Source organism: Mixophyes fleayi, chromosome 4, assembly GCF_038048845.1.
Source record: "Mixophyes fleayi isolate aMixFle1 chromosome 4, aMixFle1.hap1, whole genome shotgun sequence".
Taxonomy (NCBI): domain Eukaryota; kingdom Metazoa; phylum Chordata; class Amphibia; order Anura; family Limnodynastidae; genus Mixophyes; species Mixophyes fleayi.
In genome coordinates this window covers 176,152,140-176,224,228 of record NC_134405.1, presented here as the reverse complement: position 1 = coordinate 176,224,228, position 72,089 = coordinate 176,152,140, and the positions used below count along the sequence as shown (strand labels likewise).

Genomic DNA, 72,089 nt, shown 5'->3' with positions numbered 1-72,089 from the left:
GTTCCCATAGATTGAAATTTTGCGAGCAGGGTCTTCTTACCTCTCTGTATGTCTGTATTACCCAGTATTGTTTTATTACTGTGTTTGGTCCCACTTGTAAAGTGCTACAGAATTTGCTAGCGCAACATAAATTATAGATGAATGTCGTGAACATAGAGAAGTTATTTATAAGGGTTAACCCATCACATAATTGTGGGGAATAAGGCCTAAATCATAACCGCAGTGTAAATACGGTATATCAAAGGAATCCATTGATAAATTTAGCTACTAAAGTGTAAAATGTGAAGTCAGAATGTCTGCTGTCTGTGTATTCGGTGACTCTGCACATCCCAGTGCTAGAAGATAGCAGTGTCACCTGTAGCAGTTTCAAAGGCTATCCTGGCCTGGGATGGAGTTTTGACACCTGAATAGAGTTTTAGGAACTGCTCAGCATGGTGTCTGGCTCAAAGAGACCATGTGCTGACTTGGTCACAATTTTATATAGACAAAAGTCAGTTTTAAAATATGCAACTTAAAATCAATAAAAGTAGTGATCAACCACATATTCCTCAATAGCATGATGAAGGGTAGCTCATATGTCAAATTAAGAATTCTGCCACTCAGAGAAGTTGAGAAAATGAATATAAACTCAACTGATACCCTATATCTAGGCTTGTTTGATATCAATACATGGGTAAATTCCTAGGGGATCTATTAATAATAAAATTGGGTCTATGTGATGCTTCACAGAAAAGTTAGGTCACATAGTAGAATTGGGTAGTAAATCAGGCAACATGCAAATAATTGAAAGAAGTGTCACAGACCACAACCCCTGAGGGTGGGTGGAGGTGTGGAAGTGTTTTAAAAAAGCTGAGACAATTTACAACAAATTGTCAGTCTTTATGGAAAATCAATCCACATTGATAAGCTGTCCATCTTTTAAGCCAATTTCCCATGGCACACATTATACAACTCTTGTAAGTGATACTCTGAATTTAATCCCTTTTATTTTTAAACTGTTTTGCTTGTGTATGCTTTGTCAATTGTTTATTAATTGTTTTTTATATCTGAATGCCCTGTGCCTTTGTATAGTAAATCTATAAAATTAATAAGTGGCATCCTTGATACTCTAACGAATCTATTAGCCTGTTAAGAAGAATATAGCTTGACTAAGTTGACTCTTGGAATAGCGGTGTGTCATTTGTTTATACATTTGACTAACAAGCCTAGTGTGTGCTTGCATTTACATTTGTGTAACAGTCTGGATGTGTGAAGAGTTAACCCTTTGATTGCTGGTGTGGGCCTGTGGGTAGCCAGAAGACTTATGTGCCAGTGTGGGACAGTATATTGGGGTCCTATTGCTCGTATTCAATAGGTGGTGGCAAACCTGAAGTGTGTGGGGATGTCAGAGCGCTGTGTGGGGGCGATTCAGTAGGTCTAAAACCTGTGTGATAGGTAGAGAGAGACTGTGGGCTGGAATCGTGTGTAACCTCATACAGCAAACACCAAAAGTCCCGGAAGCTGGGAGCATGTTCGTGACAATGAGCTGTTCAGATTCAGAGAAATCCGACAGATCCGAAATTTAAGGTTCTGAGTGAAACCGAGTCATTACTCTGTTTCTCGTGCTAAAATCGGATCTGAAAAACAAGACAAAACGTCATTTCCAGGGGAAAGTTAGATCTCGAAAGTGTGGGATCGATATCTTCTACTGTATATATAGTCCTCCCTTGTGTTCTGTCATTTTGCAACAGGTAACGTGTAGGGAGGATGTCACCTGCAGTGCTCTGCTGTGAAAATCGCATTTAAAGTAAACCACAGTGTTAGACAGGGTGCAAGGAACAAAGGAAAGAATAGAAAAGCTGTGATTGATTATAATTATTTTAATGCAGTTTAGTTCACCTGAGATTAGTGAGGTAGAATACTTTGGAGATCAGTGTTTCCAAATATAGTACTATATAGATTTAGACATCATTCTGAACTAACTAGTATTTAGTGTAAAAAAAACAGTGTGCTTTAACTGTATATCTATTAGTAGCAGAACCCAAAAAACATTTAAATTTCTTTCTTTTAAAAGTTTTCTAGTGAACGTAATCTTGTATGGGGCAGTGACATCTATATTAAGTGGGAAAATATTGGGTGTTTGTGTGTAAGGGTCAGCAGCAGAACCCTTCCAAAAAACTAATACTTTCTAAACTTTTTTTGTATTCAGTGACAACAATATTAAGTGGGAAAAAAGGTGTTTGCTTGTGAGGTTTTGTTCTGGACATTTAAGACATTCAGTGACCACATGTAGAACATTTCAGCAGCAGAAAAAAAAATGTCATCTTCCATGCCACTAACTTAAGCAAGCCCATTAGATAAATAAAAAAAATTAAAAAAACTGTAGTGTAGGGAGTGTGAGGTGCAAGCAATAAATTGTTGAAACAGTAACTTTGGAACATTAGACAGCATACATCAAGGAGAGTGAAAAGGCAGTAAGAACCAGAGTTCATTAGATAGACAGCTGCATCAGTAGATACAGTAGATTTTTAGACAAGTAGATAGATATCCAATTGTAAAGTGTTACCTAATTTGCTGGCACAATATAAATAAATGTTGAGGATGATAGATGAAGGTGGCCTGCTCCCATACAAAAAAACTTAAAAGAATACACACACAATAAATTTGGAACATAATATGGCATCCATCATAGACACTTATGCCACACTAACAGGCAGAGATCATTGGATGGACAGTGGTATGAATGATGAGAGAGTTAGACGTTTATCAAGCTAAATAGACAAAGGTGGTCTACATCCAGGTCCCACTAGATGAGGGGACTAGTGAAGAAATTTTTGTGTTTCATTTTCTTTTTTTTTAACATTTATCGATTTGCTAATATGGCAATTTCCAAGTAATAAAAGTTCAAACCTAGCATCTAAACATTTTACTTGGTTAAATTGTCATAACACGCAGTGGTGCAAGCGCTTATTGCTCTCTCTATGCATGATGCATCTATCCACACACACATGAGAACTTCACTTCAGTAGTCGTTTTCCATCCCTTCGACGCTCTCACAGTTCACTGGTAACTACAGTCAGTAACTGAGATTCACAGCATTGGTAAGACCTCCGAAGGTGTCCTGTGGTATCTGGCACCAAGACGTTAGCAGCAGATCCTTTAAGTTCTGTAAGTTGTAAGGTGGGACCTACATGGCCTGGACTTGTTTTTCCAGCACATCCCACAGATGCTTGATTGGAACAATTTTTGAAATGTGATTCATCAGACCAGGCCACCTTTTTCCATTGCTCCATGGTCAACACAGCAGGTAAGTATATTTGACATCAGATAAGGGCCAGCATCAGGGGTAGATTGGTATCTTAAACTGACACTGGAGATAATTCTGAAAGTGGCCTAATGTAGGCAGGACTAAAACAACTGTAGATAGAGCTAACACAAAATAGGCAGGGTTAGCACATACCTAACCATAATGATGGTAAGTGTGGCCAATGCCTTTAACAGAACAGGTACTGTGGTGGTACAATTATCACCACAATAGTTGTTAAATAGATTTCCCCATGCAAAGGCAAGCTTACCATTACTTGCCATATGTTTGCTTTATAGCTTCACCTCACTGTCCTTTTTTTATTTTACCTCCATTCAACACAGGGATATTTTTGTTAGGGCATATAATAATTTGATTCTTTTAGCCGTCTGGGTTAGCCTGTAGCACAAATTGCTGAAAAGTAAATGTTGGCTTTGATAGAAAGGTACCTATTGGTAAGTTAGCTCTCAATATAAAAACACATTTTTAAATGATAGTCATAGACAGTCTGATTACACCTCCTTATAGCCAAGTATGTCACTATTTTTCTTCTTTACCACTTGATACAGGGAACAAAAGGTGATAAACTCTTCTCTCCCCCCCCCTCTTTTCTTCCTCAAATCCCCCTTCACCCATTGTTTGTCTTCCCCCTTCCCCCCAAGCAACAAAAATAAGAAAAACAATACTCTTGTTCCTTTACAGTAACATGCCAATTTACTATGTACTGTTTCGAGTTTTCTTTTATGTGCATTTCTGTTACTTGAAGTGAAGTGTTTCACATATATGTCATATGATGTCTCACTTTCACAACTATGTTGTTTTGAAAAACTTTAATAAAAATTTACTTTTCCCAAAAAAAAACCACATATATGTATGACCCAAAAATAGGGACACTCATTGATTAGAGTTAGGACCACCCTATTAGTAGAAGCGCCGTGACGTGGCGGGTGGCTTATCATGCATTTACACACGCGTGTAACTAAGAATTCTGCATTTTTATGTACATATAGAAATAATAACTTTTTTTGCTGGTTATAACAGTGTTCTGGGGGATTTTTTTCTCTGTATTTTTTTCTAAGGGAAAGATTCTTGCCATTTCCATTGCAAGATTTGTAACATATCTGGTGTGCAAATATATTAGGGAGTTTGTGGGGTATTTTGGTTTCTAGTCTTTATCTATAGAGTTCAGTTTGTGTAGGATTTTATTTATTTAACTTGCTGCCTGGAGATATAAAAATAGCAGTATTGATATGTTAGGGAATTTAGGGAATTTATTACATAATTGATTATAATCAAGAGGTTTAAGTGTATTTGAGTCCAGATAATCATGAAGGAGATATAAACCTTGGTTTCTCCAATTTTGAAAAATTGTAGATGTCTGACCTTCTTGGAAGCCTGGACTATATGAAGAAATAAGGAGTTACTAGGTTTCATTTATTTAGCAAAAGTGTTATGCTAATGTTTTGTTAAAACTTAATGTAAATTCTGAAATAGCATTATACTGTAGTAGTTTATCTAACATGATAGGAAACCTCCTTTTGGATTTTGAATACAAAGTAAAACATCATCTGCAAATGTGTATATCATAAGCCCTGTGCTTCCCACTTTACTTCATTTCCATTTGCTCAGTTTATCTAAGAAAAGCATCCAAAGCAATATTGAAAAGTAGGGAAGATAATGGACAGTCTTACCTTGTTCCTCTACCGAAGAAGACATTTTGTGTATTCATATTATTGTTAAATAAAGCCTTAGGATGCTCATAAATAGATCTAAATAGATGGAGAAAGTGTGGGGTAAAATGTAGATGTTTGAATATTCTAATTAGTTGTGGCCAAGAAATGTGGTCCAAAGCTTTTGTCTGCGTCTAAATTCACTATGGTGTTATCGTTTTCTTTGTGCTGATGAGTATGAACAATAGCTGCTATCAGGTTACAAACAATGTGTGCAGTGTCTGCTTGTAGTAAATCCTGCTTTGCTGGGTGTAGCAAAGTAGGCAAAACAGTCTGAATTAGGGTGCCAATGAATTTAGCTATTTTTTAAAATATCTTTATTAAGTAATGCAACCTCTTTCTGTTTCCCCCTCTATGCATCTTACCACCTGCTCTTTTCCATCCACCAGACCTCTACTTCCCTTACCCTTACTCCCTGCTTTGTGTCTCTTGTTAGTCTGCCCCCCTTTCTAAATTGTAAGCTCACATTAGCAGGGCCCTCTAATCCTCCTGTCCTCCTCCTTTTGTTACCTTATCCCTTGGCTCCCTTACTTTAGTTCCTCACCTCTAGTCCCCTGCCCTTAATCTCATCTTCTCCCTTGTCTTCCCACATCACTGGTTTTATTCCTGCTAATTGCACTCACACTCTAGGGCACAGGTAAAGCTTCCTTTATTTCTCTATCCCCTCCCTTACTTGCTTTAGTTCTCTCCCCCTTACACTCTCTAGCTTCTTAGTATCATGCCCTACACATCTGCCTCCTTAGCACTAGTGGATTGTTAATTTACTACACTTTATTTGCATTGCCCAGTAGGCCATGTAGTGTTTTGTCCTATGCTACTGGGTAGATAGTTCACTGTAATGCTCTGTAGGCCGTGTCCTGTGTTTGGTTTTGTTTTTATCCCATGGTCTATGTACAGCGCTGCAGGCACTTTGGGGCGCCTTATAAATAAACAATAATAATGCACTGGACCCACCGGCTTACTTACTGGAGTGTGGTGCGCTGGGCTAGTCTCCTCTGCCCTTATGGCATGCACACTCCCATCTCTGCAATCTTCCCTTCTAATTACCTGTCACTCCCTCTCATCCTGAGGACTATTAAGGCACCTGTTCTGGCAATATGGTGCCATTTCTTCATGTTCTTTTAGCCTACTAAAATGCTGGATTGTCTGGCTCCTGTATTCCTGTGTATTGCTTGTGGATCCTGGTATTCAGTCTTTTGTGTCTTCCTTGTGGCACCTTGGTATCCTGTATCTGTTCCTAATCAGCTGTTGTATCTGTTAAAATGAGGATGTTATATTTTTTAATACAGTCAAGTTTATTAATTTGAGTGATCACGGATCATCTAACTAAGCAAATCACAATGGTAACAATAATAAATTTGTTCATATCTTTTAAGCAATAATCTTGCACATACACATGGCTCGATGGTTTAAAATGAAGATCACAAATCCCATGCGCTGGAGCAGACTGGATTTTAGACCAGCACCGGCGCAGCTTTCAGTGAACACGGTTGGGGTCTGGCTACTGCGAGGGGATTCCGATCGCACTTCCATTACCAGTGATATTACATTTTTGGACCACATGATAACACACACACACACACCCCATCCCCCACCACCCACGCCCAGCCCTCATTGCCCCAGACCTGCTGCCCCTGTGGAGGTGAGGTATTGAATAACCCAGTGATGGGGGTGACAATTTGCTTGCTGTCTCACCCCAGCCCAGGGTAGCGCTGTAAAGTCCAGCAGCCTCACACCCATCCCAGATCACATTTACCAATCGACACCACTCCCCCTATGCAGCCTGATAATAGGGTGTGTATATGTCCTTTTAACCCCTTCCTTGCTCTCATTCTCTTATTGCAACAATGTGCTAAAAAGAGGCCTGGGAGCACAGCCACATGCCCCCCCTTACCCGTAGAAGCCCTCAGGCTGGGGTGGCCACCTTCCTTACCCTGCAGGTTCTCCAAGTACAGTGACCCGCCCCCCCCCCCCAAACTTTTTATCTGAAACACAGGGAGGGGCTGCATAATGTCCCAGTAAATGTACTCATATGTTTAAAAAGCAATTATATAATATATCACATATATGCATTCACATATTTGCAAATGAGCAAATTATGTACCCCCCCAGCCTCCAACTCCCTTCCCCATATCACCCACCTCCTTTCTCTCCCTTTCCATCGCCGCCTTGCTACCTCCACTCTCATAATAAGTCGGAGCCCCTTCCCCCATTCCATTTTCTCCCATTATTTCTAGGCCTTTTCAGCCCCGCCCTTTACTTTGCGCTTTCCCATTCTGGCCCTATGGGTGCCTGGGTTTCCCATCCTATGCTTTCGGGCTCCCACAGACTGCATGAGTACACATTTCTGGGTACTAACGTGTTTATGCTTCAGTACTGCAGATTCTACTGGGTGAGGAAGATCTTTAGGTGGCGCACCGAAGTTTCAGGCAGATCGAATGGAGCAGTGGCTGAGGGATGACACAATTCAGCATACCATATGGAAGCAAGGGGACCCCGAGACCGACAACATGTGTCTCCGGTGAGTATGGTGCACGCACTGCATCTTCTCTACACAACACACAACAGGTTTTGATAGGACAGTGCTGACTCTTTAGACTACGTAGAGGGTCTGCACACTCGGTTGAGGCTTTTACATGCTTACTTATTTTGGCTGGATAACAGTGCCTCCAATTTGTGACGCAGAGTGGTGACATGGCTAAGTGCGCTATTACATCGCTAACAATGGGTAGTTGTGTAGAGGCTTACAAGTCCCTATTCAATTGGATGCCCGGTTTATTGTTTTGCAAAGGCCTACATATAAACTGGGCCCATGGCAGGCTAGAACATGCTTCATTATCTCCGTATGAGAAGTGACAATTTTGTCTCTGATGAGGAATTAGTATTGTATCTATAGGACGACCGCTTTTGTGTGCAACAGCCCGGTCAATCCCACTTACTGCTAGGTTTTACGGATGTGGGAATCTGTTTGACATGGGGAGATGAGCGGAGTCACAGCACCTACTTGCATTGGGACAACATTTTTCACACAGGGGAGGCTTGGCACGCCTTGTCATGAGCAAATGGGTTTTTCGCCTTTAATACATATCATTACACATATAAACCTACATGTCACCATCACCAAAGTGTTTGAATTTGCAATTGAATATTTCATTGGCAGCCATTTACGCTTTCCTTATTTAATCTATTGCCAATTAATGTATACTTACCTTTATGCATATTTCATAACTAACACTTACATTACATTGCTACATCCAGACAAGTTTATATGTACATCTATACATCATTCTATTAAAAGAATGCATACTGTAGGAAAGACTTCATACCAGAGGCAAGTACACTTATAGCTGGGGCGTTATTATTGAGTTACCTGAGGATTGGTTAATACAAGTTTATTTGTCCCACTCTGTCAGCTTTTGGTTTGCCCTGACAGGGCATATAGCAAGACATGCGAATCGCCACGTCCACTGGGGATCTAAGGTCCTCCATTTATGTGTCCATGGGAATAGGGCACTGATTATGAGTCATGATTGACTAAAATTATATATGACCAATTTGATTAATAATGCGGCTGCAGATTGCAGGGGACACTTAGGATTTACCCTTGTATCACTTGGGGATCCAATCTCCCTGTCTGACGGCTCATCTATTTGATAATTACGGGGCCTACCTAATCTATGAGGCTAAGACTATTATGGGTGCTATTATAAGTGGACTCAGATTTATCATTATCTGTCAAAAGCCAGTGAGTATAATCTATAGCTCCCATTTGGGCTCTCTAATTAAGGTTCCCTGTTTGGCCCAGTCTACTATTCATAATTTGTATCACCCAGTCTGAGGACTCTTGATTACAATAATTTTGTAATTGCGGACATATTATACCATACTGTTTAGATGCAGCAATTACACCGTGGTCATTCCCAAGTACATTTCTTGACTTTCTTCACTTCACACGTTTTAGATAATGTCGCTGAAACACTAGCTTCATGGGGATACATCATGTACATGTTATCCTGAGCAGAATGGTTCGTTTCACTAACTGTATAAGGTAACGTTTGCTACCTACACTAATTTCTAATCTGAGGCCATATTATAACACACCTTTTAGACAGTACTGTAACAACGAAATCATTCCTGAGTCTGGTCTTTTTACCCACTACACTTTACACACTTTTAATAAATTTTGTTCATATTTCCACAAGGCAATACTTGTCTTCTCTGCAGCTTTGTGCCCAGGGGCGGATCTAGGAACATTTTCTACCCCGGGCGATTTAGGGGGGGGGGGGGGGGGGGGGGCGATTTAGGCCCCGCCCCCTTTCTGCTTTTTAAGGCTGCTGGCGGCTGCACAGTATGTGCAGGTCCGCTCGGCAGTGACAATGTGCTGCCTGGCTGCTCTGATTGTGTTTTAAACAGTGTGCAGCCACCGGCAGCAAGCCCCTTACCCCATCATGAGTTGTCTCCTCAAGAAGCTTAATTGATCCACTAGACATGTCATTAAGTCCCTTGGGGGTTATTAATCACCCCTTAATTTTGATGGAGCAAGTTCACCTCTTTAGACCAGATGGGGTTTGTCTTACAGGCGAAGGGCTGTGGCTTTTATAGAGCAGATTTATTGGAGCTTTTGTTGGGTCACTTGGTGGTGGGTTGTGTGTCTGTTAAAGGACAATAGCTTTGGCATGAAAGCATTGAGGTCAGTGGCTAATACATACGGTGCTTCCGCTGATTGGCCACAGATCACTTCATGAACTTCATTGTGAGTCAAGAAGGGGTGTAGTCACTCTGATGCCAGATTTAGCACCGGATAAATGTTAAAGGATGATATCCTGGAATCGGTGGATTCAGGGCCACTAAGTCATCCACTGTTTGGTTTGTGGTATTAGCTGAACTCGCAATTTGCTTTCTCCACCACCATTTTGTTTTCATTAAACTGTGACCTTATTTTGCCAAATTTACATTGGTGTCCATGTTTTTATTTAGCGCTTACAGTAATAGGTTTTAATATGTGGTTTATTGTGCAATGAAAGAGGCAACAGCAGTATGCAGTTTGTTATATTTTTCTGTGAGAGTTTAGAAGCCTATATATATTAGAGTGTCAGAGAACAACCAGTAGTAGTCTATCCTAGTGAATGTATCATGTTGGTGTGAATAAAAAGAATATTATTTTTCTATTGGGCATTGATATCACCATGGATCTAGTGAGGATGTAAGTAAGTCTTTAGGTGATGGTACCCTCCTTAGTTGATCTAAAGATTTGAGTTAAAATATATCTAATGGCTATCAGTTTGAGTTAGCCTCTCCACCCAATATTAGATCACCCTTTGCCAAGTTGTGCAGATAGCTGAACATTTCTATAAAAAAAGGATTGTTAAGGAGTATTCGATGCATATGGTGATTTTTTTATTTTCATAAATTTATATTAGCCAACTTGGTCACATCTTGTGCCATGAATAATGTAATTAATGTGCTTGCCAAATTAAATTATGACCCCTCTTTCTATAGACTTGTAAGATACTGAAGTGTATTCTTTTATCCATGTATACCTTAAAACATTAGGGGGTAAATGTATCAATCTGCGGGTTCTTCAACACCCGCGTGTTCAGCCTCTTCCGCGATTAAATTTCAAGCGGCGCTGCATTGTAAAGGGAAGTTAACCCTTTACAATGCAGCGCCGCTTGAAATTTAATCGCAGAAGAGGCTGAACACGCGGGTGTTGAAGAACCCGCAGATTGATACATTTACCCCTAGGATGGGATTCTTGTAATGAGAATACATCTGGTTTATATAATTTAAGTTGTTGCAATATTAATTTTCCTTTTGATTGGTATATTATACTTCAACATTCCATGAGACAATTTGTATCTCTGTTTTAACTTGAATGGTGTTATCAGATGTAGTATGTGTCTTAGATTGTGAGTTGTTAGCCAATTTCATGTATCTTTGTTGTGACAGTTGAAATGTTTTTTGCCCCTTCGCTCATCCCAGTGAGCAAGAAGGTCGAGTTTCTGTATTATATGTATAGATATACATTTATTTCTGTAACACCTTGGTTATTATAATATAACTTTTTTTATTCTTAACCAATAATTGAAGTGGTTTTGCAAAAGATAAATATATCAAATAAAAGTAATGTAATTAACATATAACATTTTGTGTCAAATATCCTTAAATGTGAGGTAGTCAAACTCTTTAGGAACTCTTCAACTCTTAAGGAATATAAATCTTTTAAAGAATTCGTAAAACATAACCAAAAGTAGTGAAAATAGCAGTATAATGAACATTATCTATGCCTTGAGTAGGAGGTGACTGTGCTCTCTCTCCTTCCATACTTCCTCCGATGATGACTGTTTATGGGCTCTTGGGAAGTTGTGAGCTGTGCTCAGTGTTTCGAAAAAGATGGTTTTCTATTATGTACAACTCTGAGCTTTGACGGATAAATAAGAACAAGCTTGATCCCTTTTGTATAAAGTTCTTTTTAGCTTGGGAAGAACCCTTTGCTTTTTATTGGCACTTAGTGAAAACAGTCGTGGAATATTAGAATCTTATCTCCTTGATACTTTAGGTTAGGATGTTTGCGGTAGGCATCCAAAAATGATATGTATCAGCATAGTTTAAGACCCTCTTGAAGACCAAACAGGCATTTGTTGACCTCTCTGATTCTCTGGGCCAATTCTGTGCACTCTTTCAAATTATAATTGGTTCTATTTAAGCCTAATACTGTTGGTAGCCATTTCGAAAACAAAGTTCATGAGGTCTTACCTTATTCAGTGAGATCAAAATTTCTTAAGTTTTTCTTTCTATTTTTTTAATTGCACCAACAGTTGTACAAAGGCTTGTTGAGCCATGGCTAGTTTATCTTCCACTTCTCTGTTCTACTTCTGCAATGTGCTGTACGTGAGTAAATAGCAGTGAGATGGCAGAATCTTGATTCCTTTAAACCTACAAGTTTCGTTCCAATAGTAGTGATATCATTGAAGAGACTTATTGGGCTCTTTTAATAGCTTGAGCGCTATATTTCGCAGGGTCTACTATTCTCTGAAGCTATCTCCCATCCGGGAGCATGGAGAGCTAGGTTGTTCTTCAGTGGATTATCATTTACTTTTCACTCTGATGGTGTCTACTATTGTTAAGGCTAGCGGCAAATATCATGAGCTTGTAGAACAGGATGTAGAGGTCTTCAGCTATAGCAGTCGCCTTTCCCATAGAGCTCGTTGTGCTCACAGCGTGGAGGTGCCTCTGCAGAACCCCAAATCATTATAACGGGCTGTAGGCTTTCCAATGTACTAAAAACTGAATTTGCCCTTAAATTCTCCTAGAATTTAGAGTTTTTTCCAGAATGAATTCACAATCACCATTAAAACTGACTGGCCGTGGTCTGTGTGACCTGTGCCGATTAAACATACTAGAGGCTTCAACAGGTTTAAAGAGAGAACAGTGAAATGTGTTCGGAATTTATACAGATGGAGGTAATTTAAAACTGCATGCCACAGGGTTGATTTTCTTGATAATATTAAATGGTCTAATGAACCTGGGTCCTAGTTTCCTACAAGGCTGCTTGACCTTGATGTTCCGGGTAGAAAGCCAAACTTTATCACCGACTTTAAAGAAGCAAACTCTACGATGACGATCCAATAAGGACTTGGATCTGAAGGACATCTAAAGCAAGACAGAGTGAACTTTCTTCCAGATAACTCTGAACCGTGAGGCAGTAGCAGAAGCTCCAGAAACACCAGAAGATGTTATAAAGGAGAGAGAATTCGCCCTGGGATATAAATCAATTTTGCAGAAGAATGGAGATATACGGGTTGAGGAATGACAAGAGATGCTATAGGCAAATTCAGCCCATGGGAATAAATAATAATTCTAACTTTGCCTGACTTCTCCTGTTACTGACCCGGCTTTCCTGACCTCGCTTTGTGGATCTCCCTTTTGTCCTGCATTACTCTTCGGATTGACCTCGGCCTTCTGACTTCTCTTCGTCTCTTGATTCTGTACCTTATCTGCCCGCTTGGTTCCTGACCCTGCCTATACGACCACGTATTTCTCCGTCACCTCGCAAGTTATAAGGAAACTTGGAGATATACAAGCGAAGTGACTGATTAGGTCTCTCCGTCTGATCATTAGATTGTGGATGGTAAGCAGATGATAGGCTAAAATTCATCCCCAGCAGACTGCAGAAAAATCTCCAAAAGTGGGCGACAAATTGGGAACCACTGTCAGTGACAATGTTCTCAGGAAGATCGTGTAACCGAATGTGTTGAATGAACTGGAACAAACAGTCTATCGGTAGTATCAGACGCCGTCCCTGCGCCTCCTCGTTAGGCAGGGAGGGGCGTCTTCTTCCACCTGAGCGCCCCGTGGCAACGGGGACACTTGTTCCGGCGGCGTGGTGCGCATGCGCGCCCGTCGCCATAGCAACGGGACGCGCTGCTGGACCTCCTGTCGGCGGTCAGCGTGTCTGACCGCCGACCCACTGCCCACCAATGAGGGCTGGTCACTTCCTTTAAATAGCCTGCTCTGACATCACTAGGGTGTCAGAGCAACTGGATGTTTAGTCTCCAGAGTTCCAGCTTCATATTCATATTCTAACTTTGCCTGACTTCTCCTGTTACTGACCCGGCTTTCCTGACCTCGCTTTGTGGATCTCCCTTTTGTCCTGCATTACTCTTCGGATTGACCTCGGCCTGCTGACTCCTCTTCGGCTCTTGATTCTGTACCTTATCTGCCCGCTTGGTTCCTGACCCTGCCTATACGACCACGTATTTCTCCGTCACCTCGCAAGTAGCTACCTGGGAGGGCCGCGACCTGCACGTCGTTCGCCGCAAAGTCCAAACCTTCTTGCGGGGGCCCCTGGTGAATACCGGCGGTGTGTTAGACTCCATGCCTCTCTGTGTAGTTGTGCCAATACTTGCAGGTGCTGAAACCTCCACTGTGACAGGTAGGGGTTTCAGCAGAGGCAATTCTTTAGAATTGAAAAAGAGTAATTCCAAAGTCTTGGGTTTAACCAGCATGAATCAAGGAGGATGGAATGATGGGCCAAGGATCCGGAGGCGGAGCATGTCAGGACATGAGGCTCCGAGAGTGTGCATCAGACTTGAAGTTCTTAGAGCCTGGTCGAAAGTAATTATGAAACAAATAAAACAAAAGAGGGCCAATCGAGCTTACCTAGGATTCAAGATTTTGGCAGCCTGAATGTACTGAAGGTTTTTATGATCAGTGAAAATGTGATTTGATGGGTAGCTCCTTCCAACCAGTGTCGCCACTCTTCTACAGCCCATTCGATGGCTAATAATTCGCGGTTGCCCACATCATAATTAATCTCTGCAGCTGAGAATTTTAGGGAGAAAAATACACAAGGATGCAGCCTTTGATTCCGAGGATCCCTCTGAGAAAGCGTAGTACCAGCCCCCACGTCTGAAGCATCCACTTCAACTATAAACGGAAGTTCCGGGTTTGAGTGCCTGAGGACTATAGCAGATGTGAAGATATCCTTAAAAGTAGAAAAAGATGCTAAAGCTGCCGGTGACCAATTAACTGTATCGGCATCTTTACAGTCAGTAATAGGTTCCACTAGTGCTGAGAAAAATTGGATGAACATCCGATAATAATTGGCAAAGCCAAGAAATCTCTGAATAGCTTTAAAATTAGTGGGAAGCACCCAATCCTGATCTGTTTGCACCTTATCAGGATCCATTGTGAACCTGCTGGGAGAGATGCAATAACCTAAGAAGGTAACTCGGGTGACCTCAAATTCACATTTTTCAACCTTAGCAAACAGGTGGTGCTGGCGAAGTTAAGTAACACTTTGCGGACATGGTGGCGGTGCTGAGCCAAAAACTGCAAATAGATTGAGATATCGTCCAGGTAGTCTACAACAAATTTGCCCAAGAAATCCTGTAGAACATGGCTGTAAGGCTGCAATTAATACTTAATGGCGCGCACCTGCCCAACTGTCAGTTTAGCCAGGCTGCGATGGTGAACAAGTAAGGCGTCCCAACTGTTGCCCTGGTGACTGGGACGTGTGTGTCACACACCGGTCCCATAGCTAGGTGCCGGCGCTGTGACTTTCCCCTTAAGAACCATGATTGTGCTTGCTACTGCTTAAGAGACATTACTTTCCCACAGGTGTTCCTTGCTACCTTGATCTGGACCTCCTCCCGAATCTCATTGGTTCTGGAGCACTATTTTAACCTCCAATGATTATGGACTCATTGCCTGTTCTTCGAGTTACTCACGCTGCATTGGGATCTGGCTGTATACCTTGACCTTCTGTTTGTCCGTTACCTGCTCGCTGGGCTATACTTGCCGCCGAAGTTACTTGTCATCTTGGAGTCCTGGTCAGCTCAGCAGAAACTCCTCACAACTGTTCATCTGCAAGCTAAAACTTCTCTTCACTGTTCATCTGCACGCTGACTGCTATCGTGAGTTGTTTGCTACACCTGTGCCTAATCTGTTGGCTCAAGTTTACCTCTATCTGGCTGGCTATATCGCTACATCTCGCTGATAGAGCTACTATCAAGTTACCTGTCACCTGTAGTTCCACGTCTGGCACGGTTTATCCTCACTCTGCTGTTAACCTGTTTGCTGGACTGTTATTGTGAACTGCTTGCTATATCTGTGGCTATTACTTCAGCTCAAGTTGCGTGCTCCTGTTCAGCTGCCTCATACTACAGTGAACTTACCTTTGCATCTAAGACTGGAATACCTGTTACCTGTAGTTCCACACATGGTTTAGATACTCCTCAATTCGCTGCTACTTCTAGGCAACATTCTGCTGCATGTGTCTGTGTTCATCCAAGTCCTTGTATGTTGTTTAACGCTTACTACTCTGCTAGATAAGAATCACCGCGATACCAGTAAGCACCTGCTATGTTGAATTATCCCTATTATCGGATCAGCCAAGTTCTATATACTACTCTGTTTGGACTTTAGCTGTACCAGTGATTCACATTCATCTGCTGTGTGTTTCTCTATTGGATCCAAGTGTTCTTATTAATCACCTCTGCGTTGAACTGTTGTATTATTCATCTCATGCTGTTGCCAAGGGTTACCAACTATGAAGTAGCATATGTGATTTGTCTCTGCAATCTGACCAACTGCCGTGTGTTCATCTCTGCCAATATATATATATTTTCTCATCCCTGTTGTATCATCAGTCAATACACTGCTTTGCAGCACTACTATCATCTCCTGTGTTATTATTATTCAGTGATGCTTATGTGCTGTGAACTTTTAAACCTGTGAATATCATTGTGTTCTACCTCCACCATCCTCTACTAATACTAGTCTGGGAGACCGCGACCTGCGGAATAGGAGCGGCGGAGACCATATTCCCTTGCGGGGATCCCTGGTGAACACCTCCTATCCGTTAGACTCCGCACTCCTGGGCAAAGTTCCCTACAGTAGAGGCCAGGGATCTACTAAAATCGTTCAGAGCCGTGACAGTGTGGAAGGAAATGATGTCCCGGTCGTCATGGTGACGGCCCAGACGCGAGACCTAGCTGAGAGCGATGCCCTGTAGTAAAGCTGCGGCTCGTGACAACTGTGCTCCATTTTTGTTTGTCTACAAATGTATCCATTTCTGGCAATTCAAAGCTTGCCAGAAAATATTATGCTAATTGAACAACAAGAGAAAAAGGAGAAAGAGCATTAAAGATGTCTCAATAGTAAGAGTGTAGCATAGAAAACATCTAATATAATGGAAATGACCAGAAATTAGGGAATTACTGCATCCAAGTGGATCTTCTCAGACTAGTAAAGTGTCAGCCAAATTGGCTCCTTCTTTGCTGACTTACAATATAGTCTGAGCATATAATGAATTACAGACTGGTTTGGTGATTTAGTAAAGCTTAAATATATTATCTGTATTTGGATTGTGATAATATCAACTTTGGTTTGTGAAGTGGCAATAGTGAGATAGTTCAGTTCAGAAGGTATTGTATTTTTCAAATGAGGAATGAAAAGAAGAAAGAGTACCAAACCCTGCTAATAACACTGCTGCACAATGTGTGGTAACTAGTATTAAAAATAAGAGGTTGCTGCCCTCTACTGGATAGTATCAAAATGACAGCTTAACACCTACTTTCTGAATTACTATTTTAACAACAATGACCATAAGCATATAGTGGATTTAAGAACAGCTTGTTTCTTTAGCAGGCAGATAATTCCAGTTAATTAAAGTGTAAAATATCTCCTTTTAATGCTTAATATAATATATAGTTCAGCTTTCCCCACATCTTCTATGCTGTGGCTTTATGGATTAATGTCCCAGGAGATAGAATCAGCTACTATTACTTGGTGATTTAGCATGCTCTGATTAAAATTATGGGTAGTGTGTGGCTAAAGCGCTCCACCAGAGTGGAAGTCAAGGCCAGCAAAGCGACTGTGGTTGCCTTAGCAGCTTCTTCTTTTCTCATGAAATTTCTGCTTCTTTAGCAGATAGTAGATTTCTTTCAGGGGGTATACACAATTTTAATTATGCTCACAGTGTGCACCTTAAAAGCTGTGGATCTTTAAGCTTGCTAAAAGTGTGGTCGTTCGTTGATCTCCCTGATCTTACCTGTGACTTCAGCTACGCACTTTTACCTGTGTTCAATGACCTTAGTTAGCACCAAATTCACCAGCAGGACCTGCCTCTACCAGTGCTGCTGCAGGTCCCATTCCTGGTTGTCTAGGCTAACAACATGACAGCATCCAATCAGGGGCAGACCTAGAGGTTTTTCTTAGAAGAGGGGGAGATTTTGCATAGCCATGCCCATCCTTCACTCTGATTGGCTGGCCCTTGCTGGCCCTGTCCTCTTTCTTGCCAATGATCGGGCATCTCAGCAGCAATTTTAAGGTATGAAGATTGCTGGGGGGGGTTCTCCCATTCACCCCCCTCTGGATCCGCCAGTGTATCCAATCTATAACCTCCAGTGAATCTAATCTATACACAGACAAAATGGCTTTATTCCCTAATGTTTACATAAACAAATACATTTCCCCATGATTCGAATCTTCTGTAATTGCTGTAGCATTTCCTGCACACATTGCTCTAATCATTCATCAAATAAATAGTTATGATTTCAAATATAGTATTAACAACTGCTATTTGTGTTGCAAATTGCAATTGAAACAACTACAAAGAAATGTCTGCAATTGATCGTAATGTCTCATTTGAACTATTGTTTCTGATAATAACAAAATTTCAGTAGTATATAATTGGATATCCATAATGCTTCTAACATTTTCTTCATCAATATATGCAAATATATATTTTTTTACCCATTAACCACCTTCTACTATATTCAAGCCACTAACTTTCTCATGTTTCTTGTTTTGCATGCACCAAAATATTTTAATTTAGGTTAAATCAGGAAAAACCGTACCTTAACTTACTTTTATTTATTTATGACCAAAAATTTATAAGATAATTTTCAAATCAAAGTTAATATTTTATGCTGCCTTATGGTTAAAATGCAGCACCTATGCTTATTATTAAACCTATCTGCTTCTCTGCAGCCTGAAATGCAGATAGCTCTAAGTCATAACAATTAATAATAGTATTCATATATGATATTGTTCAAGCATGTAAGCTAAACATTTAAGTAAGTTGATTTACAAATAATAGTTCTTAATTGTTACAAAATCTAAATATATATAACTCTTTAGGCTAGATAATATGTAATTATACGGAAAGCACAAGTGGGACTGTTGAGCACTCTTTTTAGCTCTTCTGAAATGCAGTTTGCAGGTATTGTCATTTTAAGATATATGCTGTAAAAATAATTAGACAAAAAATCTGTATATTCTAAACTTGCTTATTAGGTTGAAAGTATATTTATGTAATTTAAAAAAAAAAAAAAAAACACACATTCTGCAGAGTTGCAGTGCTTCCTTATATGTGTATGTGCACCTACATGTCTGCCAAGTGGACTTCAAGGTCTCTTTGGTCTTTGGTAACACCACCAACAAAACAACTTGAGCCTAGTTTGTGGATTAGCAGATGTGCCAGCAAATACGATGGAAACAGTGGAAGCGTTTTAAAAATCCTTCAACTTGGTACCAATTAAGGCTCATCCTTCATTCATTAAACTTTTCAGTTTTCTCTTAAAATTCTTTTTGGCCTAGCTTTATTCTTGTTTTAAATTAATAATGACAGTAAAGGTACATTGGAGACTCTCTATATTATACGTGTACATTTTGGTTTCTGTTACATTGATCGAAGTGCACCTAGGGATGGAGAAGGGCGCTTTTCCGCAGTAGTGCAACTAGAAGGTTCAAAATGTGGACCAATAGTCAAAAACTGTGTGCCTTCCTGCAGATTTGGGAACACCATCAGCATCATCATCATCATCATCATTGATATAGTGTCAGGAAAAAGAGACAAAGAGGTGAGAAGGCCCTTCTCGCAAGCTTACAATCTATGCATCTCCACCCCTTTCTCTCCTCTAAGTAATTCTGTACCACAAAAGGAAATCATTTTTATATTTTGGTGTAAAACCATGGGCATTTGTGTTCCTGCACTGCACTCCACAAGGAATGCTGCAATATATATATAAATCATAGTATTGCCTGGGGACAATTTTTGCACTCTTACAGATGCCAACATCTTAGGGTTTCAACTTCTTTCACTTCCTCATAAAAATTGTTGCAGTTGCGCAACATTGGTAAATATCCTGGAAAATGAAATTGTGATTTTAGACATTCCAATAAGATTTATATAGAAGGTGATATTGTTTAATATATTTGTAGAAAGCTTTTGATAAAGAGAGTGAAATAACAACATAAAATAAATATATCATCTACACTCATCTGCTTGCTGTTTTTCACAGTTTGAGACAGTACTTTTTCTACCGCACTTCTGGAAGGTAGTTGGCAATTTTTGTTGGAAAGTCTGCTTCTGAACAGCAGTAAAAAAAATAATCATTTTGCGTGAAAAAGAAGCTCTGATTAAGAAAATGCTTGTGTTATTCATTAGTTTGCATGAATGTATCTCACCTATATCCAGACATTTTTAATTGTGTGTACTTGCACGCTCAGAAGGAGGCTTAGTTTTTAGCACTTCTGCCTCACCGCACTGGGATCATGAGTTCAATTCCCAACCATGGCTTTATCTATGTGAAGCTTGTATGTTCTCCTCATGTTTCCTCCCACACTCCAAAAACATACCAGTAGGTTAATTGGATGCTATTAAATTGACCATAGTCTCTCTCAGTCTGTGTATGTTAGGGAATTTAGACTGTAAGCTGTAATGGTGCAGGGAATTCTCTGAGTTTTCTATACAGTGCTGTGGAATTAGTGGTGCTTTAAATAATTGATGATGTTATCTAATATACAGTATATGTGTACACCTAACAAGTGGACCAGTGACTAGACATTGTTGCTGTGTTAGTCAATGCTGGTGTTGCAAGCAGGGCCGCCATCAGGGGGGTACGGGGGGTACTGTTGTTCCGGGCCCGGGCTCACTATGGGGCCCGGTACAACAGTGCAGCACAGACTTACCTGGGGCCCCGCTGGTCTCTCTGTCTTCAGCCTGGCTGTCACTGTGACAGCCAGGCACCAGGATGCGATCGCAGGGGTGGAGGATTCATTCCCCCTGCGATCATGTGATCTGGCTGTCACAGGCAGATCACATGATCGCAGGGGGAATGATTCCTCCACCCCTGCGATCGCATCCTGGGGCCTGGCTGTCACGGTGACAGCCAGGCTGAAGACAGAGTAGCGGAGACCAGCGGAGCCCCAGGTAAGTATGTGTTGCTGTTGTTCATGGGGGGGCACTCATCGGGGGGGCGCTCATGGGGGGGGCCCGGGGGACACTGGGGGCCCCATGATTGCCGAAGGCGGCCCTGGTTGCAAGTTTGTATTGTCATTTATGGAAAAAGATACATATTTTCTGCTATCATGACTAAATAAAAGTAGAATAGTGCACCAAATGATCTGTGTCCTGTCAACTATCTGTCTTTATTTTTATATATATATATATATATATATATATATATATATATATATATATATATATATTGTCACGAGATTGGGTTAGGGGTGTAGACAGCTACATTTGCCATGCATCAGCCAAATATATCACACCACTCCAGTGCCTGGATTCAAATAGCCTCAGCTAGTTTTATTCACAACCATCAACATAAACAAAACAGAAACATAGAAGCCTTTGCGGCTTCTCACTAATACCTAAGGAATACCCTCTCTAAAGTAAAGCACCTGATGTCCCACACATACAAATTAACAGCACTTACTGATAACAATTTACAGTGTCTCTTTGCAGGCATATGACCTATTCCCTAGGTAGTGAGCGGCTGAGGGAACTGCATAGCGGATTTTTACCACTACCACACATTCCTGATTAGTAGTAGAGTGCCTGGCAGACTGGAAGCCCTGAAATGGGCCTGATTAATGGAGCATGCCTTTCTTTCTCCATTCATAACCCCAGGGTTCCTTATTCTGTATTTTTCTATAGCCAAACACAATCTTTGGGAAGCTCTTTCCCAAACACAAACAATCTCCCTGGGGTTTTATAACATGTATGTGTCTTTCATTTATCACGTTTTATTTATCATTTTTGCTGGACATCTCATCCAGATGTAAATATTTGCCTGTGTGACCAAGCCAAAAGTGATAGCAGACCCATCAACAATTCCCATAGGCGTGGAATCAAATTTGCATCCGAATGTAATGTAGATGCACAATTCCATTATCATAAAAATTGCCAATGGAACCAGAACCTACCAGAGCAGCTGGGGTACATTTTCAGATCTGATAGTAATTCTGCAAGTTCAGGGAGACATAACACTTTGGGAGTGCTGTAAATGCCGATACTGCTACAGGTCTCCTCCAAATTTGTCGTGTATGTTCACTTGATTCTTTGTCTCCATTGTCAGACTGGACTGTGGCGACCCAGTGTCTGCATCCTTGCCAGGTAGGCCTGCATCTTCAACATCTTGGTGGCCATATTGTTTGTTTGTTAATACTGTTCACTGTACTGTTGCCTTTGATTATTATGTTACCTGTTGTCCCACTTAAATCTGCCTGACCCATTTACTTTCCCCAAAATATACATACAGTTGTTTGTTTGTAACCACAGTGTGTGGTCCATTATTATTCAGAGGGTTAATGTGGTCAGATACAAGGGGCTTCCTGAGTCAACCCTGAGTGGAGTCACTTAGTCTGGATCCCACCATTCTGTGTAGAAGACTCAGGTGGAGACAGTGAAGCGGAGAGAGACAACATTTCACCACCCCTTTCAGAGTGCTAAAGAAAGGGGTGCTACAGTTATTATTTGCATACAATGGATTTAAAACTTCCTGCTTTGGTCTACTTGAATTTGACCAAACTGTAAGCCCCATCAGTACTCCTTACACCAGAGAACCCCTTATTATTAGTTAAAGCTGTTTACGCATATGTACTTTATCAACCCATTCTGAGAGTAAATATAAGCATAATGTTAAAAAGCTATATTTGTGATGAAGCATTTGCACCCCTTTACAATTAATCTATGAAGCAAAACAATATTCTAATAAGAAAGTATTATTTTTATGTTTTTGATACCATATGTTGCTAAGCTTATACTGACAAAACATATAGGAGAGGGTGAAACATGAAAAATTTGGTTAAATGAGGGACAACAAACATATTGTACACATATGTGGCTTGTGTGTTAAATAAGCAAATAACATCGTAACATGGCAATTGCTGTTTATAAAAATCCTAGACTGCCCTGTGTTAGGAACCCCTCCAGTCGGTACAACACAACCCGGAATCTACTCTGCCATTCAGGTGTTCACTGGAGCCCCTGGTGGTGGGGACAGACTGGGCTGCAGACTGACAGAGGGTCGTGAAGTTTGTACCGGCTGGGGAGAACCCAGGTAAACGAAGTGAAGTCCAAGCAAAGGTCAAGGGCCGGCAGCAGATAGCAATTCCAATAAACAGGCTGAGGTCAAGGGTCACGAGCAGACAACAAGGTCGGTAAACACGCCAGAGGTCAGGGTCACGAGATACACAGGCAAGGTCCAAATCCAGGCAAAGGGTCATACACGGGTAATCAGCAGAATATTCAACAAGCAGGAACAAGGCACAGAGCAGGTCAGCAGACTGGCAACAGAAGCTATAACCGGCAATGAGGCAGCAGACCTCATTGCCTTAAATACAGACATAGACCAATCAGGGCTTGTATACACTCCTGCAGACTAATTGCTAGTACAGAGAAGGACCAATCAGGGCTTATCCCTGAATACACACAGTTGCAGGCTAATGCCTGTAAATTCAGCCCTCTTAGTTTAATTAGCCCACAGGGACGCAGCACTATGTGAGAAGCGTACGGCTGTTGCCTTGGCGACGGCCTGGCAGGAAGGGGAAACGATGTCCCGGTCATCAAGGTGACGGCCGGGACGCCAGAGGGAGCCAGAAGCGAGCCGCGGCGGCTGTGAATACCGCCGCGGCTCGTGACACGCTGGTTGTCTATAATTATGGATAGTATATCTGCAAGAAGAGATTTCAATGGCTTTCAAAGGGAAATGATGAGTGGAGCGCATTTGAAAGGTGCTTCAGTGACAAAGACTATAAAAATTGCTAATCTAGGATAATGATATCTATGCATTAATTCAAACTGAATGATAAAACCAACTGTAAATTTGAACCTAAGGCATGAGCAGCCATATGAGAATATCATAGTTGAAATACATGTGCAGTGCCAGCTGTAAGAACACTAAAGCCCTGAGTGCTTGTTTTCAACAGTAGAGGAATTTGATGGTTCCAAAATGTTGAGTGGTGCTTTTTTCTGGCATGGTGCTGTAACTTCCTGAAAAGGCAATGTTAATGCCAATCTCTACTAAATGGTACTGAATGATACTTTTCACCCTATGATGCATCATTTATTCTCTGACAGGAGGGGTGTCTTTCAGGTTGACAATACCCCTACCAGAGAGCATGTGTGGTTACTAAATGGTTTAATGAGCACGACACTGATTTATCCATATATGATGACCTTCTTAGTCACGATATCTTTCAGTTGAGTCTAGTGATTTTCTTGTGGAATAATGGTGGTATATCCCTCTTGCACAATTCCAAACATTGGAAGTCTTGGTGAGCCTACAAGCTGTACTGGTCACAGATGGTGGCCCAACTCCCTCCTATCAAGTGACTTATATTGGTTTTTCCATTTCTTTACCACTACTTGCATATATGTAGGCTGGGTCAATATTGATTCAGTATACATTTATAGTTAAAAATATGTATTATGGGATAACCCCTTGGATGTTATGCTTTCAAAGCCTCCCTTAACTCATCAGGCCATATCGCAACACTACTCCTTGATACGGGATCAATTTGATTATAATCACTCTAAAACTGGTCTTTCGTTATGGCAGGAACGGTTCCCTCATCTGACTCCAGAAGTTCTCCTTAAAGCACTTGCCAACTCCATTAAAATTTTACCGGCCATGACCTATACAGAAATGTTTCTTAACATTTTTCATAGAGCGTATCTATCTCCATCTCGTAGGTTTCAGATAGGACTATCGGAATCTCATTGTTGTCCGAAATGTGGATCTCCAAGAGCGGATCTGACACATTGCTTCTGGGAATGTCCCCCAATTAAAAGATTCTGGACTCAGATTTGGAGATTCTCTAATACATATTTGGTGAACTATGCACCCCTATCTCCGGAATGGGCGATATTTGGAATACTTCCAAGTAGCTGCAAAGTTAGCAGGGGATGCAAAATTTTATTATTAGCAATTTCAGCTGCGGCTAGAAAAAGCATATTGCAGGTCTGGGCCCAGAATTCTCCTCCTGTGTTCTCTCTTTTTAGAGAAAAACTCTATCATATATTTCGAATGGATTGGATAGAGACTTCCTTGCAAAAAGAGTCTAGAGTAAAACAATTTTTTAACACATGGGAGAGTTTTATAGACCTTTTACCTCACGCTATACGAACACAACTCTGGAACAGTTTCCACAATACTGAATGGTATGAGTTGAGAATGGTCTCTGCAGACCCCCCAATCAATATATCTATATCTAATGACAGTTAAGTCCTGTGGAAAGGGGGATTTTTGGAATGGAATGACATGTAATGGTGATTGCACATTGGAATGTTAAAAAAAATAAAAATAAAAAAAATTTGTGAATACATACTTGTACTTTATAATGCATTTAATTGTACTTGACATATTTTTCTTTTTACCTCAATAAAAAAATTTTGAAAGAAAAAATAAAAAAAAATATGTATTAAATAGGAATGTCATTGTAGCAAAGTTTATCAACAGGTCTATACAAATGCAGATCATCATCATTGTAAAGCACCGGGCATGGTATATGGTGTACAACCTCTTTATCTAATCCATATCTGAACTGCACTTTTTAGCCATGTTGCTATCAGGAAGTATCAGTGATGTAACTATAAAATCTCCTTGGAAAAATACTTCAGGGGTAAAATTCCACCTCCACAGGGAACACTCAGAAGTTGAGTGAATGAAGCTACCATTGCTATTTCTGTTTACTCCCTATTGTCAACTAGTGAGCTCTACAGCCAGCCAGGAGCCTGACCCAGAAGGGGGTCGCCTGAGGGAAGACACCTGAGGAGGTAGGGGAGGGGGTTGTATAGTGTAAGCAGCCCACCAATCGAGACCTTTTACAACTCCCCTGGGCAGGCAGTTCCCAAGGTGGGATTAGGAGGTGATAAAAGAGGATACCCTGGGAGCTGGACACATGTGTGACTAACTTTTAGTCAAGAGGCCTTGCTCTGCCAGAGATGCGCTGTGGAACATATCTCTCTGGATTTACTTGAACTGATTTCCTCACTTGTTGGACCTGCTATCGTTACGGTGCCGTGGTGTAGTTAATCCTATTCTGCAGAATAAATCATTCTTCTATTTTTCCTCTAATACCGTGTCTGAGTGATTTGGGAACCCTCACAATCACCATCATCTATTTATTTATATAGCGCCACTAATTCTGCAGCACTGTACAGAGAACTCATTCACATCAGTCCCTGCCCCATTGAAGCTTACAATCTAAATCCCTAACATATACACACACACACATACACAGACCGAGAGAGACTAAGGGCAATTTAATAGCAGCCAATTAACCTACCAGTATGTTTTTGGAGTGTGGGAGGAAACCGGAGCACACGGAGGAAACCCACGCAAACACAGGGAGAACATACAAACTCCACACAGATGAGGCTATGGTCAGGAATCAAACTCATGATCCCAGTGCGCTGAGGCAGAAGTGCTAACCACTAAGCCACCATGCTGTAGATGCCAAATTACTGTGATAGAGATGTTATCCCTTGACTGATAAAAGAGCCCCTATGTAATTTGAAAACACTACTATTTCGGTTTACACCTATTTCTCCCTGGAATTACAGAAACAGAGGGCAAAAGTTAAACTGTTTGAAAAGCAGCTATGCCGTTTGCCTCTTAGCTTACAATAATAGAAGGTGAATCATTACCCCTTTCTTCCAATCCTCTGAGATTTTCTCCCTATTGATAGAAAACAAATTGCCTCCTGGTTGGCCTAGATATTCCTATCCTTATATTCTGAAAGTGAAATAAGAATTATGGTGCTTGCTGTAAATATAAGATCCTCAATCAGTCTGATCAGTCAGCTGTACGTCGCATCAGACTTCTTACACCAAAAAACTCCTTGTCACATAAAGCTGTTATAAATTGATATTTGAGGTTATATACTTATAAACCCATTCTGAGAGAATAAGTATAAGCATGATGTCAAGCAGCTTATACCTGTTATGAAACAATTGCTTTTCTGTTATAGGTGTTACAATACTAAGAAAATTGGGATTCAACTTAAATAATACTATGTTTATGATATTTTATGATGTTAAGCTACAACTGATGAAATCCATATATTCAGGCTGGGTCCGTACTGAAATATTTAAAGTTTTCAGTGTTAGTAATAAAGTGTTTTGTTATCTGAACATTGGCACGGAAAAGCTTTTTAAACAAACAGGCCTCTAACATACAGACTGTTAATTCCATACAGGAGACTATTAAAACCTGCAATCTCAAATTGAATGTGTAATGTGTTTTTCATTCAAGCATTATTAGAGATCAATGGAAATTATATACACACACATATATATATATATATATATATATATATATAAATATATATACACAAACACGCATATACACTATATGGACAAACGTATTCGAACGCTTGATGAAAAAAAATGGTACTATCCTAGATTGTAAGCTCTCATTAGCAGGGTTCTCTCTATCCTCTATATCAGGCCTGGCCAACCAGTGGCTCTCCAAGTGTTGCACAACTATAAGTCCCAGCATACTCTGTCAGCTATTGGCTGGCTAAATACTGGCAAAGCATACTGGGACTTGTAGTGTCATAACACCTGGAGAGCCACAGGTTGGCCAGGCCTGATCTATATCATGTCTACATTCTCATATGTCCTTGTTCTGTTTCAATGTATAATTTGCTTTTTTTATATGACTTGCTGTACCGACTGTCTGGCACTGCTGAGTTTTGTGACACCTTCTGAGTAACATTTTTTTACTCAAAATCATAAATACATAATCCACCAGTCACCTATTTACATGAAAAGATCTCCTGTAAAATAACTTCCCTAATTTTAAGTTTTGTGTGAGTGCTAGGAAGAAGGTGACCATATGGAATTTGGGCCAATTATATAAACAAGGTGTCCTCAAGACTTTCAAACAACTATGTACCGAATTTCCAAATCCCAAGACTTATTTTTATACATGTGCAGTGGTACGCTACATCAATAAGGGCCATACTAAGAAATGCATTTGTAATTTATCCTCCATCCTACAACAGCGCAACATAATGAAGAGTACCAACCCAAGCCTAAATAGACGATATTGGTCATTGTTCTTACAACACTCCTTTCCAGCTTGCTCATTTATGGAGAAAAGATGTGGCACAGCATCCCAAATATCATAGTTTAGAAGCAACTTTTTATTATCTCCTCTGGAAATGCCTTGCAATTAAAGATCATCGGAGGCAGATTTCCACTCCTGCTCAACATGAAGGTTTGCCTACTGGGGCTAATTGAAAAGTAAAATCTTCATCGCCATGAACAAACCATGCCATGGAGATTGTTGTTCCTGGCCAGTAGGGGAAGTAGCTACACACTTACACTGCTCTAACTCACCCAAGAAGACTATCGTTGAAACTGTTAAATAGCTCTCTGTCTTAGGACAGATTTTCTTGGGGTGGTTCTGTCAAATTAAAAAGAGAAGACCGCTAGGGTTGAATAAACTTAAGACAGCAGTACCTTCCTTCATTAACAGGCCACCATAGAGGGGTGGCTCTAAGTTTAAACATGCTGTATACTATGGTAATTACCCATATGTCTGGTTACATCATTCCAAATATTAATTTTATATATAATAAGAATTGATATGCACCCTCTCTTATCTAACATGGTGGTAAACTGATATCCAGTGTTTGAGACATACCCTTTAATTGTTTGTCAAGACTGAATAGCACTTATGTAAGAATAATTTAAGTTACTAATAGACTATATTATAGTTTGTTTTTGTTTAGACTTTTCTTAGAAATATCTGCCCAGACTAACATTTGTACCGCTTTATCTATACAAATGTATGCTTTTGTAGATATTTCTATAAATTAAAAATAAATAAATAATAATAGTTAGCTCCACAGACTTCATGCTGCACCGTTTTGCTTTTTTTTTCGTTGTCATTCATCTTGGCACACAGGATAACCTATAACTGAAAAAAACCCAGTCAACACAAAATCGTAATTGAATGCAAAACAAAAATTAGGAGAGTAAAGCATAAATAAGAGTAAAAAAATAACAACATACATGCTCATATAATGAATGTTTATTAGAAAGTACAATTTTAAAATATAAGACCCATTTTGTTTTTATCAGAAAGACAAGTGTGCAGCGTTTAGGGCAAATCCAATCTGAATACCAGATAAAATGGAATTTACAGCAGGTTGACAAACCTGTTGTTCATATAACAAATATAGTGTCCACAGTATCTTGATTGTAGAGGTTGGAGTTCAATAACTTAAAACAATATTTAAATTAATAAACTGATGAAGATTAGAGGTCCTCATGCACATCCACAGAGTCTTGTATTGTGCTAATTGTAAGATTTTCTCTATTATCGGCTTCATCATCTAAAGGAATAAAAAGTAGTAACATGACTGAATATGGATAACCATGTTTCAACATCTCATTCATTTTCAAGAGGTTATTCAATATTTTTCAAACATGGAATACAAAGCTAATTGTATTTCAGCTAAACGTCTATATGAATGTTGCTGCAGTAGACTAAAGAATTTAAAAAACAATAAAAATCTACATTTTTAACTATATAGCATTGGACCAGTGTGCACCAAAATTTGTGCAAGTATGCCAAGATTTTTACCCAGTTACACAGATAAAGGGGAGGAATCTGGCAGAGTAAAAGCGCTCCTTACGCAAAAATGAAGCAGGTGTAGTGGTGTACCTTATTTTATGGAGCAATAAAGGGGATTTCAAAGCAAGATTATTGTAACAGATAGAGGGGGGAAGGATGCAGCTTTAGGGGCGTCCTTTGCTGTGTGCCACATTTAGGTACACTTCTAGGTTGTGAAGGTGTGTCACCAGACAAGGCATACACTTTGAAGTGCGCTGGACAGAAAATCTAGGTGCACCAGTGCAAACCCAAGGCATTTTGCAGTGTGACATCCTCTGATAACTAAATGTTGTGTTGATAAGGATTAGCTGAACATCAACTATTTAACTTACAAATGTTGTAGCTACTTCAATGAGACCTTTAATAAAACTTTAATAAAAAAGTGGCGCAGATATTTTGGTAGCAAATACCAGTATGTTGAAGCTCATATAGCCCAAAATTAAAAAAAAAAAAACATACTCAAAGTAGTAGTAATACACGACTGCTAATGTAACTACTTTTCTTTTAGCTACTTTGTTAAATTAAAAAATATATGGATGTATTAAGGTAATTGTGTAGGAAGAAATGGCACATTTTCACTATCTCCTCCATATTTGCCCTTGGGTGGTGACATGGCCAGAGGAGTCGCAAGGCCTAAACCACGTTCAAACATTATAAATGGTTTAACCAAGTTACAACATTATAGTATTAGTTTCCACATGCAGGATTATTCTAAAAGTTCCAGCAGGGGACACAAGAATATCCCTCCTCTAACCGGTCATTTGCCATCTGGGTGGGGCTGGTTTAGTATATCCTGGCCCAACAGCCCAATATCCTAGAGAGTGTATCTAACCAATGTAAGAAGAATTACACTTTGGGTTTATTAATGTTTGTTTTGTTAAAAAGTACACTGCTTACCATGAATTCCATTTTACAGTTCAGGCTTCTGGGACATGAGAACATTAGTGGGAAGTAGGTCATAGCATAATTTCATACATTAGGATGGGGTCAAGTCATTGACTATAAAATTCAATAGTCTTTGACTCTTGACATATCCCTATTCTGAGAGTTGGTACAGATAGAAAAACTAAAAAAAAAATGTATTCTGTAAATTAATGTTATATCTAGTTTCCAAGTTAGGATTATTAAATATTACCTGGTTTTAAAATCTCTACACATTTTCCATCCTCCTCTTCAAATCCTTCAGTACAAATACATTTATAGCTACCAGGAATGTTCAAACAATCCTCATTGTCCGATGTACAAACTGTCTCAGAATTATCACACTCATTAATATCTGAAAAGGAAAAATATATTTACATTAATATTATTTATACACTTATGAAAACACTAATTAGCAGAAGCAGATGGTATACAACATAACATGTAAAATAAATGTAAAATAGCAGTATACAAGAAAATAAATCAGCCAATTTAGAAACCATATTCAATTCCATATTAAGAAAAAGGAGCTTGTTGCAATTTCATTTAAGACAAGTACTTCTGCACAGTCTTGAACAGACATAGTGCAGTATTTCTAAGGGATACACTTAGACTGTTAACAATGGGTTATTCACAAATGGGAAGAATTACTATGCAAAGGCTGAGCATTAATATGGTTAGTTCTCACCACACATCAGGTAGAAACACTCGAAGATGAACCCCCCACAATCTGTATAAACACTATCTTAGGGACATTACCAAAGAAGAAATTTGCTGAAAAAGTGGCAATGGAGATTGATTATTCTTTTGACATTGGATTGTGGTCATTTAAGGCTGTTTTAATAAAAGGGCAAAATGTGCAGTTGACCCGAGACCACATGGATAAGGGGACCACTATTAGACATCCTGGTGATGAAGACTGAATAAGAGACCCTTAATGAACCTTTATCTTAGCACCCTGGTGTCTAAGGAAGATAAAAGACCATTCTATCCAAAAAAGGGGCCTCCTTTTTTAAGCAAGTTGCTTCACTAATTAATGTGTTGCGAAGATCTCCTGGGTCATATAAAAAAAAAACCAAAAAAAAAAACATTGTTACCCTTCATGTTTTGAAAACAAGTATGGAGGCTCATGTGTGTAATCATTTCACTGGCCACATGAATGTCTTAAAGTGGACCTGTGGTCATGTGACTGCCATACTAAGCAATGAGTTTTGTTCAATTTCCCTTGCAAAGGGATTGATTAATTGGTATTATTTGATTACCATGAGTGGTCAAACAAACATTACAAAAACAACATAAAAAGAACAGACAAAAAATAAATATCAATCCTACATCCTAAAAGACTAATTGTGGTCATTTAAAAAGGACAAATTATTTTCCAGACATATTGTAAAAGATCCCACGTTACACCTTAATTGCACACGCTATCTTCATATACTGTTCCCGGATAGGGTCGTTACATAACCACATGCTTTCACACTTTCCCTTTTATGAACGCCTACTTCAGTCCTTTAAACCTAATTTGCTGTATCTCACAGAGTTCTATATATATATATATAATATCTCCTGTATCAAGACATTACAAATTCATATTCATAACACAGATATACATGTATTAAACAGGATCTTTACTTGTACAATAATATAATACTAAAATTTCAATAACAACCATACACATGGTACATATATTAGATGTCAATCTGTGTGTAGGTACAGTAACTTATTAATTTCTTGCTAATTGTGTATGTCTTAATCATGTTGTGTGTGTGTGTGTGTGTGTGTGTGTGTGTATATGTGTATATGTCTGTAAGTGCATGTATCTAAGAATTCATTCCCATGTTGCCTGCGTTATATTCACCTTACATATAGTGATCCTAATTGCACTCAATATACATATACTTTATTACTCACAATAAAACTTATCTTTCAGACAAATCTTACCAATACAACTTCACAGCTTAATAAAACTTCCTTGTGCAAAGTCACTACTTAAAATGGCTGACCTCATATCATGCTTTGTTGAGAGCACATGCTAACAGCATGTGGCTCCCTGGTTGTCATTTTTTTAATCGCCTATTTTATACCACTCAAGATATGAAGTTATCAAGTTATAAAACAATGCAACCTTTACAACTATAGCAACAATCCAACTTCTTAAACTATACAACCAGTATTAGCTATATTATCATCATTTATTTATTTATGTAGCGCCACTAATTCCACAGCGCTGTACAGAGAACTCACTTACATCAGTCCCTGCCCCGTTGGGGCTTACAGTATAAATTCTTTGAAATGCAGGATCTTGGCAATAAAGGTACATGATGGCACACCTGATGGGAGTCAGGCACCATCCCTATGCTTTCGCTTCTGCACATGAACGGGCGCCTGCCTCCAATGATACGGTCGCGTCTAGTTGTTCGGCAACGGCTTGGGCTCAGAGTAGGTGCAAATATCATATTTAGCAGTCTCCCAGAAGTAAGGGCAGTGCACGCTGAGAACACAAAGGGTATACCCTCAGTATGTAATGTGTGTACTCCCGGATTGGGAACTATAGTCACAATAATGGATCTTGAGCGCAACAGTGGACAGTCCTACAGGACATAAAGGAACCACCACGTATCAATAGTAGTCAGGCAGGTACGGATGTCATATACACTGTCCAATGGTCAAACAGGAATGTTTTATAGAAACAAATGATGGTTCAAATCTAAAAAATCATGTTAATACTCACACAGATCTAGGCATCATATAAGGAGCCAGTACATCCAAAGCAGCTGGTGCATATGTTGATGGTGGCTGTTGAGGCATAAAATGGAAGGCAAAGGAGCACCAAACTGCTAATGGCATGTACAGGCGCTCTGAACACTGGGATGAAGGCACTCAGAACAAAAGGAATCTCCAGGTAGCATAGAGGAAGGTGAGGAGGAGAATCTATTCAGGGGGGCGTAACAAGTGTGACAGGGGGGACACTGCATGCTGTCCATTGCTGGCCGAATCCAAGATGGCAGATACCATTAGTGAACTCCTATCAAATTGTAAAGCTTTGTATATTTGCGGCGAGACAGACCTCCCTGCGGCCCTAACTGCAGGTACAGCCGATTCCACAGTGCACTGTCTAGCAGCAAAGAAGTGGAGATATGTGGAACGCTCCCGAAGTGCATCAGGTAATTGAGCAGGCCGCGCTTCCCAGCACATGCAACACAATCTCAACACTTGGTTCCGTTGGCAGGGCAGGAGCCGTGTAGGGCAGATGCGGTGCAGAGGACGCACCTGCCCTACACGGGAGGACAGCTCGGAGCTGTCGGGTCTGAGTGGGAGGGAAGGATGACCAGAAGGAAGGAGTAGCATCACATAACCGCTGACAAGCAGGTCCAGTCCCAGCTCTCAGACTTCCAGGATTGTAGAGACTTGTCTGTCGTGGCAAAAACAGGGCTGAAACAAAGTCAAAAGTGGTTACAAATGCAGGAGGGATATCCAGGACTCTTTTATCTGGCAGAAGCAGCAAGTCGATTTAAGGATGCGATAACGGATATTTGCAGGAGAGCAGGAAACCCACGTCCTACTTCATACTACACCAAGCCACGGCCTCCGCCGTGAGTGGTCTTTATTTGCATTTCCTTTTCTAACCTTTTAATGTAAACCAACTCAAACCTTGTAATATTGTTGAATAATCTCCACTTTTGTTTCTATTGTGATTTTTATAAGAATAATCATATGCAAACATAACATGACAAGTAGTCATATATGAAACTGAGCTTCTAATAACATTATTAGACATGAAAAAAGAAAGAAAAAGTCAAATGCCTTGATAGAACTTGAAAACATTTTACTCTGCATTGGCACTTTGTTTTCAACCATTTCGGCTAAAGATGGCCAAGGGCTCGCTGCTCTGACCTTCAGTGGGATAACTGACAGGAAGTCTGCTATGCATAGGAAAATATTTCCCCACAATCAATATTTTGTCCCAAATACCTTCAGTTCACAAATAGATTTGTGAATGTGATTAGCAAACTCTTTTATAGAAGCCAACATTTAGTTTAGGTTTAGTAGCTTTAAAATAATGGTCCCTGTACTGTATTACACCGATAGAAGAGACACAAACATATAAATCAGTGCCCTCTGGTGGACACAGGACCTGCTTACAAGACAAGTCCCTATTTAACCAACTGATAACAGACACTATGAAAACTTTTTGAATAAAGGGTAGGCTGTAATTGTATCTGTTAACCAATTGGTAAATCATGTTTAACCAGCTTTATTAGCCACTGAGGAAAACCTAATGTCATTATGATTAAATACCAAATACTGCCAGCCTCTTTTACACAAGTATACCCTATATAACCTTCCTTTACAGCGACAGGTGGCAGAAATTTCACACAAATGGTAAATGCACCATATCATATGTTCAGTTGCTTACTTTTATGCAGACTGACAATCCCAATATTTAATCCAGTAACACAATGTGGAACACAATAAAGATGAAGATGTTCAATAAATAGAAGCCCTTTTAATATTTTTGTTTTATTCTCTAGTCTTCTAAGGTTTGATCGGATTGTTTGGGGACATAAAAGTCAAGTTTAATGGTTAAGTGTACAAGTGTTCAACAAGGGGTGGTATGTGTCCTATATTTCAGCTCAAGATAGACCAAATGAATAACAAGCTCTAACCTAAAGCTGATTTTACTTAGAAAAAAAAAATGCTATATTGTTGCACCAACAACATTTTGATTGCACAGGATCCATGCAGAACCGCCAAACGATTCTGTGCCGTGAGCTTTATTTATATTTAGTGTGCCACTTGGGTGACAACAGTTGGACATGCCTCACTTGGAAAGTGCATTCTAAACTATCATACATTGACAAACTGACACCAAACTTCATGCTGCTAGTACAAGGAGTAAGTGTTTGAGAATCAGTCTATGGTAGACGCTGTAGCCTCGCATGCGCTACAAATACAGAGCACACTTATATGTTTTCCCTGGGGAATAAGAGGATATGGATGCTGAATTACTATTAGAGACCAGTGAAAAATGCATTTCATCAGAGTCAGAATGGCCTAAAGGATGTACAAAAGTATACGGGGAAAAAAACAATTTAATTATTAAATTGTAAAGACTTTATAAACAAGTCCACAGTTTTTAAAATAAATAAAATTACCCTGACTGTCATGACTAGAGAGTCATACAAGTTCTTAACAGTATGAACCACTATAATTAATTAACTAATAGCACTAGACCAGGGTATCTAAATATGTGGCACAGGTACCCCAAGGGTACATCAAAGAGAGTTTAATTTAATTCAAAATAATAGTTTAATATATAATAAGAAATAAATGTTTAAAATAATACACCTTCTATTTTGTTTTATTCAAGAACATAAAGGGCGGTATTCAATTGTTATGAAATCCCGCCACCTAAAAACTACTGCCGTTATTACGGTAGTAGTTAGCTGGATTACAGCTCGCGGCTCAGGGAGCTGCGAGCTGAAATCCAGCGAGAAAATTACCGTAGTAACAGTTTTTCCGTGCACTTTTACCGTAATAACGGTAATAGTGCGCGGACCACGGGATTTTAGCCGTTTCCACCGACAATTGAATACCCCCCAAAGAGTCACCTGCAAAACATATAAACAAATTAGGCAGTATTTGAAAAAAAAAATTGATAAACAACTGTGGCACTTGGTAAACATTTACCATCATAAGAGGATACAATACACAAAAAGGTTAAAAACCCCTGCAATAGAAAGCTGCCTGTACAGTAGACTGGCAGCCAATCAGCATGCACTATACAAGCAGCTGCCTGGCCGTAATAGACCATTAAAGCACTGGGGCTGTCTAATAGGTGTTACTGACAGTTTACAAAGCCTCCCAGAGAAATGAACACAAAGAGTGTTTATCCCATTTGCCTTGAGGGTGTTAGTGTGTTATCTTAAACTCGAACTCTTTCTGCCTTTACATGACTCCAGGTACTGGTTTGACCTCATTCTGCTCTTGGCTACACTTAGTATATTATCAAATACAGTCTTGAACCTTCCAGGTACATATCAAAGCAAGCACCCATGCTTGTACCACTTGACTTACATGCAGGGCAGATTAACACCCAACTGTCCACTCGGTTTTAGAACACTCTCTGCAGCATCAGGGGGTCTCTCCTGCCTTCTAGAGCCTCCACTCCCCTTCTAGGAAGTCAGACACTCTCGAATCTAAGCAGCATTTATTAGACCTGAAATAGCAATAGGCTAGACTCAGACCGACAGAGCAGTCATGGTCACTCAATGTCACTTGACCAGATTACAACAGAGGGGGTATCAAATTTAGACTTGAACTGGAATAATTTACTGATCTCCAAAGATTCCAGAAAGTGCTTCCCTAAGGGTCCCCTCTCTCCCACCTTCCTTAAATCCTCAGATCCCACTCACTCAATATATCCCTTAAGGTGGTACACTTCTCACACATAACAAGGGTTGTGACATTCACGTACTTACGTCCCAGGGAGCATTACAAGTGGAGATTGTCCTTTATACTACTCAACAGAAAAAGTTCTGCTTTGTATACTAGTCAGTAGAATGGGACTCTGTTTTGCATACTAGCAACCAAAATCATCTATTTTTTTCATCTTCTACTGGCAAAAATATAAAAATGGCTTCTGATTTTTGTGCCTCATTCATGTAAAAAAAAAACCACACATATATAACTGTTTGGTGTGCATGTGCAATATGGTGCAGTACTTAGTCTGAAATTAATTAAAACAGACATGTATATTGCTGGTCATATGACAAATACGGAGGATGAAATTAATTGCAAACATCATAATTTCTACTGGTTTTAGTTCGGTGTATGCAGCATAATGTTTATAAAACAGGATTACTAGAACCAGATAAAACGGTGTTCTGCCAATCAGAGCGCTAAAATTGCCCAGAAAAAGTAAAATTCATAGGATACTGTTTTGTTTTTTGTTTTTTTATTATTACTTCCTGAAAGTATTTGCCTGCTAAAATACCCTTGTTTTTAAGTATTGACCCACTGCACAGTTTCACTTCACTTGTTCTGTATGTTGAACTTTTTCTCTTTGCATACAGTCTGATAAATATGTGGCCCTATCTTTCATCTCAGTCTTGGGACCAGTCTAGTCTAAATCAAGAAATTGAACACACATTTCCTCAAGATTTACATGCAAAAATTAAGATGTTTCACAAGACATTACTTGAGTGAGATCCACCAGGATAATTCAACCTCTCAAAATAAATAATCTAAAAATGTGCAAGGCCTGTTTAGGAGTACATACAGGCTGATAGAAAAAGGTGGATCTTGAAATTGTCAAAAACACACATAAAATTGTACTTACCTGTACATTTGTCATCTTGTAACACAAACCCAGTGCTGCATTCTGTACATTTATCTGCACCTTCACCAGAGCATCCTGAGCAGCTTTCATCACATTCTAATATGAAACAGATCAAGCTTAAATCATTATATGTACATTACTGCATAAAGCTACCAATAATCATGAGTAAACCTATTTAATACTCAGTTGAATCAACATAAGAAAACTTAATAAATTAGATGTAAGGACCTCTTTTCATACAGAAGTGCGTTTCAGAGCACAATCTTCTCACATCAGTTTGTCTGGAACCTCACAACATTATTCTGTGCTGTTGAGGGAGCCTGCTCTTACTCTCTCAGTATATGGCCTATATTCCTCTCCTTACATCATAACACTGACCCTATCATATGCACCATTGTCCTCAATAACATAATCACATAAGGGGACAGGTCATTGCCTTATAGAAGATCAGCACAACGATTTCCTGAAATACTATGTTCTGCTGTGAACATTCCAATGGTCTGAATGGCTAAAGGTTGTCTTATCTTCAATCACTTCAATACTGAAAACATCCCATTAGAGGAAGAGATAAGGATTTAATACAGTACTTTGCTGTGACACAAGTCAAATGCACTTGAAATACAGAAGGGTATTCAGAAATAAATGATTTAGGTAGGTATAAGATGCTCACTGTGACATGAAAAACTTCCTTCTGAGTTCAAGCAATATTGGTTCTCTTTACAAGGAGATTTTTCTGCTGCACATTCATTGCTGTCTATATTAAAAACAAAAGATCAGAAAGAAATGTTAAAGATTTAAAAAGATTGACAAAATTAAACATTATGTAAAGCGAATTACACTAGATTAATATTAACCAGCTACCACTCGGCTGTGCTGGTCATCGGGAAAGTCCCTCAAAATTGTTACTGTCCCACCAAACCTGTTAAAGTATACTACTTTCATTTCTGAATAAAATGGCACAAATGATACTAACCTACACAGCTTCCATCTTCTTCCACCCATCCATCTTTACACGCTTTACAGTCTTTATTAGATGGCCCATGACATGTTTCACAGGCTGTATGACAAACTAGAAATAGAAGAGATATATGTCTGTATTTTGAAGGGATACTTTGCAGAATTGCCAATAAGCTTTGCTAGGAGTCTGACATACTATAGAAGTACTTACATTTTCAAAATAAGCATACAAAAACTATTTACAGTGCGTGTGTTTTTCACTTCATATCAGTTGCGATCTTGTCACAGGTCAAGGAAACCCACTTCCTTGACCGATGTGTAAACCACAACCTTATCATGCACTGAGCTGGACTTTTCATCACTGTAAAGGCAGAGAAGTTTTCAGCGACATACTAGTCTGATTTGTACTATTCTAACTGGAAATAAATGTAAAATGTTCTTCAATTTAAAGAGGAACTGTCACATTTGCAGTACAAGAATTTTGCATAGCGTTTATTAAAGTAAAGTCTAGGTAGGTGTAAAACTATCAGCTTTTTCTATGTTCCTTCCACTCCAGTCCAGAGAGAGCATGTTTTCAGAGGATTTAAAACAATGTGATAGTTTGCCACTGGTATTAGCTAACCCTGCCTTATACAACAAGCATACAGGTGCAACTGCTCCAAGAAAATGCTAATGAACTGAACAGTGCTATGTTAGGGCTAACACATGACACTATTATGAATGCAGATTCTTCTCATTTAGTGATGCACTGAAGTAAAAGGGAATCTCAATTAACCTGTCACATGACAGACCTTCAGCAATTAAAATGCAGCATCTATCTGAAGCGCTTGTGGAGCAGGAAAACCCACCTCTAGCACTCAATAAATTAGCTTCAGAATGACGCTCAAAAATACGTGTGCGACACCAGCAAAAACTAAAGTATCTCTTGTGTGACAGGGCAATCATGCTTCCCACTCACTTCCATGTGTCACTAAAGAAGTTTCTTGAAGAATAATTTGACAATTATATTGCACATGTTACACCAGCCTACAGATGGCAGGGGAAGCAGACTCTTGTTTTGCAATTGAAAAAAACAAAACGGCATGTGCAATTATGAGTTTAATCAAAGTGCAATGTAACTGAGAAATCTGGTACAATGGATCAAAGTACATTTAACACTGCTATTATCAAATGGTACTCCCTTTATCATCATCATTTATTTATATAGCGCCAACATATTCCGTAGCACTTTACAATTGGGGACAACCATAGTAAACTAATAAAAAAACTGGGTAAAACAGACAAAGAGGTGAGAAGGCCCTGCTCGCAAGCTTACAGTCTATGGATCCCTTCATACCACAATCGATATGTGGCTCCTGGTTTAATTTCAAAACTTTGACAAAGCGATTGATCAATATCTGGTCATTAAACTCAATGTAATAATTTACATTACACCCGTCTGTCCATAGTTGTTTGATCGGCTTCTTTATGTATACAAATGTGACAGTCTGACTTTCTGTATTATAGAGTGAATGATAAAGTAGTTTCGAAAGGTTTTAAGTAAAATATATACATTTAGCTCACAAAATGTATCGTTTCAAAATGTATCATTTTAGTTTTTGCATGTACAGCAAATTAGACCATATGTTTTAAAGACACAGCCAGTAAATTACAAAAAGCAGACTTTTAAGGCACAACTCTGAAATATAAAACATAGAAACTAGAGAGAAGTGAAGTTATAAATGTGTTCCTCAGAATATTTTCAATCCATATTTGCCGGGAAAATGTTGTGCATCTCACAGAATTTAGCCTTAAGCGTTACCAGCTAAACCCTTAAAAATACAAATCTGTGCAGTCAATGATATAATGATTTCTATTTTAATGAGCTTAAATGGCATAAAAAATGCATGTTAAAAGATTAAGGTTTAACTTCAGAAATTTTAAAAAATTCAGTTGATTGTTATCTCTTTATTTACAAAGCACCAATATATTATGCAGCGCTGTATACTGAGGGTTTCATGACCTGACAAAACACAAATGACATACAATGACATGAAACAGAAGGTAAAGATGGCCCTCCCCAAATGAGATTCCAATATATGAGGAGTGGGAATCCCATGATACAGAAGGTTGCGGAATAACAATTGGTGGGGAAAATGTGGGTGGTTATTGTTAAGTAGCAGCACTATCAGCCTCCAATAATAAAACAGCCATTGGCAACTGGCATTTTTGAGCACCGACCAGTGGTGTAGTGTGGTTAGAACAATGAGAGACTCAAAGCATGAACTAGTCATTGTAGAAATCTTAAAAGAGCTGCTGACAACCATAACTGTCCTTTACCATTTATCATAACTGTGTGTCCTTCCTCTGCTGGCTCAGTTTGCTATAAATTGGTTAGATTAGGTATGAATCCGCAACTATAACTGAAAAGCAATATTATTATAATGTATATTCAGATAATGTGAATAAAAATTACCAGTGCAAACAGAATGGGTGTCATTTTTTTCAGAACTGTAGTATCCATCTGCACATTCAAGACAAAATGTTCCTGTATACTCTGCCTTGCAGCTGCAAGATCCATCTCCACCTCTGGTGCCTTCACCACTACAAACACCATTCCCATGACATGGCCGTTCTGATCCACCTACACAAGCTAGAAAAATACAAAGCGTTTAGAATTATCTATTTTAATATATAATAAAATGTATACTATCATTCTAAAGTTTAAAAGGTTTTATTTTATTTTTATTTAGCCAATGAATACATTGATGCCTGATTCAGAGTGAGAAGTATGTCAGCTTGCACAGCAGGTCTTGCGTATTTCTGAACTGCGCATGCCCAGAAAGCGGATGTACATATATGCTGCTATGCAGTCCTACGACTTTTGGCACTTATGACTCGATACAACTGAATAGGGCTGAGGGGGTGGGAAAGGGGTGTTCTCTCAATCGATTTAGCCTAGGGGAAAAATGCAGATACGGCAGAACAAATAATTTTATTTGCGGGTGGTCAATGGCAGGTGTAAGGTGCAGATGATGACGCTTGTAAATATAGGTTTGCAAATGATTTGCAGATGCTTATTGTTACTTCAGTAGTTGCTCGGCCATAGATTAGGATTTTACAAGTGTGTTTTACCAATATTTTTTTTTTTTTCGAATATATGACAGGAAGTTGTTATTGCTTTTTTAGATAGGTTATTCAAGATAAAATAATGCTTCACAACATTTGTGTTTGTAACATGTAAATTAAAAGATTTATTACATAGCCGCAAGTGAGATGTAAATATCTGAAGGGGTGTAGTAATTTGGACACATATGCTGCTCTTTCAGATCCGGATGCATCTCAAACTCTTTGCGTACGACTTCTATTTTATTTTTTTGAGTCTCACTCGGAATCAAGCCCTGTATGTTTTGGTTTTTTAAAAAAATAAAAAAAAATACACAATTGAAAAAATTGCCTTTTAGCGCCTAAATATTTAATTGCTATACTCCTCTTAAGCAACTGTGGAAATCAAAATAAAAATAAAAATAAAAAGTTAGTTAAAATAAAACAAAAAACACCAACAATTATGCAATTTCCATATTTGGTTTTGTAAACAAACACTTACTTTCAAAGTTTAACATATGTAATAGTGTGCAAAAAAGACGGGCGCATGCAGGGGGGATTTCTGGCTCTCCAGAAACCCCTCCTTTCACGAACGGGCACAAAAGCATGTATTTAAATAGGCTAAACATTGCCCCTACAGAGCACCGCCTCGGACGCTTCTTTGATAGCACCACGTCTGCTGTACAATTCAGCATCGACTAAATCGAGCTGCTGCGCATGCGCGGCCGCAGCAGCTCCTGCCACGCTTTCCAGGCATTACATCACTCGCTGGCTGTCCTGGTGAACGGTGAGGGCTTATATGGCAATTTTCTTATATATATATATATATATATATATATATAGATAAATTGGTAAGTAGGTCTCAGGCATATAAGTGCATTTATTAGTTATTGGGTTACAGGGTGAAGCCAGATACTGCCCACAAGCAATCTTATATAGTGTTTTGATTCATAGACCTAAGACTCCATTTCTGGTGAGTCTGCAGGGTTGAGATGCAGAGCGGTGTGATAGATATATATATATATATATATATATATATATATATAAATAATGTATTATAGGACTAATAAAGTAGTATAACTATATATATATATATATATATTTATGTTTTTCAAGCTTTAATATGGGAGGCAGGCTTTGATTTTTACTTTAATAATGAGTACTAAAATAGAGGGTCCTATAACATATTGGTTATCATCAGCTATTTATATAGCATCACTAGTTCCTCACCACTATCTTATTATAACATAATGTTAGACTGCTTGAATAACAAATTATTTTGTGACTCATTACTTATTATTTACAGTAAAATAGTTTATGTTGAAGGCTTATTGTGGCACTTTATTTTTTATGTTTTATTTTTCCTTTGTTCCAAATTCAACTATTTTGGAACTATTTGAGTTTGCCCCTGAAAGACACATGCTTATGCAATGTAGCAGTAGTACATCTAAAAGGTCTGTCATGTAGTAAGGCAACAGTCACAATAAAGAAAATGAGACCTAATATTACATAATTCATAGTACAGCTCTACCTAGCAAATCTGACAACACAGACACTGAGCCCTCCCAGCAAATTACATGACATAAGAAAGTTACAGCAGCTTTTGTCCCAAAACTGTGCTAGGCTTGCATGTCATGAACGTTAATGTCACTATTTCACATGTGTTTACTTCGAACAGCTCAATGTATCTGCTTATATTTCACAAAATGTAAAATGAAAAAATATTTAGTCCCTGTCATTTACCTAAACAGTCAGGTCCATACATTCCAGGAGGGCAGCAAACTTGAATAGTCTCAATGCAAAACCATTTCAATAAATCTGGATACGCCTTCCTGTTAAATATCAAAAGCCATATTGTTTTAGTTTCTCCAAACTGGAATAGCTATGTATTTGTTCAACATGGCAAATATAATTATCTGCCCTGCCCTAAGTTCATTATTTCTTTTTACTTCTTACCACATGCAAGATTCAGCAGATCAGAAAATCACAATGAACTTTTACAAAAAGTGTCCATGCTGTGGAAAATTCATAACATTCATAGATAAATAAAAAATATGGAGGTAACTTTCAGATGTGTGCTCATATTACAAAAAGAGCTAAATAAATAAAACAATTAAAAAAGTTCATTACAAATAAGCAACACAGACCATGCTTTGCATAAGGAAAGAAGAATGTACGGTATAAATACATATTCCTGGAAAAGGATCCTATGTATAATTACATAAATCACATACAATATAAATAATAGGACACCCTGTAGGTCAGCAACCAATAATCTGCTAGCTGAAAAAGTTGCACTAGAGCGTAGAGATTAATAAGAATAAAACTACTGAAATGTTACTATTCTTATTTTTGTGTGCCCAAGTAATGCCTGAGAGAAGTAAATAAAATATAACTCAACAAATCTATTACTACACAAAAGGATGTGTATTCCAAATCAATAAACTGTTTTAAACATTACCAATATAATAATGAACTAAAAACGTTAAAGCAAACATTATACACACACACAAACAGTTTCTTTGCTTTTTTTTATGAAACGCTACCAAATATATTGAAGAACATGAAAATAAAATATCACAAAATAATTAGAGGAATTAAACCCATACTTAAATATTAATGTGCAAAGCTAAATATTATACATGCAATAACTAGTCCGGCTGGTTGTCTCGTTAATTTATCATGCTAAAAAAATCTGTTATGAAATGATTATTCAATCATAAAATACAGTTTGGATAGATAAGAGAAAAATATAGTCTTTATATACTGGGAGAGCCTTCCTGCTATATACACCGATCAGCCACAACATTAAACCCACCTGCTTAATACTGAGTAGATCCCCCTCGTGCCACCAAAACAGTTCTGACCCATTGCGGCATGGACTTCACATGACCTTTGAAGGTGTCCTGTGGTATCTGGCACCAAGACGTTAGCAGCAGGTCCTTTAAGTCCTGTAAGCTGCGAGGCTTGGACTTGTTTTTGCAGCACATCCCACAGAAGCTTGATCGGATTGAGATCTGGGTAATTTGGAGACCAAGTCAACACCATGAACTCTTTGTCTCAAACCATTCTTAAACAATTTTTGCAGTGTGGCAGGGCGCATTATACTGCTGAAAGAGGCCACTGCCATCAGAGAATACCGTTGTACTTGGTCAGCAACAATTTTTAGGTAGGTGGTACGTGACAAAGTGACACTGACATGAATGCCAGGACCCATGGTTTCCCAGCAGAACATCACCCAGAGCATCACATTGGCTCTGCCCACTTGACTTGTTCCTATAGTGCATACTGGTGCCATCTCTTCCCCAGGTAAACAACGGACTAACACTTAGCCATCCACATGATGTAAAAGAAAACGCAATTCATCAGATCAGACCATCTTCTTCCATTGTTCCATGTCCAGTTCTGGAATTTACATTGTAGGCACTTTCGGCCGTGGACAGGAGTCAGCAAGAGCATTCTAACCCGGTCTGCGGCTACGTAGCCACATATGCAGCAAGCTGCGATGCACTGTGTCTACTGACACCTTTCTATCACAGCCAGCATTAACTAGTTCAGCACTTTGTGCTACAGTAACACTTTTGTGGGACAGGACCAGACAGCATAGTCTACGCTTCCCATACACATCAATAAGCCTTGGGCATCCATGACTGTCGCCGGTTTACCAGTTGTCCTTCCTTGGACCTTTTGGCATCTACGAACCTCTGCAAACCCAGATCACTCCACAAGGCCTGCCGTTTTAGAGAAGCTCTGACACAATCACCTAGCCATTACTATTTGGCCCTAGTCAAAATCACTCAGTTACTTACACTTGCCCATTATTCCTGCATTTAACAAATCAACTTCAAGAACGGACTGTGCACTTGCCGACTAATATATCTCACCCCATGGCAGGTGCCACTGTAATGAGATAATCAATGTTTTTCACTTCACTTGCCAGTGGTTTTAATGTTGTGGCTGATCGGTGTGTACTGGTATTGGATTACGATTCACTGTATTCTCTGCTTTGAATCTGGACATTTCAAATATGTAATTTTGGTGATAAAAGTACATGTGTTTATTAACAACATGCTTTTAATACAAAGGCGAGATAATTATACATATACATAATAGTCAGCGTACATATTTTACCGATGCCTAGTGAGTAATAGACAACACAAAAATGCAACCCAGAAAGCTACAGTGAAACATCATGGATCACAGCACCAAAGTGATTATAACAACAAAGGCCTTACCCAATATTACTGAGCTAGTAAACATATCATCTGGCTTTTTAGTGTTTGTGACTTTCAGAGAGTATGCTCAGGCGCTACATTGTGACTATACTGGTGAGAAGTGCAGGAGAATATTGAACAAAAAGTCCTGAAGCTTTTTACAGCTTCAAAATGCTCTTCCGTGGGTGATAGCTATCTAGCAACAGGGTTAATGCAGTGCTAAGTGAACTAGGTAGGTTTTGTGTTTTAAAACATAATTTGAAAACATATTACTAGCTTTTGTAGTTTTCTTTAAGTGATGTTTAGTTCTTATTTCAGAGAACAATTTTACAGTTGATTCATTTTTGCCACCATGTCTATTTCAAAGTGAAACAGGTGAGGGTGATTGACAAACAAACATCTGTGTTTACTAAACTCACATCTGTGAAGTGTCTTGGAACAAGGTGAAATGTACATATAATAACTGGTTGTAACTAGTATAAATGTACAGTCTATGTTTTGCATGTTCTCTTAGGTCCCTTGTACTGAAACATGTCATAAACACGAAACATGCAGTGCAAGCTAATAGAGACGCTCTATCATGCAAACTGCAATAACAATATAGTATTACAACAGGTATTTTGCAAACTACCAACATTTCCAGAAACACATTTGTACTTCAACTCAGTGGCACCTTTCTAGCACTAGGCAGTATCCTCTTTGCCCCACAACAGCCTGAATTATTTGTGGCAAGGATTCAATAAGATGCTGGAAACATTTCTTAAAGATTACCAGTTTGCCATTGTTCTTTATTACTACAGCATACCATACAAATAATAACAACTAGCAAGTGACCTAGTGGTTGTCTGGTGTAAATGAAAAAAAAAAAAGAGAATAAAGCAATTTTATGCAGATAAAGTGTGATGCACATTGACTTATCGAGATATGGGTGGTTATAAGTGTAAATGTCACTAGTTGTTCATGAGGGTGAATAAGGATAGATACACGCAGACAGTCTAAGTTCTGTCTATGGCTCGGCTAAATGTCTGTTTGTGAGTCACCTTTATTTTGTGTGAAATGCAAGAAATGTTCTGTCTTTCAGAAATGCATATTACCATTTCTTGTTATGTCCCATGCATCTTCTAAAGCTTTGTACAAGACCATCATTAGCCTCATTTTCAACAATCATTGGAAGGAAATAAATACCATTATGTCTCCAAAACTTACAATTTGAACCACCATTTCTCAATTTGCTCTTCATGTTCTTCTACCATGACATTGCACTCAAAATCCCCGCTGTCACACAGATTTTCAATAATCTCCACAAGGCGTATTTCACTGTAAGAAAAATTACAAGCAAACACATAATTACAACAATTTTAAAATTTAGTAATAAAATAAAGAAAAATATTAAATTTCCTAAATCATTTTGTAGCATAAAATAAGAGTTGCCCTCGAAGATAATACAAACTATATGTCATGTAAAGGGAGAATTATGTAGTAAACTAATACATTTGTAAATATGTAAAAGAAAGTAAGTAAAACATTTCTGTAAAATAATATGTTGCAAGATATTTCCATACCTAGTTTCATATTTTGATAATGTTTTTTCTTCCCAAGCAGTATTCCCTCCTCCAAAATTTTTTCTCGATGTGTCTTCTAGGCCCTGCAAAAAAATTATGTAAAAAAATGCTTTGGGTTGTTTTTAGTACAAATATTGAAGCAAGGCAAAGTAAAATTGTATAAATACACATATATTTTGAAATGTAAAAAGTGATTTAAACTGTATATCTCAAATATAAAGCTGCAGCAAGAAATTCTCTTTCCTTTCACTCCTGCCCATCTCGATGGGACCCTAGATTAAAAAGGTGAACCTGCCAAATAAGCCCAAAGGATCTCCATTAAAACACTTCAGAGGAATGTCCACAAGTTCTGACATTATATGGACATTTTATTACTTTTATAACATTATGGACCAGTAAAGGAGATCCCAAGACTTAATTTAAGTTAAAGCAGTGACAATATGTGGTGTGTTTATTATCTTTAACATTAATTATGCTTCCTGCTATTAGAGAAATGTCTGTTAACTATCTCACTATAGTTATAAAAGTTACAAAACTTATATCATGCAGGTATAAATAAAAAACAGTAACCAAATAAAGGAGAAATTCTAAGTGTAAAATGATCCTAACAAATGATAACAAAATGTATACACTGTTCTCACAAAATGATACTGTCACACATATGTTCTTGATGCAGGATTTCCCCTCGTTCAAGTTCTAGTAGTCTTTTCTTTGGCCTCAATGAATACTAGAGACTGTATTTAATGTTATAGTAACAACAGCTAATAAAAATACAAACAAATATTTTCCCATAACAAGATGTAATAATCAAAAACTCATACCAACGTTAACTATTGAAACAACTATTCTTTCAAGATGAATGAAAATAAAATTCAAGTTGTATTTCAGAATTGTCCTAGAATAAAATATCATTGCATACGGAAGCGCTACGGAATTTGCTGTCGCTATATAAATGTCGATGATGATAATTAAAGCACAAACGTCTATGAGTGGGATGCAAATAAATGTATCTTCGTGAATGTTATTGATCCTAAATAAAATAATCAATGGATTTTCAGCATAAGATAGTTGTGTCCGCTATGTGTTTTTACCTTGTGGAACCTGTCCACCAACTTTCTGCAGGTATCACAGGAGTCCTTCTTAGTAGCTGTAGATGGAGAAGAGCAGCACAGCAAGATGAGCAGCCAGGTGGCCAAGTGCAAGGACACAGCAGGCGCTGTCTTGGCTTTGATTCCCATAATGGGAAGAAAGAATAACACAAATGAATAAAGAGCTCAGTTAATATGGGATGTACACTGATCTTTACACAACCAATGACAGAGACTACACAGTACTGTGCTACACAGCACCGACCTCCACTAGACCATAACTTTGATTCATTACAAGCGGCTACCTAGACTGTCACTTCCGCGTCCGCCCTCCGCTCTCTCTGATAGGCTGCTTGAGATAATCATGCAGGATGTGGACCAATCCGTGGTGGCCACGCTCGGGCCAATCGTCTCCCCACGCGTAGAGAACCAGCTGTAGTGCTGTGTGAGGCCGGCTACACTGAGAAGAAGGCTGCTGAACTACAAGTCCCAGCATGCCTCATTAGCAGCCTCAGTTCTACAACAGCTGGAGAGTCATAGGCAGCCTAAAACATCTGTAAAGCGCAGTGGATATAATTCGTAGTGTGGACAAAGGAAGGAAAACAAGGCAATCACGCTGTCAATGGCATTGAACTAATACATGACTCTAATCTCTAGGATTACCGCTGTAGGGAGCCTCCAATCGTGCGTCTGACGTCACGAAAGGGCGTGTTTTACCATCAAACATGGCGGAGAAGAGGAGCTCCAGGAGAACCTGTCTTCTGCTGCTCCTGCTCTCTGTGTCTGTGCTGTATTTAATTGTGTGCCCGTTCTCTAAAGTGGAGGAGAGCTTTAATTTGCAGGCAACCCACGATCTCTTGTACCACAGGCTGAACTTGGAGGAGGTAACAGGCTACAGCAACATGTCCAAGTGATAACTATGCACTTACTAACCAGTGTTACATAGGACATATAATACATCTATGTTTGTGTTTCCCTTTACAGTATGATCATCATGTGTTCCCCGGTGTTGTGCCCAGGACATTTCTTGGCCCTATCTTCATTAGTTCTCTGTCAGCCCCGGTTGTGTATGTTCTCTCTCTGCTGGAGGTGTCCAAATTCTACTCTCAGCTGATAGGTATGATGGGAAGACCTACATCACCCATGTCAACATAAAGTGTGTTGCTGTCACTTATGTCTTCTATACAGAGCTGTAACCAGCCAGGATCTATGTTTGTATATATGTATATTTGATATTCCTTCTGAATATCTGGTCAGTGCTTATTTATCTCCTTCACCAAACAACTCCTCTAGGTAGGCGCTACTCCATATATACTTGTGTAAAAATCTAATGAGCACAGACAGAGCTTAATAGAGAACTGTCTGTTTTGAAAGGAGAACATTGCCCGGGTTGTTGCAGAGCTAAGACACTTGTTCCCATAAGTTTTATTGGTACCTGCTGCCACCAAGAAGGCTGTGAAACAGAGATGACAACAGTAATAACAGTTGAACTCACTGGGTCCAGCAGCTGAACTGAGGTGGAATTCCAGTAAATCTTCTAAACAACCCTGTCTTTGGTATAATGACATTCTGCCACACTAGGCTTTAATTTCTCACTGCCTTCACAAATGTGTAACCATTTTATATTTGTGAAAGATGATTATGTGGGAGGAAGGGAAATTATGTGATTCAAATGGCAGCCATTTCTAACTGCTGTTCGCAGTTAGGGGAGTTACAAGCTGACTAAAGAAAGTAGGAAAGGACACAAAGTGTTATGGGGTTTTTTTTGTTTTGTTTTTTAACAGAATCCCTGTCTGCATGGGATGTTAAAAATGTAATCTGGTAGCCATTCAGAATGCCCCCAGCTACCTGCATAACACATGCTTCCTGTCTTGCAAGTGGCTTTAGACACTTGTGGTTGAAGAGCTTGAACCCCCACAGGACTGTTTGCTAGACCCTAGTTGTGCTGAGAGTGAGGGTGTCCCTCAACTAGGATTGAAATGTTTGGTTGCAGTGCACAATACTGCATTACCATCCCTGGAGTATTAGCACAATGACAGAGGAAGCTCTGCTGCAGAACGTATTTGGAGATACCACTTAAATAATTGGCTGTCTTTTTTTTTTTTTTTTAATTGTAATAGTACGAGGATCTTTGGGTTTGACCGTCATTTTTGCACTATGGCAGTTGCACAAGGAAGTACATAAACAATTTGGATCTACAGTATCTACATATTTCTGCCTAATAACAGCAACTCAGTTTCATTTGATGTTTTATTGCACTCGAACCCTCCCTAATATATTTGCTCTCCCTCTTGGTACGTATGTTTGTTTTATTTTTTCTTTTCTTTTTTTTTTTAATTAGCTCACCATAAAAGAAATTGCCTGCATCTTGTATACAAATTCTATATGCTTCAAATCAGTTGTTGTATCTTGTGTATGATAAACCAGGTAAGGCAACTTACAGACCATTCTGTGTCTCCATAGGGAGCTCCTCAGTGCAGGTTTTTTGTTGTAGTGGGCACAAACATAACATGTAAGTTGCTGAACCAATGATTTGACATTTTGTAAGCTGAAACATTTTTTTTCAGTGTGTTCTCTCTAAACGTGGCAGTTTGTGCCTGTTTAAAAGCAATTATAAGGATGTTAAAATGCATCAGGCTAGGTATCCACTGGCGTTTGAGATGCTTTTTTAAATACTAATAAAAATGCATATGAAAGGCATATATGCGTTTTAGAGATTGTATTATTTTCATAAGCGTTGAAACTTATTGTTGTGGATTCACAATAAACAATGATTTTTATTGTCATATCTGATTACAAGTGTTTAACTTGCGTCAAAAAGCATTATTCAAACACTAGTGGTACATACCAGGGTACATACTCCCTGTTTTTTTAAATTGTTTTATATGCCTTTTTGTGTAAACGGATGTGACACAAAAATCACTGTTACAATGAGTCCATACCATTTTACATTTGGATAGTTACTTACTCCACTTCCATGTATTTGCAGCATTTCAATGCATTTAAAACTTTAAAGTCATCTCTAAAATGCACATATCGTGTATTGAACACGTTTTTCTTTTCCTTGCATTAAACATATCTCTTCCCTTCTGCCCTTTGAGGTGGATCGTCGAAATCTTCTGCATACGTCTGCCCCCCCCCCCCCCCCCCCTCCTCCCCAATGCATGGTCATGTGTCAGTGGCTTTGAGGCTCTTTGTGCGAATAGTACCTAGCTCACAAAATAATTTAAGTAACAACTTATATTGGAAAAGTAATGTAGGAGGAAATAAAGTCCAAGGAGTAGACACATCCTTTTAAATGGTTTATACATAGGGGATCTGTTTTGCAATATTCACATTTTCTGACTTGGAGCTGCTATAATGATCTTTCTCAAAGTGGGTGGAACTATTCTGTATGTTTTGAGAACAAACTTTTTGTATTTTATTTTTAATTGTGATTTATATAAACAGATAAATTGGGTATATAAGGTAAGTGTGCTGCAGTATGTTTTATGACCATTAGTACACTGCAATGATTAAAGTCATTGTGCAGTGAGCAAATTCTGAATCCATTTCTGATTTAGCAGATCTGTTCCCAACGAAAGTCAAGGTTTGGTACAATTCCCCTCTGTACATAGATAATACCAGTTTAACCAGAAAAACACTCATCTGCAGCATAAAGAATAGAAGCATGAAAAGTGTTTCTTTTAAATGTGGGTGCAATCAATGTTATTGGTGCCATGTCCCATTCCTGTCATGTATACCAATTCAGTTGTGGAATGTGAATCTGGTAAACTCTCATGGTTTTTGTACTGTTTCCTTGTATGTATTAGTCTTGCTGGCTATCACATTCTGGATGAAACAGAAACCTGGTCCATTTATCTGGCTTTCGGCATTGGCCATCATTGTGTTCAGATCTGAGCTGTGTATACTGATGGGACTTATGCTGCTGCTGAGTCTGATGAAGAGAAACATTTCGTTTTTTGAGGCTCTCTCACATGCAATCCCCGCTGGAATTGTATGGTTAAGTGAGTATGTCTGTATGTGGTCGCTTCAAGACCTGCTTGAAGCATGGTTTGATGCTGCAACAGTAAATATATGGCAGACATAATCTGACATCAGCACTCAGAATAAAAAAAACTTTGCAGAACTACAAGTGCCAGCAAACCCATGTATGCTAGTGGCTGTTGGAACATGCTATGCCAGTGCTTGTCATTCTGGGACCTGTAGTTCCACATAGTAAACTAGTAGTCAACTAAAACTTTGACACCCCCTTCCCTCCTTGCCTCCATGAAACACATTTCAAAGCGGTGTTTGCAAAATGTGGAACACAAACATTTTCAGACTATGTCCTTTCTAATAGGTAAAAAATAAACACATTTGCCAGGTCTGAGGGTAAAATCAGTGCATTGGGATAATGTTGGCTACAACCTAGTTAATAATTTGCTTATCTTGGTCATTTCTCCGTTTAGGTTTAACCATAGCTGTGGACTCTTTTTTCTGGAAACGTCTTCTTTGGCCTGAGGGAGAGGTTTTGTGGTATAACACTATTTTGAATAAAAGTGAAAACTGGGGAGTATCCTTTTTAAAAAAAAATATTTCTGCCTTGAGATTGCAAAAATGTATATTACATCTCCACAGTTGGATGTTTTAAGAATGGGGTAAAACAGATATTGCCATTTGGATGAACTTGTGAACTTCTCATCCACCAGTCCTAGTGGTATATTTACTAAACTGCAGGTGTGAAAAAGTGGAGATATTGTCTATATCAGCTAATCAGATTCTAGCTGCCATTTTGTAGAGTACTAAAAAAATGATAACTAAACTCTGGTTGCTATAGGCAAAATCTCCACTTTTTCAAACCTGTAGTTTAGTAAATATACCCCTTAAATTTCAATCGGTTGCTCCCATATTGGGCCACAGAGAAACTGAGATCAGTGAGGCTTCAGTTATAGATTATTCACCCTCCACAACTGTAACAGATACTTTATTTTAAATGTTATAATTGTTCTTTCATTTTCTATCTGTTTCCTAAAAGTTAGCCTTTTTTTTTACTAGGTCTCAGCGTTTAAAAAAAATAAAAAAATAAAGCTGAATAATTGCTTATATTTAAAAAGAATATAATAACTTATTTTTTTTTTTTTGCCAGTAATAATTAGGGTCATTTGTTAAACATTAAAAAAAAAAAAATTGCAAAATGTACTGCATACAATGTACGACAAGGTTATGATTGACAAAGAGGGATTTTTGGGTTTTTTGGTTTGTTTTTAGTTGGGGACCTAATCAAAGCCCACATCCCCTCCTCCCTGGCGTTGATTAGTGTCATTACCAATGCAGATAGGGTTTAATAGTATCTAATGTAGTAATTACAGCATGCCTGTAATGTCTTGCGTAGGAGACCTGATACAGATATGACAGACAAGATATCTGATTAGACAAGAGTTGCTGTCATTCATTTAGATGCCACAAAGAAATTTTGTCATTTGGCAAATATGGATAAAAGGCTGCTTCTCTGAAAAACGCTGCATATGCCTTCGCCTGATAGATGCCTACAGGTAATTGTGGGGTCACCAGGAGAGGTTCTCCAGCTAAATTTGGGTCATGTGACATAAATGAGTGAAGAAAACACGCTTTTCTTTTAACACTTATATCATTATATGTCACTCTGTGATGTGGTTTTGTTTACAAATGTGAAGTTGAGGAAGATCTTTGAAATGCTACATACTCAAAGTTTGGGAATCCATGATGTAGAGGGTATCCCAATGTCTGTAACTACCGCTGCCACCAAAATTTTGGGGCACAATATAAAGGTAACAGGCAGGGTTAATCTCCTTTCTCTCCTTAAGACCTTGGTGCATAGCATGATGATAATGAATCTACTCAGGTCTTTTTTTTGCAGTACTTCAGTAGAGTTAACTGATGATTACAGGCTTCTGTAGGGATGGCCGTGTCCTTGCCGAAGCATATAATCAACATTAAAACTTATTGGAGCACCACAAAGAAGAAGAAAATAATATAGACATTGATAACACCGTCAGGACACCTTGCTGGGGTGTAAAGAAACAGAATGCTCCCTCCCTCCAGGGAATATCAGGGTTAGGGCTCTTTCACGCCCAGTGGATTGGGGTAATTATAAGGACATTGTGACCCTTGGAGAGGCAGCCTTGTCCCAGTATAATGTTAAGAGGTCCTTAAGACCACGTTCCATTATACTAAAATAGTAAAAACAATATAAATCAAACATACTCTGTTAAAACAACTTTTATTGAATTAAAAACTCCCCCAAATATCTTAATTTCCCAGTTTATTATTTAAAACAATTGTAATGTATGTGAAATCTACTTGTACTTCACTGCAAATAATAAACAAAAACACGATAAGATACGGTACAAACTGCTCACTAGGAGTCCTACCATGGGATGATTGTGATTTGAATTTACCAGGACTTCCAGTAGCTGCTCAGCTAATTACAAGGGGTTTCACCCGCAGGCCCTGTTTTGATTGACTAGTGGGGAGGGTATTCCCTGCTTTGATCACACATCATTAGAGACTAATTAAATATTGATGTGGGGGAAAAGAACAATTAACAATGCTGTGCAGCTCCAATCATGTACGTGGCCAATTCATTTCAATTGGGTTTCTACATGTACCGAACAACAAAAAAAGGCGCAACTACTATAATAACATGGGGTGCCCTCTACTTCTGTCAAAGCCCAATGTATATATATTTGCTTGGTTTTCCCTCCCTTGGGCAGTTTGTCTAGATCCGCCCCTGCGTGCAACAATTTTGCAATTAATGGGCCTTCGACATGAATTGGGAAAAGTACAGCATAGCAGCGGTGTAAGTAAAGCAGTATAAACAAATAAAACATCATTTGTGGATACTACCTGTTTTCTGTATTACACTGTTAGAATCAGATCACTACCATTTGTCTACAATGAAGAGAACATATTTATGCTAATATCAAGTACTGGCTATTGTATCATAGCACATTTATATTAAGAGTTAAACGAAGGATCAAATTTAATCCTCTTGTCTACTTTCACCATTTATTATCCATCCTTGTAGTCTATTTATTCATGCAAATTGAATATCTTAATGCACGTATTTTATTTTATTTATTGCTACCTTTCTGGTTTGGATTTTGTTTCTCAATCTCAGACTTCTAGGAGTAAATTTAGCAAGGTGTGGGTTTGAAAAAGTGGAGATGTTGCTTATAGCAACCAATCAAATTCTAGTTATTTATTTAATACAATCGGCAAAATGACAGAATCTGATTGATCGCTATAGGCAACATCTCCACCTTTTCAAACCTGCTGCTTGATAAATTTACCCCCTAGTATGATTACTGCTTCTGGCCAGGAGCTATTAAAGCATTGTTTATACTGTTTTATTTGTCTGTACTGCTTTACTTATATTAAGAATTTATTTACATTGCTCAGCGCCTTGGAGTATTATTTTCCATGTCTATCTTTACTCTATAGGATACAAGGTTTTCCTATACTTTCTCATATTGGCTGCTTTTACAACATATATCCACATGAGGGAAGAAAACCTCTCCTTTGTCTTCTATATAACACTGGTGTAACTGCTAGACCTCTAGAGGTTAATACAATACACTCCCGTAGAGGAAAATTCACTTTTTCAATTGTGGTGATTTGCTTTGAACACACTAAATTGGAGCAAACAGCATCCAAAGTATTATGAACACAAATTTAAATAGTCACATAAATTGTGGTTGGTTTTATAATCATACGTGGTTGGATGTTTTGCAAGTCAGGTGCAGAATTAAGATTCCACTGGATAGTGGCTTTACCATTAAAGTTATATAAACAGACAAGGTCTTTGCCTGAAATGGCTAGTGACCAAACAATAGCTTGCAATGAGCTAATTCATATTCTTTTTAACATCTTAAGCTCTTCCAAGGCAGGGAGATATATCTATCTACATTTTTGGTTTGGTTTTATTCTTTATTACAAACTGCTTAATCATAAAAAAATTAATTTAGATGCAGTAATACACTTAAAGCTGCAAATATACAGTGGAAATTTTATTTGGTCAATTAAATCAAACTGAAAATGTTTGTGCCCATGGGGACTCATCATACCAAATAAAACAGAGAACTGGGTCAAACGATGAGTCCCATTTCTTTTCCCCCATTGATGCCTATGCTGTGTCACTGCATGATCAAGAATCTAAGCATGCAGTGAGATCTCTTTGTTTGGTATGGCAACTGAACAACTAGATCAGTGTATGTGGCCAAATGGCTCATTGATCCCACTTGCTTGATGGTCAAACTTAATATCTTTAAAAGTATCATGTTATAAAATAAATCTGTTGCTAAATCCTACAGAGATGTTGTTGACAGCTGCAAACTTGTTTGAATATATCTATCAGAAAATTATTTTGTTACAACATGTTAGTTTGGGAATATAAGAACACACAAACCTTTTATTTTAAACTTAACTGCATAGTATATGATTTTTTTTTTTTTTCAATATTGTAGCAATTGGGACAGCTTCATCTCTGATACTTTATCTTTCTATATTATATATTCAACTTTTTAAAGAGGTGACATGTTCAATAATTCTATTTATATATGAATTCTACTTTTTAAAAGAAATGTGAGCAGAATGTTTTAATATATTGTTATGCAGAGTTAGATCTAATGTATATTACTTTTGTTATTTCTTTGCGGATTCTATTTTGCTTTGATAGCTTTTGTCCTGTCGTAAACCACTTTAAGCTCCAAATACCATGCCTGTGATCAAACCATTATCTCCCATATATTTTAGCTTTTAATATAGGCTCATCAACCATATGTCAAGTAACACGTTTAGTGGTCTCTAACACTCCAAAACCTATGATTCCTGGCGAGATTTTTTTTTTATTTGGGTCGGAATAGCCGCTACAACAATTTTGTAGATAATTAGTATGTTTTGTGGAGGTTAGTTGTGTGTTGTTTTTTTTTTTTTAAATGACTGCAAGAATTTTTTTTTGTCAAAGTCATATCTTTGATTCCTTGTTTAGACATCTTCCTTAACTGACATCTAAGACCTCACCATTCCTGTGGTATTTTTATTCAGTGTTGCCTCGAGCATTGGTATTTAGCCTCTTCTTTCTGCCGTTTGGCCTTTTTGACAGGAGGATGTGTCTCCTGATTGCTCCAGCTGTGGGTTTCATATTTTTGTACTCTTTCCTTCCTCATAAAGAGCTACGGTTTATCATTTACACGTTTCCGCTTTTAAACATAGTGGCTTCTAAAGGATGTTCATATATGTAAGTACAAAGGAAGCTTGCTTAATGCAACTTTAACTCAACTGCTTAAGCTGTTAAACTAAAACACTTTAAATATAATATATAAAACACTGACTTGTATATGTATGTATGTATGTATATATGTGCGTTCAGAAAGTATATTCTTCACTCTATTTTCTTTACTGTGAGTAAAACCAAGTTAGTCATGTCTAATAATCCTTTGGTTAGTGTATAACATAATTGTGATTTATTTTTATTTATTTTATTTTTTTTTACTACTTTTTCAGACTTCATAACTATCAGAAATCTTGGATGTTTAAATTTGGTGCTTTTTGTGTAGTAGCCCATCTACTGGGAAATGCTGCCTACTCTGTAACTTCTTTATATGTTTCCCATTTCAATTACCCTGGAGGTGTTGCAATGGACGTATTGCATAAATTGGTGGATCCTTCAACAGGTTTGTTTTTCTTTCTCAAATTAGACTACTTATTTGTATGCTACTGTTATACTGTATTTGTTTACTGAAACATATATGTTTAAAAGTAATCTCAAATTTTCAGACGTGTCTGTACACCTGGACGTAGCAGCTGCTCAAACTGGAGTTTCACGATTTTTACAATTAAACCCACATTGGAGGTAGGTTTAAGTTTATTTCTGTCATTTAGAGCACCATGCATAAAATATATTAAATTGCATAAAATGACCGGGAACTCCCCTCCCCAATTCAACTGTACAATATGGCTCCTCAGTAACCATAGGAAGAGCATGATGTGTGTAGCACTTTATCCTCGTTATAGAACTGGGAATCATTCACATTGAATGCATTGTGGTTTTTATAAACTAGCTGATAAAATTTTCTGTATTTTAAAGGGATTGCAACCTCAAATCTTTCTAATATGTGAAACAAGATTTTTTGTAACAGGTACAGTCTAGTAAATAGTCTGTTTAATCAACCATTTTAATTACCCGTATTTGCCGGCGTATAAGACGACTGGGCGTATAAGACGACCCCCAACATTTCCACTCAAAATATAGAGTTTGTTATATACTCGCCGTATAAGACTACCCCCTCTTCCACACACCAAATAAAACGTAAAAGAACATCAGATTTGATTTCAACATGTTAATTTATATTGGAATGCCTATGACATGCAGGAAAACTGTCACAAGGCTGTATGTTATCAAACATGTACAGTAAACATAAAACAGTGACAGTTTATTAAACGTAATTCACTAGTCAATGATAGAAGGAAGATAACAAATAGAGGGAGAGAGCAAGTGCACACTTACCCCTTGGCATAATCTTTAATGCTTTTTCATTTGATTTCCAGTCCCGAACCATCTTTTCTGTTACTCCATATTGTCTTGCAGCAGCACAATTATTATGTTCCATGGCAAAGTTTACAACTTTAAGTTTAAAACTTGCATCATATTTCTTTCTTTTTGCTGGTGCCATGATAGGGTTGATAGGGGTTTGACTGCTGGACATTTTCTATGCTGTATTGTACTGTACAATGGTGCAGTGCTGTATACAAAGCCTGATTGGATTGGTCCCTGCTCCCTGTCTGCCCTCCCTGTCAGCAGAACGGGCCGGTCACGCCGAAAAGGCTGGCACCCCTATATCGCTGCTGATGCTCGCCGCAGCCACGCTGATGACCCGCCGCGGCCGTACTGGATACCGCGCGATACTGGACCCGGTGTATAAGACGACCCCCCCACTTGGAGGCATGTTTTTCAGGGCAAAAAAGTAGTCTTATACGCCAGCAAATAGGGTACTTTGGACATTAGATGGTCTCTTGTTGCTTCTGTAAGAGCTTTTCTCCTCTCTACATACATGTACCCTCTGCTTGCAATTTATAGACTGTTTCAGGTAGTTTGTACAACCTTTTGTGACAAAATATTTCTGCTACCTTCCAAAAACTATCCATCTGGACACAGCTTTATAACCAGTTTGTTTCTTCTCTAACACTTTAGCTTTTTGAAATGAGACCATGTTCCATGTACATCATTTTGAGAAATGTAATGTGTGCACAAGAAATGTATCCTTTCTCCCTTCTACCTTTCTTACAAGAAGGAACCAAAAAGATGCTGCTTTCAAAATGCTGACTTAAAAGTTTTAGCATAAATGTATCTAGGGGCTGGTGACCATTGAAAATCGTAATACTAAAGTGTTGAAATTAAAAAAAAAAAAAAATTCCTTAACTAATTCTTCCAATCTTGCCAAATACATTTTTGTTCAAAATAGTTCATATTACATGTATTTGTACTAATCCAATAGGATAAGAGACGTATTTGATAAACAATGATTTTGAGAAGTGTATCAGACCAACCATAACTACAAACTTTTGTAGCAAATGTAATACAAAAATCAATTAGACAGAAACTGATAGACCTGATAACAGTGCTGTCAAACTTCGTAAGACTAAATTACAAACTATAATATTTGTCTGCCAAGCAAAATTGCCGAGGTGCACTGTGGAAATAGTAAAATCGTTTCATCCTACCACCCCCCCCCCCCCCTCACTAATTTAAACTTTTAAAAAAAAAAATTGTTTCCTTAAATATTGCTTGCTTCTGTCTTAAATCAATCATGAGTGTGAAGAAACATCTGGAATGTCTTTATTATTTGTTACTAATGTAAGTTTTGACGGTTTCTATTGCATTGCTTAAAGTCCACCTAAAAGGTACAGGGGGATTCCCATTGAAAGTAATGGTTCAAGGCCCAATCTCTACCAACTCAGAGGACATAGAAAACAGTTGTTTTGCACGAGAACAAGCAATTGTGATCCTTATGGAAAACCTCAAAATGTTCTTTTTCTCATTTAAAAAATGTCCCATAAAGCAAAAAAAATGTTGTTATTTCATGTGGGTTTATAGATGGGTGCATTCATCCTCCTAGCTTGATCTCTGCAAAGATGTCATGATCTGCGCAGCTCCTTCCATCAGAAGGTGCAAAATATTGCACCCAGTAGTCACTGTGATCAACGGCGACCTGTGTGTGCTGTAATCTTGTTTTTTTTTGTTTTTTTATTGAATTTTACTGTTAAAAGCATAAGAATACTTTGTATAGAGTCACCCCATATTGAAAACAATAGTTCATATACCGCTAAAAAGTGCTTTCAAAATATATTTCAGCAATGCCATTGCTCCACAGAATATAGCTGGTTAAGTGAAGTATAAACAATAATTTTTGTGTGAGCAACTTGCTAGCAGAACATGTATCCTTGTTAATATATAATGCTGCAACCTGTTTCCACACTTTGAAGCACAAGGATTTTAATTGTTTTTTTTGGTATCTGTGATAGTTGGAGGTCCACACTCATGTTGATATTGCATCAATTTAGCCTAAATCTGCTAAACTGGCCAATGAAATTGTCACGTTTGAGCTCATACTAAGGCTAAAGCTATCTAACTTTTCACCAATGATTGAAAGTCCTGATGAGCATGTCGATTCATGCATACAGAACTACACAATTTTACCTTCAGATCTGTGATCCTTATCTCTCATAACCATCTGCTGAAAATACATTGTTCCAGCGGTGATTGTGATTTTTAGGAAGCTTATAAAACCAAATCAACAAATATCATCATCACCATGTATTTATATAGCGCCACTGATTCTGCAGCGCTGTACAGAGAACTCACTCACATCTCACATCACATCATCACATATGATGTGTTTCAGTGCGTTAAAACCTGATCATGGGAGTGTACACGCTCTTGCAATATCTAACCAAATGGTTGTGAATCATGTGATCTGCATAATAATTCCATATGTGTATACCCAGCTTAACAGTGAATGTAGTAAGGAGTGTGGTCTAACACTGGCTGTAATTTGTTTTCTTTTGGCTTCAGGTACGACAAAAGAGAAGACCTTGGACCAGAAGATGATGCTATGAATTTCTATACACACATCATTATGGAATTTGAAACTTCTAGTTTATCACACTACAAGAATACTCATAAAATATTGAGTCACATACCTGGTTTTCATGGATTTGGTTTTAATGTTACTACTTTTCCTCCAGTTTACCTTAAATTATTAACAAAATTAATTATCTTAGAGAGGTCTCACTTTCCATAAAGTATTCCAAAGACTTCAATAATGCACAAATTGTGTATATATATATATATATATATATATATATATTTTTTAAAAAAATAAAATGAGATCAAATATCAACCTTAAAAGCAACTGTTTTGTTTAAACCATTATAAATATTTTTGGGGGGTGTTTGTAGTCTTTGTTTAAAAACAGAACACCATTCTCAAGTAACTGGTATCAAAATCTAATATTTCTGTTTCTGGAGGGGACGGGGACTCTAAGCTTAACATTATTGATTAAATAATCAAATATTAAAGAACAACAAAAGCTTTGGTAATAACTAATAAAAGGCTTTTAATGAATGACTGCAATAACATTATTGCATGGTGTATGGAATCCAATGGTATGAAGATGCAAAACCAGTTTTTTGCGTGGTTCCCATTTTTAAATGCATTATTTAGCTATGCATGGCTTGTATATAATAAATTATTGTATACAAAAATGAGCACAACTTGCATGTTTAAGTAAACAGGCACCGAAAGGTATTCTAAAGTCAGCACTACCCAGAATAAATAGATCAGGGTTGTCCAACCCGCGGCCCAGCACGCCTGTAAAAGTGGCCCAGAAGGAGTTTTGGTTGTGACAAGGGGGCAGTGCTGTTAATGGAAAAAAAAAATCCTGCAAAAAAAAGGAAAGAAAATACTTACCTTGCGGTCTCGTCAGCTGGTACTCCGGCTCCATCCCTTGTCTCCTCCTCCGTGCGGTGCTCGCAGTGAATGTCGAGCGCGATGTCATCACGCCCAACATCCATTGCGGAGCGCAGCACAGAGCAGTCACCCGCGCCAGAAGAACAATCCGCAGCACACAATTGGAGAAAAGAAGAGAAGAGGACAGGAGAACAAGCCGATTAAAAGGTAAGTTAAGGGGGATTTTTTTTATTCTTTCAAGGGACGCTGACCAGTGAATAAAAGTCATGATGGACCTTATCTCCCTACTACATACTTCTACTTGTAATACTAATGGGGCATTATATATTATTCTCTTTGGCCCATTATAAGTTGTTATCCCTTAACTAACATAGTGGTGTAATTAGCAAAACAGGTCACAATTTGGGGCACAGTGATGTATATGTCAGGTACCGCAGGCCTGGTCAGGGCACCCTGATATACAATGCCTGGCTTAAATGCACTTTATTGATATTGCATCGAAACAATACAAAAAGTGATTATAGTATAATAACTAGAGAGGATTTTTTGAACAGGGCGATTGAAAGGTAAGTATAGGGGCATTTGAAAAAAAAGTTTATATATATATATATATATATATATATATATATATATATATATATATATATATATAAAAACTATGTTTTCTGTGGTTTTTTGGATGATCAGCTATCGTTATTGTTAGTGTATCTTATGTGCGGCCCAAACCAACTCGTCGTCTTCCAATGTGGCCCAGGGAAGCTAAAAGGTTGGACACCCCTGAAATAGATAGTGTTATTGTCCAAAATAGTCCAGTAAAAGGTTCCCTTATAAAAATAAAGTGGGGAAACGTGCCATGTTGAAACACTTGGGCACTTTAGGAGGCTATAGAATGATGCCTAAAAAGCTTCTACTCTCAGAAACCTCATTAAGAGTTTGAAGTTAAGGGCAACTATTGAAGTCAAGGAGAGGTCTGTAAGACCATGAATAGTATCTGAAAAAATTGCTCGTAACTTGTTAAGATTTACTTTTTTAACTTAGAGATTAAGAAACATGCTTTTTCACCAGCATGTAGTTATATACTTACAGTTTGCAGTCCGTTAGATCATCTATGTGCCCTACATACTACAATTTTATTCTTGCAGGTAAAAAAGCAGTGAAAGTTGATGGGAAAACTGACAAATGACAAAAGCGATAGATAACACATAAAGAGGAAAAAAAAAGGTATCAACTGAACTAAACTTATTACAAGACAGATGCCAGTCAGAAATCATTATAGTTGGCTAGTTTTCTACCAACTAGTGCAGAAACTTACATTAAGTACTTTAACGCATCAAATTTTTTTTCTATGAAGTATCTACTGGGGGGAAAAAACTAGACTATCTAAAACAAGATTTCTGTAAAGTGGTCAAAGCACAAGAAGAATTAAGTGTTAGAGTAACTGAAGGAGCAGTAGACAGCAACAAACAATATGGACTGTGCAAGACAAGACATTAAAATAATACAGAACAATGGCAAACTCTATGATCCCATATAAGATTAAACAGTGGCATTATTACTTATTTCTGCTACCGATTGCTCTCCCTATGCAACCAAGCATCTGACTTGCCTTTCATGTTGCTTACCTGCCTTTAAGTCACCTGAAATAGTGACTCCTACATCCCTTTTGTCCTCAGTAGTTTCATTATAGTGCCGTTAATACTTTATTTAGCCTTTGGGTTTTTGAGATGTCACATCTATGCCCCCCTCACCATTGATCTATTACTTTAGTCACCTTATCAAGAAAGTCAATAAAATTTGTTTTAAGAGTGTTTCCATCAATTTCCCTACTACTGATGTAAGGCTCACTAGTCGGTAGTTGCTTATCTTTTCCTAGCTTATACTTTTGTGCAGTGGGACTACATTCGCTCTTTTCCAGTACTCTGGAATTACTCCTGTAGCTAGTGACTGGTTGAATAATTCTGTTAATGATGTTACCAGCACCCCTTTAAGCTCTTTTAGTATTCTTGTATTCTTCTTTGGCCCATTGATTTATCCACTTCAGTTTTGAGAGTTCTGTTAGGACCTTCTCCTCTGTAAATGTACTTGTATCTACCTCATTTTTATGAATATACATCCAACTTAACTGCGACCCCTTACCCTCTTTTTCTGTAGAATACAGAGCTAACATAATTTTTAGGATGATCTGCTATTACCTTGTCTCCCTCAACAAGACTCACACTCTGTCTTTTAATCTTATTCCTCCTTTCACTTTTATACCAAAAAAAAAAAGGGTTTTGCCCATTTAACTAGTGATTGACCGTTGCACATCTGATTACCATCTTAGTCTCCTTCTGTCTAAAAAGATACACATCTTTATCTTCATTATTCTGAGTCTGCTTATATTTCCTAAAGGCTATATTTTGTGCTTTCACAATACTTGTAAACCACACTGGTTTCCTTTTCCTTGTGCTTTTCACAACCCTTTCAATAAAGGTCTGTTGCTTTTAGTATTGCACTTTAATTTTTCCCATCTCTCCTGCACTCCTTTCAAGTTCCTCCACTCTGCCAAAAAGTCACTTACATATTTTCTCATCTCTATAATGTCAGCATTCCTAAAATCTAACACCTTTTGTTTTTGTGTGCTGTGAGTCAGTCTCTGTCTTTAAACAATCCTACTTGATGTTCACTGGATCCTAGGTTCTCACCCACAATTACATCAGATATTCTCATTTATAGGTATTTATTCTAATATTGCTTCTTTGCGAGTGGGCTCCCTCATCAATTGCTTGAGGGATGCTCCCTGCCAGGAATTTAATCCATCTCTTTTTTTTCTGCTGTCTCTTTGGAGAGTTCTTGGCTGGGACAAGTGAGACAGCTCCTTTTCTTACAACTGAACAACACCTTGGTTCTGCCTAGATGTTGGACAGTGTGTGAGGGAATGCCATCTGAAGGGACTTAAACCAGGCTTAGCTCAACCGAGCTAAGAATGTTATGGAGTCTGTTCTATGGCTCCCTACAGCAACTATAATACACATTTGGGAAAATGTGGCCTCTAAGAGGCAGACTAATAGACATAGAGACATTGCATGGATGGCTATCCAAGGAGGTTTGCCTCTCGGGACATTCATGCACTCCCAGAACCTGTGCAGATATGTTCACTGCCCCTTTTACAGTCCTGGCCAAAAGTTTTGAGAATGACACAGATATTATTTTTCATAAAGTCTGCTGCCTCAGTTTTTATGATGGCAATTTGCACATACTCCAGAATGTCATGAAGAGTGATCAGATGAATTGCAATTAATTTCAAAGTCCCTCTTTGCCATGACAATGAACTTTATCCCAAAGACAACATTTCCACTGCATTTCAGCCCTGTCACAAAATGACCAGCTGACATCAGGTCAGTGATTCTCTTGTTAACACAGGTGAGAGTGTTGCCTAAGACAAGGCTGGAGGTCACTCTGTCATGCTGACTGAATTAGAATAATAGACTGGAAGCTTTAAAAAGGAGGGTGGTGCTTGAAATCATTGTTCTTCATCTGTGAACTATGGTTAGCTGCAAGGAAACACATGCAGTTATCATTGCTTTGCACAAAAAGGGTTTCAAAGGCAAGGATATTGCTGCTAGTAAGATTGCACCTTAATCAACCATTTATCGGATCATCAAGGAACTTTAAGGAGAGAGGTTCAATAGTTGTAAACAAGGCTTCAGGGCGCCCAAGAACGTCCAGCAAGCGCCAGGACGTCTCCTAAAGTTGATTCAACTGCGGGATCGGGGCACCACCATTCTTGCTCAAGAATGGCAGCAGGCAGGTGTGAGTGCATCTGCATGCACAGTAAGGCGAAGACTTTTGGAGGATGGCCTGGTGTCAAGAAGGCCAGCAAAGAAGCCATTTCTCCCCAGGAAAAACATCAGGGTCTTATATTTTGCAAAAGGTACAGGGATTGGACTTCTGAGGACTAGGGTAAAGTAATTTTCTCTGATGAATCTCCTTTCAGATTATTTGGGGCATTTGGAAAAAAATGCTTGTCTGGAAAAGGAAAGATCAACGCTACCATCAGTCCTGGGTCATGCCAACAGTAAAGCATCCTGAGACTATTCATGTGTGGGGTTGTTTCTCAGCCAAGTGAGTGAGCTCACTCACAATTTTGCCTAAGAACACAGCCATGAATAAAGAATGGTACCCAAACATCCTTCAAGTGCAACTTCTCCCAACCAGCCAAGAACAGTTTGGTGATGAACAATGCCTTTTCCAGCATGATAGAGCACCTTGCCATAAGGCAAAAGTGATAACTAATTTTGGGTCCATGGCCAGGAAACACCCAAGACCTTAATCCCATTGAGAACTTGTGGTCAATTCTCAAGAGGCGGGTGGACAAACAAAAAACCCACAAATTATGGCAAACTCCAAGCATTGATTAGGTAAGAATGGGCGACCATCAGTCAATTTGTGGCACAGAAGTTGATTGACAGCATGCCAGGGCGAATTGCAGAGGTCTTCAAAAAGAAGGATCAATGCTACAAATATTGACTCTTTGCATAGACTTAATGTAATTGTCAATAAAAGCCTTTGACACTTATGAAATTCTTGTAATTTTACTTGTGTATACCATAGACAAAAAGTTCTAAAAATACTGAAGCAGCAAACTTTGTGAAAACCAATACTTGTTTCATTCTCAAAACTTTTGGCCATGAGCTAAGGATGTTAGGCCTGGCACCTTATCAACTGTTTTAAGAATGCTATATGGCTTGCCAGGAATCACCTCATTTTGAAAAGGAAGATCCCTGTCCAGGATAAGCCTGCTAAGAGACAATAACATCATTAACAGTCCCGAGGAGAAGGAAAATAATTGATTTTATCTCCTATTTCCGCTTCTATCCATGCGTTTGTTTTTTCAATAAAGCTTTGGGATTGTGACTCCCCCTCTCTTACCCCCTCAAAAATTCCCCAATCACTGTTTGAAGTCTTGTTGAAATATGTTGCCTTAATTTATTCACCCTCCCTTTATAGGTGTCTGCCCTTCAATAAAGCTTTGGGCATGTGATTTTCTTCAATACTTTGTATTAAGGAATTATCTATGCTTTTTTTTTTCACATACATTGCTACCCCACTTCTGATTCTTCACACTCTGTCCTTCCTAAATAAAGTATATCCTGGTATAGCTATGTCCCCGATTTTCATTGCACCACGACTCAATAGCCACAATATCCAGATCATTCCTTGTCATTATCGCAATTGGTTCTGGGATTTTATTTCCCAAACTTCTAGCATTTGCACACATAGTTCTAAGAGTTTTGTTTGTGCATATCCTATTCCTAGCTACGTTCATCTCTATGCCTATTTTTATTTTGTTTTGATCTGCATTGTATCTTGTTGCTGCGTATATGTTTCCTGTTCCATTAGCCTGCAGAAATACCTCTTGGTTGGGGGAGCAGATTGCTTTATTCCTATTTAGTTCCCTGCCCCCCTCTGCTAGTGTAAATAGATTCTGGTGAAGCTTCCAAACTGCGCACTTAGTATTCTGGTTGCCCTTGAAGATGAGTGCAGTCCGTCACTTTTGTATAAGCCTCTATCTTTCCAGATGGCATGACTATGGTCTATTAATTCAAATATCTCCTCCTTATTATACCACCTCTTTAGCCACACTGAAGTTTCTGATGTAATGAGTGCTGTGTGCTGGCAATGGTGCTGACAAAGTTACAGTGGTTGCCACCCACTTTAAAGCAGTCCCTATCTTTTTTAATTCATCTTTTACGGCCATGGCTTCAGCATTAGCCAGGTTGTTTGTCCCTAGGTGGACAATGAAATCCTCGCACTCTTTTCTTGCTGCCTTCACAATTCTTTACTATTTATCCCTTGGAGCTGTGGTTCTAGGTAAGCACCTGGCTTGTTTCTCTACTTCAGCAGCTTTTTGCAGGTGTATGCCTCTTATAATGGAATCTCCCAACAGAAGTATAATCATTTTTGGAGATTTAATTTTCCTGTTCCTATAGTTAGTAGAAGTCCCCATATCCTTATGTTACTTGTCCATTTCAGCTCTGCAAGAGCGGCATATAAATTTTGCAATGGCACAGCTTGTGGGATGTCTTTGTCCCTCTGGAAGTCTCTCCCTTACAAAGCTCACACTAGTCCAGGTCGCTTCTGCAATGGAACACACTGTACATTGCCTACATTCATCCACAGCTTCCCTCCCCTATTTGGTCTCTTCCTGAAAAGATGCATAGGGCCAGCACCTAACTTGTGTTTAAAACAAGAACACAGAACTTGAGTGTATTTCTGACTGTATTCAAATACAAGCAAATCTCAATATATGTTTCCATTTGAATCTGGGTATAAGTTACTTGCCATAGGTAGACAGACAGAACAGAGTGCAGGAGATGCACAAGCATATGTGTAATATAAAGTCCCATCAGAACGCATAAAAAAAAAAAATAGTTCAGAAAATAAATCAACAACCCTAATATAACTATCATTAATATAAATATCTGTAAAAATTAAATTAGGTACATAAATCAGGTTATATGCATAGTGTAGATACAATGCATTTCAAAGTCTCTTTCTTGCATACACGGTCTGCCATTTAGCGGCATGAATACATGTAGTTTTTAATACAAAGACAATGCCATGACAGTCACCACTATCAGTCGGCACTTAGATATGCCCTGGAGCTAGTGCAACTGACACAGCTAAAAAACACATACTTTAGAGAAACCCACTACCTGAATTGTCTACATTGGCACACCCTTACTGTACATTGCCTACTTTCATCCACCTCTTCCCTCCCTCATTTTCCCCTTCAAGTCATATGCAGCTGTGTCCTATGCATTCACGGGCCTAAGATCAGTTTCTCAGCATGCACAGAGCTATTTCGTGCAAGATACAGCATGCAGTGACTTGCATCTGAAGATGAATCTTCTCAAATTAGTATGCAGTTTCTCAAACTGATCCCATTCTTTATCCAGCAATTCCTTAATTACCCTCTGTACTATGAATATCCTGGACCTGATTTATTAGGGAACGTAAGGCAATTTTTTTTTCTCCTGGACAAAACCATTTTACAATGCAAGGGGTGCAAATGAGTTTATTATTTTGCACATAAGTTAAATACTGGATGTTTATTATTCATGTAGTGCACAAATACTTGATATCTTTATTTGTACACTGACATTTTACATTAATCTAGAACATGCCTTACCCCAACTATAAATATGCCATCATTTTAATTTTGCATCCCCCTCCAATGCAACATTTTTTTTAATTTACATTTCTTAATGAATCAGGTCGCCTGTATTTATGCTGTTTTTCACCAAAAGTCTTTCTGGAAGGTAGACAGAGACTCCTGTGTCACAAAACTCTTATTGAAAGGTTTAATTAATGCATTCATGCCTCTAGGATTATATGTTCCAGATTGCTCTTTAGCTAGACTTTCTTCCATATTAGATAAATTTGCTCCACATGAATCTATAGATCCCTCAGAGGATAATTCTTATACATTATCCCAGTCTAAGTCCATGTGGGATCATGTCCTTATTAAGCCCTTGAGTTGCCTGAAGGTCTTACTTTAGACACATTATTTTCCTCATCCAATTCATGGATTCCTTAAACTGGTCTGGGAGTGATACCTGATTATTTTCCTGACAGATACATTCTAAACATAAAGACTCCATATAATCATTGAATAATTCCTTAATCACAAGCTCCACAAATGCAATTTCCTAGTTTTCTTTCCTTCCACAAACTCTGTAAGAGTACTGAGAAGGGAGAAAAATACAGACATAAGCTTACACAAAACCTAACCACACTCCAACACCCCTAAGACTATCTTACAACTGGTGTTCTTTTTTTTGAGGGAGGGGGGGCAGGTTCTGGCTCTATACCGCAGGCTCTGTGATGCAGAAGTGTGCAGACTCCTTTCTCCTTGTGGTCTGACCTGGAAATTAGGGATGTGCACCGGCGACTTTTGGTGTCTCGTGTTTTGTGTTTTGGATTCGGATTTTCGTGATGTTTTGGGTTCGGATTTGTTTCGCAAAACACCTGCCGAAAGGTTTTGGTTCGGATTTAAGGTTTTGGATTCGGATTTTTTTTTGAAAAAAGCATAAAAAGTTCAAAAATCAAGTTTTTAGGCTTATTTTCACTCCTACGCTATTATTAACCTCAATAACATTCATTAACAAGCATTTCCACTAATTTATTTGTATTCTGAACACCTCACAATATAGTTATTAGTCCAAAACGTTGCAACGAGGTATCTTTCTGGACTGCGTAGTGGAGTGGTCCCCACAATATAATAAGAAAACCATCAACTGGTCTTAATCGCACCAAAAAATGTACCTGGACTGCGTAGAGGAGTGGTCACCACAATATAATTTAAAAACCCTGAACTTGTATGATTCGCACCAATAAATGTATCTGGACTGCGTAGAGGAGTGGTCACCACAATATAATTTAAAAACCCTGAACTTGTATGATTCGCACCAATAAATTTATCTGGACTGCGTAGAGGAGTGGTCACCACAATATAAATTAAAAACCCTGAACTTGTATGAATCGCACCAATAATTGTATCTGGACTGCGTAGAGGAGTGGGTCACCACAATATAATAAGAAGACCATCAACTGGTCTTAATCGCACCAAAAAAATGTACCTGGACTGCGTAGAGGAGTGGGTCACCACAATATATGATAGTAGATGCTGCTACTGATGCAGCTGTTGCTGCAGAAGGTGATGCATCTACCCAGTGGGCTGTCACAGTCATATAGTCCTTCGTTTGCCCAGAACCACTTGTCCACATGTCCGTGGTTAAGTGGACAGTGGGTACAACCACATTTTTCAGAGCACTGAGGACACTTGATCGTACTTCTCTGTACATTTTTGGTATCGCCTGCCTAGTGAAGTGGAATCTCGACGGGATTTGGTACCGGGGACACAATACCTCCATCAACCCTCTAAATCCCACTTCACTGATGGCGGACACCGGGCGCACGTCTAACACCAACATTGCAGTTACAGCCGCAGTTATACGCTTTGCAATAGGGTGACTACTATCGTATTTTGTGGTCATGGCAAACGACTGTTGGACGGTCAATTGTTTTGTGAAAGACTTAGCGGTCTTACGACTTCCCCTCTGGGAAGATGACTAACAGCAGCAACAGCAGCAGTGGCAGTAGTAGGCGTACCGCTGCAGGATTCCTCGGATGAATCCCGTATTGGAGAGGACTCAGTCTGTCTGCTGACTTGGGCTGCAGGACTGAATCTGATGGAGATCGTGGAGGAAGTTGACGAGGAGGGTGTTGCTGGTGTGTATCCAACTAGACCACGGGATTTAGGTGTCCATGTACCGATGACGGTCCTAGCCCCAGTTCCTGAACTTACCACTGAACTATGAAGGTTATTCAAGTGAGGTATAAGGGAGGATGTCCCTAGGTGGGCAAGATCCTTACCCCTGCTTATTTGAGCTTTACATAAGCTACATATGGCCATACATTGGTTGTCTGGATTTGGATAAAAATA

At 38.6% G+C, this 72,089-nt stretch overlaps 2 protein-coding genes across 3 annotated transcripts; one reads left to right on the top strand and one right to left on the bottom strand.

Annotated features, from left to right (window-relative positions):
- Positions 1 to 28,841: 28,841 nt before the first annotated feature.
- CRELD2 (CRELD disulfide isomerase 2) lies at positions 28,842 to 48,913 on the bottom strand. The gene is made up of 10 exons (XM_075208883.1): positions 48,613 to 48,913; positions 47,522 to 47,604; positions 47,166 to 47,276; positions 43,489 to 43,577; positions 41,117 to 41,293; positions 38,678 to 38,773; positions 38,375 to 38,458; positions 37,705 to 37,800; positions 30,577 to 30,717; positions 28,842 to 29,160 (listed from the first exon to the last, which is right to left on the bottom strand). The coding sequence occupies exons 1-10, from the start codon at positions 48,757 to 48,759 to the stop codon at positions 29,084 to 29,086; spliced, it is 1,101 nt and encodes a 366-aa protein (XP_075064984.1). The 5' UTR covers positions 48,760 to 48,913; the 3' UTR covers positions 28,842 to 29,083.
- A 99-nt stretch (positions 48,914 to 49,012) lies between these two features.
- Positions 49,013 to 61,959, top strand: ALG12 (ALG12 alpha-1,6-mannosyltransferase). 2 transcript variants are annotated; one of them, XM_075208881.1, is made up of 10 exons: positions 49,013 to 49,493; positions 49,594 to 49,726; positions 50,730 to 50,903; positions 52,422 to 52,616; positions 53,061 to 53,164; positions 57,645 to 57,868; positions 58,135 to 58,304; positions 58,408 to 58,483; positions 58,718 to 58,769; positions 61,703 to 61,788. In XM_075208881.1, exons 1-9 carry the CDS (start codon positions 49,335 to 49,337, stop codon positions 58,740 to 58,742), a joined length of 1,260 nt encoding a protein of 419 aa, XP_075064982.1. In that variant the 5' UTR covers positions 49,013 to 49,334; the 3' UTR covers positions 58,743 to 58,769; positions 61,703 to 61,788. The 2 variants fall into 2 exon arrangements, with proteins under 2 accessions (XP_075064982.1, XP_075064981.1); XM_075208880.1 differs by lacking the exon at positions 58,718 to 58,769 and having other exon boundaries at positions 61,703 to 61,959.
- Positions 61,960 to 72,089: the final 10,130 nt, after the last annotated feature.

What these genes read in the sequence shown, in the direction of transcription:
- CRELD2 (XM_075208883.1), bottom strand. Translation starts at nt 48,759, where the DNA reads ATGGGAATCAAAGCCAAGACAGCGCCTGCTGTGTCCTTGCACTTGGCC. An exon ending in TGGTGGACAGGTTCCACAAG is followed by an intron (nt 47,605 to 48,612) that starts GTAAAAACACAT and finishes ATTTTTTTGCAG; the next exon opens with GGCCTAGAAGACACATCGAG. An exon ending in AGAAGATGGAAGCTGTGTAG is followed by an intron (nt 38,459 to 38,677) that starts GTTAGTATCATT and finishes TTTTTAATATAG; the next exon opens with ACAGCAATGAATGTGCAGCA.
- ALG12 (XM_075208880.1), top strand. Translation starts at nt 49,335, where the DNA reads ATGGCGGAGAAGAGGAGCTCCAGGAGAACCTGTCTTCTGCTGCTCCTG. An exon ending in TCTAAAGGATGTTCATATAT is followed by an intron (nt 57,869 to 58,134) that starts GTAAGTACAAAG and finishes CTACTTTTTCAG; the next exon opens with ACTTCATAACTATCAGAAAT. An exon ending in ATTGGTGGATCCTTCAACAG is followed by an intron (nt 58,305 to 58,407) that starts GTTTGTTTTTCT and finishes TCAAATTTTCAG; the next exon opens with ACGTGTCTGTACACCTGGAC.